At 38.6% G+C, this 72,089-nt stretch overlaps 1 protein-coding gene across 3 annotated transcripts; it reads left to right on the top strand.

Annotated features, from left to right (window-relative positions):
* Positions 1 to 12,846: 12,846 nt before the first annotated feature.
* Positions 12,847 to 54,946, top strand: lnx1 (ligand of numb-protein X 1). Of its 3 annotated transcripts, none has more exons than XM_087785276.1 (11): positions 12,847 to 13,079; positions 17,633 to 18,120; positions 36,854 to 37,107; positions 40,233 to 40,388; positions 43,578 to 43,786; positions 44,707 to 45,126; positions 46,495 to 46,629; positions 49,783 to 49,960; positions 51,062 to 51,302; positions 52,506 to 52,664; positions 54,057 to 54,946. In XM_087785276.1, exons 2-11 carry the CDS (start codon positions 17,711 to 17,713, stop codon positions 54,190 to 54,192), a joined length of 2,298 nt encoding a protein of 765 aa, XP_087641402.1. In that variant the 5' UTR covers positions 12,847 to 13,079; positions 17,633 to 17,710; the 3' UTR covers positions 54,193 to 54,946. The 3 variants fall into 3 exon arrangements, with proteins under 3 accessions (XP_087641402.1, XP_087641404.1, XP_087641403.1); XM_087785278.1 differs by having other exon boundaries at positions 36,854 to 37,101; XM_087785277.1 differs by having other exon boundaries at positions 12,847 to 13,040.
* The last annotated feature ends 17,143 nt before the right edge of the window (positions 54,947 to 72,089 follow it).

Here is a 72,089-nt window from a genome sequence, read left to right on the forward strand (position 1 = left end):
ACCAGAGGCTACTATACATCCTGAGCCATTCCTGACTTTATGAGCCACCCAGTTTTGTGTTTTGTGTAACCTAATTCAGATTCAGCATTCAATCATGTAGTCATTAGCCGTATTTCGGACCTGCTGGTTTTACAAGGATGTTTTCGAAACCGATTCCTACTGGCTTTTTTTTTTCTCTTATTGAAAATGCATGTGTTGATACTTTTAATTACCTCATAACATTTATAACCACTCATGCGGAAACAATCAGGGGAGAAATGAAAGGCCAGAAACAGATAGATCGGACTAATCGAGGAAACAGACAGTAGCTGAATATTAACTCATTTTCTCCTCATTGCAATAAATTGGCTATGACTATTATAGAACGCTAATAAACCTTACACGGATTAAAATGAAAAACTGTCATCACAGGCCTTTAATTCTAAGAAACAATACACAAGACTTGTGTCTCTCTGGCCTCGGAACGCCTCGGGTCCCCCGGGAAGAGTTGGATAATGTAGTTGGGGAGGAAAGTCTGATATAATGAATATGAATAATTAATTTATCATTTGAGAAAATATAGTAGCTTTTCCAGAAAGTGACTCATACATTGGAAATGATGGCACTGACCAATTAACAGACTGGAAAGTGGAAAACAGAAACAAAAACAACTTGTAAATGAAAGAATAATCACAAAAAAATGGTAAAATTATGATTCATTTTTTTCAAGTGATGGTCTTGAAAACAGAGTTTGCCAGACATAAGCTTTCTGGTTACAGTCCGTGGTGTCAGATTGTCCTATCTTCTGCATGTTATGATTGATCTTTTGCCTTTGAGCTTTTTCAGATTTAATCAGTAAGTGTGTTTGTGAACTACTGTTTTTTTTTACTTGAAAGACATTTTATTTTTGGTTGTGTTTTAAAAATAATTATTTCTGCTGAGTGTACAGTGTCCTTCAAAATGTTTAATTTCTAGTAATGTTCACAGTTTATCCATTGGTTTTTAATGCGTGTGCTTTCCTCATGCTTCAGTGACGCCTTTGGTTCTGTTTTTTGTACATGTTTAAATAAACTGCAAATTGATTCTTGCTGTGTCAGACAAACAACATGTAAGTAAAAAGATTGCAGCAGCAACCATCATGCTGCTGTAAACAAGATAACATTAGTCTAATGAAGTGCTTAAAAAACGATCGCAGGTCACTGGAGATGAAGCAGGATAGACTTCCATCTAAGATGCTATCATCCTGCATTATCTTAATCCCCGGAGCAAAATGGATATGGAGCCAATGACACAGACACAATGTTCCTTCAACTGATCAGATCAGGCTGTTTATTCATTGAGGTTGCATCACCTCAGACTGATGCTGAGGTGTCCTTCCTGGAACTAGCTTGAAAGGGGTGCAGAGTGTCCCTCGGGGGCCAAGACAAAATTCACTGCTAGTTTCAGTTTGAGTAAAACTGCAACAGGAAAGAAAAATGACCACCTATTTTCTGAATCAATTTTTTTTTTTTATCTCTAAGACGATTTGAAAGATAGCAAGAAGGAAGCCTTGCCTGCTTAAATATCCTTCTCGTCTGCGTCACTCTGGCTTAATTCCAGTCGTTGACCTCACAGGCGGATCAATCAGCACCGGCCCGGCGTGGATGTCATTCATCACTGCTGATACCGAGGTGTGTGTGATGACCTCTCAGCATGTGCAGCCAACGAAAGACCTCTAGCATTCATTTCATTTGGAACCACAATAATCACGGTAGAGAAAACTACTAGCAGTATTATAGGATCAAGTAAGGGGTAGAAAATTACATTTGTAATCGTCCATAATTTATCTTGAATCATTGAGCCAAAAGAAGAAGAAAAAGAAGAATTAATATGGTGGGAGGAGCGCACGGTGAGGCAGTGGCAGTGGCAGAAGGTTGCTGTTATGCTTGTTTTTGACCTTTCTGTGTGGAGTTTGTATGTTCTCACACAGTCCAAAAACATAAAGAGGTTGAGAAATTAGGGAAATTTGTCAAATATTTCTGTCTTTGTGTGCCCTGGATCAGACTGGCATCCTGTCCAGTGTATCCCTAGCCTCCCGAAGAAACTGGGAAAGGTGCCAGCTGGATTAAGTGGCATAGAAAATGAATGAATAAATATGATGGGAGGAACACATGAAAAATGTTTAAAAAATGTTTTAAAAAAAGATTAATGCAGCTGCTTCCAGTACCAAACCGTGGTGTCAGATGGTCTCAGTTGTTGTTATGCCACGATGTTGTAAAAAAATATATTAAAAAAGGTATTTAAATATTATTTTTAAAATATTTTTTAATTAATAAACATCATCAATACATTTATAAATATGTAGATTTTAGATAATTACACATAATAATAATCTAATAAAACATTTTGGGAACTTTTATTTATTTATTCTTTTTTTTTTTTAAAGAAAGAAGAAATAAAATATTAAGTTTCAGAATTGAAATTAAACTGTACTATTTATGAGGCATAATATTTGTTACAAGATTTAAGAGGAAAAAAAGTAGTAGAAAAGTTAATCTGTTTCAATGGCTGTGTATGAAACAAAGTGAAAATCTTCCCCCCAGGTCTCAGTCATGGTTCCTGTAAGACAAGACTCTCCAAAATGACTTCTTTAAAACAGCCATGAGGTCGTGTAAGAGAGAGTCAGTAACATTTGCCAAGTCTCTCACAGTTTAATGAGATCTGTGTGTGTTTTCTGGCTGAGCTTAATTATCACAGATGATGCTCACAGAGCTGGGGGAGTCGGCTAAACTGTTTGCCTGCATTTGGTCCCAGTTCATTTAGCTGCAGCCTGCGGGACCCGAGCTCTTTATTATGAATGAGGCGCGGATCATTGAAGTGCCTCAAAGTCAGAAGCTCATTAGGAGTAAACAGTGTGTCGGCCGATCTTGATGACTTCAGCGGTAGTTGTACTTCCATGATGTTCTAACGTCGCTGCTGCAGCTGGTGCTCCGCCTGAACACACGTCCATGTGAACTCTCCTTATAGATCTCAGTGTTTCTTAGATCGTGTGTCTTGACTAAATGTACAGCTAGGAGGTGATGCTCACAAACAAGCTTTAGTTACAGCTGACCAGCTCCAATCAATAGCCAACAGTGATGATGCACCGCGGGCTGATTCTACACGCTGTTACAAATGTTGGTGATTCAATTCCCTGTTAGCAGCTGCACACATGCACAGTGTTACATAAGCTGCCCCATGCATTCACTGAGGGTGTTCTGAGACGACTAATAGGGAATAGTACTCGCTTCATTTGGGTTAGTTGACTCAGTCGATTGAATTTTTTCTTTACTTAAATTTTTTAAAATGCTAAATACTTCTATTTAGCAATCCGTTGTGTTAGTATTACACAGTTATGTGTGTAGAACCTGGATATAGACTTTGATTTTCATTGTCGGCTCTTTGGGTTGTTTGATTTAAATTGTGGCTCTGTGACTCGATTTCAAAGAGTTCCCTCTGTCACATTTTTTTAGTCATTCTTTAACCATAATTTCTCTTCATAAGTTTTTATTTAATAAATTAAATTGAACCAAGGAATCCTTAACTCAGATCCCAGACAGCAAATGATATTGTTTCAATGTTGTTGATTATTCAGATTAGCTTTGGTTGATGATGAGCCATCAATGTTTGTTTAATGTATAATTACTGTTACCTCTTAAACAGTGAAAATGAGATGTTGAATCAACATTGACTCAACGCAAGATGGGGGGAGGGGATATTTGAGGCAGGAATTCCGACATCTGTGGCCAGTTAGGACAGAGATCGTCTCACTGAATATAATGCAATGTGTATATGGTTAAAGAAAAGTTAATGTTCATGTTGATATGGTGACCAATAAACATGTCGGTGTTTAAGACAATACTGTATAAGCAACAGACATTCTGGATGTAAAGCATATAAGTGAGACTGGAATGAGTTTGATGATGTAAGACCAACACAGTGAAAAGATGAATATCACAAACAGACTTCTACTTTCTGTGAGGTCGATATACATTTAGTTTGGCCCACAAGTTGGACAGCTTAAAGATCTTGTTTGATTGAGTTTGACACCACGCTTTAAAGGATGTCCCTGTCTCAACCATATCACAAATATAATTTCATTCTAATCTTTAATCCTCCATCTTCACCCATCTAAATCATAACCGAACAAGAAAATAAATGAGGAGAGCACACAGGAAGTCTTGACAAGGAAGAGTCCCAGGTACAGCACAAGCTTATATAGCATGAGAGGCTGGATAGCAATGAAGGAAAAGGGACCAAATGTACAAAGACATTAGGATTCCATTATCTCTACTCTTCCCGATTTAGCCTGATTTGTTGTTTTAGATTCAATAAGTATAAAAAAGGAATGCAAATATAAATGACGTCAGAGAGAGAGAGAGAGAGAGAGAGAAGGGAAAGTGTGTGATGGGGAGCAGGGGGTCTACACAGCTCCCTTGTGGGTTGTTAACATCTGTCTCCTTCACTTGACTCATCGATCCACTCTTAATTATGTAACTATGGTGGCTTAAAAATAGAGCGGATAAAAGCATTTCTTGTCATACGTGGATGTGGTGAAGGAGGACCTGCAGAGGATAAGAGGAGGATGAGTAAGATAGATGAAGCTGGACGACAAAAAATAATCTACCAGTAGAGGATAAGACTCATAAAAAAAAAAAAAATCCAGATATAATGTCCTAAGGTATGAAAGACAGTGATGAGGATGCAAATAGATAACGATATTTCAATCTCTGGACAAACATGATAAGCAGGAGGGTCATTAAAGTACTGTTGCCAGACAGGAGAGTGTTTTTTTCCCCCAGTATCAGTGCAAGATCATGATAAGTCAGCTTCTATATACGTCAGCTCCTCTTCTAACCTCTCAGTAATGCTAACCTCCACGTCTGGGTAACGTCAGAGGACACCAGCGGGAAAGGTTGAAAAAGGAGGGAGAGGGAAATGAGATGAGGAAATGACGTATGGAACCAACCAGGCAGAAAATAATTCTCATTTCTGGCTCCCACTTGACGTGTTGCATGAATACCAGCAGCTGGACTGCAAGAAATAATAAAGTATCTAAGTCTTTTTTCAAGTGAAAACTGTCTTAATATGAGTAACATTCACCGTAAAGGTCCAGAAAACTGTCTTATTTCAAGATATAGAAGACAAAAATGAATTGTTTTAACATGTTAAAAATGAATCTTCTAATGATGTGACTCAGACATTCTTTTCAGTATCTGTTACTTAAATATGGTACTTGTTTTAAAAAAAATGTATAAGGAAGATTGTCAGCGTTTTCTAACTATAAACAAGTAATTCAGGTGTAATTTCTTTCTTAATATCTTAAACTTAAAGTCTTTTCTGGACCTATCAGGGGAAACACGCTCATTATTAAATCCAATAAGACTATTTAAATCTAAGAAACCCATGCTTTGATTTCAGTTTTTGTAGCATAGTTTCATGTTATTTGATTTGTTTAGAAAGTGTGTCACTGCACTTTCAAAAGTACAAACATTTCTTAAGAATTGAAAAGGAAAATCCTCCTCTAACTTACTTGGTACTTAGTTACAGAGAAACACGTCTTTTTTTTCATGACGAGTTTTCCCTGAAGAAACTATTTCAATAGCCAAGTGTTTTATATTTTAAAGTCACTTTTCCCAGAAGTGGAGATTGAAAATCCCTTTTCAGCTGCAGGTTATGTTCATTTAACACTGCGTGTATTGTGCAGATAGTGGCGACACTTCATGCTTGATGTGAAACCCACAGAAACAAAGACGTACTGTTGCGAAAGCCTGTGGCAAATAAATCGTCATTGTCAAAAAAGAGAGTTTTTAGGCATCTGAATTGAATGCAGATGGGTGAATGAAAGACAATGTGAACTGGTGAGGGCTTCAGGAAGTGCAACAGCTCAGTCTAATCTAGAAGTGTGTCCTCACAGAAGCTTGAATGGTGCAGTTGGATAACTTCATGTCCTCATTGTTTATCTTCTCGACCAGCTTTGCCAGGGTTTGGTTTGGTGCCTCGTCCTCACAAGGATGAACTAGATCAGCATCAGAATGCGCTGCCGTTCGGATTTATTGCTTTCATGTGTGCTCATCCCAATCAAATGTCATACAGCTTTACTCTCTCTAAATCTTAAGCAGAAACTATGACTTTAAAATTTAAAAAAACATCAAAGCTGACACATTAATACAGAATATTTTGATTGAAAATAACCAAACACAACCAAATGTATATGTTGTTTTTAAGGTTGCCAAAAGCTTACTCTTGGATTATGGTCAAACATTTTTGTAATTTGCGCAAAAAAGTGTTATTTTTACAGTTTAAAATGTGTGTAATTCAACATATTACCCACAAATTTATGTGACAATAAGCTTAATTCACTAATTTATAGCATAGAATAAATAGTTGTAGCCTAAAATGTACATAAAGAGTATCATTATCGTTGATAATATATCATTGATCTTTTTTCTTTTGAAAATGTTATTTTTGAAATAGTGGCCTTATTAAAAATGAAGACACTGTGTCATGATACCTCATTAGCTGTTTCATGAAGCCTCATCAACACATCACCAGTAACAGGCTTTTTAAAATGTATTTTAGAAATTGGATAACTGTGCATTTGTTTTTCTTTCTGTGTGGCTCGGGTCAGCACTGGTCAACCTGGTATAGATAACCAGATAGTATCACTAGTAGCTATACTATATATTTGTATTAAAAGAACCAGCTGCTGATTATTTCTGGTACCATTTGTGTTTACTGTGTGAATGACCACAAAAAAAACTTGTTTTTTTTAGAGATTGTTGTCCATCCTTTCAAAACGTATTATTCTTTTTCTTTTAAATGTATCTGATGATTTCGTGAGCTAATGTGGATTTATAAAACTGGTGGTGATTAAAGTCTGTCATCAGAGCCTGACTTTGCCACAGGGGTCTGGATTCAGACCAAAGCAGTCGCTGAGCCTGGAGTTCCGAGGACAGTGACCACAGAGACATACACTCACAGGAAGCTGAACCTGCAGCAGCGTGATAGGTGGAAACAATGAGCATGTCGGCTGAAGAAGTGAGACATTTCCATGGCAGCAGAGTGAGCCGTGTAATGGCCGGCCCTCAGAGGAGAGTGCTGCCTCATGCCAGTGAGGTTTTATGAACCGCTGCAGAAATGTTTTCTTTGCTTTATTTCACTATTAAAAGTCTTCTGAGTTTAGCTGAATATAGACACTCCCGTTTTGATTCATTATAAATCACCTCAAATTCCTGAAAAATGTGAAACGCTCTATTGAAAGTGCCACGAGGCGCGCGAGCATGTGGCATGATGGCGAGCGACTGTCTAATAAAAGGCTGAGAGGATTACAGCTCTGATGAATGACTCCGGCTGCTAACATTCTTGTAAGTCCTGGTCATCTGGAGCGTTGCATCATAAGCCCAATTTAATCACCCCAAAATACTACGAAATGATTGGATCAGAGCCAACGCAGGCCTTTTTTTTAGCGTATCTGTAAACTGACACGATTATGCAAGCGTTGTAAAATTTGGGGTAAATGCAGGTGAATAAATATGTTTTTATTTTTGAATGGGTTGTTTTATAAGCTTATTTAAAACATGTTTAAATTTGAATCATATCCATGAAATATTATAATATAATAATATTTTTATTGCTATTATTAATATTTATTGTTACTGTTTTTACTGTTATTTCCTTATTGTATTTTGTGCTACGCTATTCATGCTATTGTTCTATTATGTAGTTGTCGTTTAGTATCTGTACAGTGACCTTAATAGTTTTGAAAAGTGTTCAAAATAAAATTACAATGACACGTATTTTTTCTAAACAATGATGCATATTCTTAAGCATTTTATCATTGTACTTTGTTGCTGCATGCAATATTTAATATAGTTGATCATTTTGTAATGATTTTTAATGATGTGCTTTCATCTTTGATCTTTATATATTAGAGAAGTAAGTAAGTCTTGTCCTGTTTGTACATTTGTACTCTTTAAAATGGTGAATTGTATGTTTTGAATTCAAGAATGTACACAAAAACAACCAATTCGCAATTATGGTGAAGAAAAAAAAAGGTGTATATTTGAGGCAGAAATCTCTATAGAACCAGACTAAAGACTGTCTTTCACTGTACCGTTAGTCCCACCCAAAGAACATGAGGGTATAGACCATAAAATATTTTCTTTACTTATAAAAAGCTTTAAAAAACAGCAACATTTGCTCAAGACAGTATTGTGTATGTGTGACTGTTGGCAGCCTTTGTTGAATAATACAGATAATAACAGACCTTGTGGGTCACATGAAATCTTTCCAGTCGTATGACATTTCAAAGATTACAATCTTTTGTACAAACAACATTAAAAAGATCCAATCTTCGCCGAACGCATCGTAACACTTCAAATCTCACTCATGTAATGTTCTGAAACTTGGCAGCCCTGCAGAAAGCTCTAGTTTTCTCTTCTATCTTTGGATAATGAGCTTGTCCGGCTGTGGCTCGGCTAAGAAGAAGAGAAGATCTTTAATCCGAACACTCGGGAAGTGAAACTTGATCGATGGTGAGGTTGATTTTTTCCCTTCACTCAAAGTGTAGATTTTGGCAGTGGTGTGATTGGGTGCATTTATCTTTGCTCTCTGGCCAGACCGGGTAGCAGAGAGACAGAACTTCCCTCCAGAGACTCCAGGATCTGATGCCGAACACGAGTCACTGCACACTCCAAATCTCTCCATCCACAGCATCTTTTTCCATCTGTATTCCGCTCAGCCTCCGTCCTTCCTTCGCTCATTCTGTACAAATGTCTCACTGCTTTGTTGCAATCTGCCTCTGTGTCGCTGTGACATTTGACAAATAGCAAGACAAACAAAACGATCCATCTTTAACACTCACACAGTGATATTCACACCAGTGCTCGGTGTTTTACACACAAGAGGTGGAATCAGCAAAGTGTCAGTTCGGCGTGAAAAGCCCTCCCTGACTCCAGCATGATGACTCCTCAGCTCCAAATATTAGTCTGCCTGATTAGTATTGATTTCTCTTCTTCACCATCGAATAGATGCTGTAACACACACAGAAAATGTGATTAGAAAATCACAGTGGTCGGGTTTAAACATGAAAAGAGTGACAGTTATTGCATCGTTGCCTTGTGAAGGAAGAATATACTTGTTTCTTCCCACTTCCTGTTAATTTAGCATTCTGTAGACCAGTCTGAATAAATGAATTGCTTTGATTTGTTTTATTGGTTTGTTTTAATCAATATTTCTCCTTGACACTGTCGCATGTGATGTGATTATCTTGAATCGTACATCCTCTTCTCTTATATACCTTTATTTAAAATGTGAAGCGTCTTCAAACTTTAAAAAAGAAAATGAAAGTCTAATTTTTTTGTAAATGTAAACAATATTAATTTAATACAAAGTAAGGGAGATATAAATCGATTTCAGCCCCTTTAGTTATTTGACAGGAGGCACATTGGCTGTAGAGGAGTCTGCATTAAATATGTTGATTCATTCTATACCATATTCAACTAATATTAAATTAGGATGATTCCATGCATTCAGCCCCTTTGGAACAATAATCCACCTGAGTTTACTCTCTTCTTTTATACAACTTTTATGCCATCATTTGTCATGTGTTTGTTATGTTTGCAATTTCTTTGTATTTTGTTTTTAGTATTTTAAGTCTTTTTATTTATTTTACTTACTTACTTTAGCAAACCAAATCGCTTTTTCTCAATGATTTTCTTTTTCAAATAGTATGATTTTTTTTTTTTTAGAACGAACAATCTGGATTTGAGCAACCACTATAGTCTACGGTGTTTTTTAGGATAAGAGCAACTCAAATTAAGACTTTAAGTGTACCCTAAGTTACAGAAAGATCTGACATTTGGATGTTGTTCAGAGTGAAAAGAAAAAAACAGTTTGAAATGTCATCCATTTTCTGAGGTTCTGACAGAAGGCCAGAAGCGAGGACGTTTTGAGTGGGAGGATGGAAGCAGCTGGCTCGTCCTGGTCTGCTAACCTTCACACCGAGTATTCAATAATCAAGTTTCCGTCGCTACCTTGAATCATGTATGCAGCAACAAGAAGGCAGGAGACAAAATCAACAAGGTTTCCGCTGAGCTTCCAGCGGAATATAAATTGTTAAAACAAAAACATATCCTTGTATCCCTGACATTCCGGCCCGCTTACCACATTTGAATAATGTCTCCGAATATATGTATGTTTAGGGGAAACCTGTTGCAGATGAAAGGAAGGCGGTGAGAGGAGGACAGTGTGTTGGTGGTAATAAGAGAGCCGAGCAAAAGTGTCGTGGAGCGACTTGAGCAGAGATTGGTTTCACCTGCACACCAGTGTTTAGATAAACTCCAGCAGCAGCGAGGGTGACGACTCAGCAGAAAGGAAACAGGAGGTAACTCCACTCAGCACTTCCTCGAGGACTTTAAGATTACTGAAAAAAAATCTTCTGGTTGATACAGTTAATGAAAAAAGTTTCATTGGCGCAAGATAGCAAATGCTTAGCTAGCAAACACTAAACTATGAAACACTTAACTAGCAATAGGTAAACTAGCAAACGCTAAACTAGCAAATACTAAACTATCAAGCGCTAAAAAGAGAAAACAGTTCAAGAAAAAAACATCTTCTGGTTAACATAGTTAAAGATAGTTTATCTTTGCAAGATAGCCACTGCTAAGCTTTGTTGAGAATGTTTAAATTCTTAAAATCTTCTGTTGACACAGTAAAAGTGAAAGTTTCACCAACACAAGCTAGTAAGATCTAATCTAGAAAACTTGGATGCTAAGCAGAGGCTAATCAAGCAAACACAAGGCTATCGTGATATGCACGTAGTCAAGAATTTTACAGTTCAATAAAACATTTTTTTGGTAAACATAGTTAAAGGAAAAGGTCACTTGACCCACGCTAGCAAACAATAGGTAACAAACACTTAGCTAGCAAACACTAAACTATGAAACACTTAACTAGCAATCGGTAAACTAGCAAACGCTAAACTAGCAAATGCTAAACTATCAAGCGCTAAAAAGAGAAAACAGTTCAAGAAAAAAACATCTACTGGTTAACATAGTTAAAGATATTTTATCTTTGCAAGATAGCCACTGCTAAGCTAACAAGCGATGCACTTTGTTAAGAATGTTTTAATTCTTAAAATCTTCTGTTGACACAGTAAAAGTGAAAGTTTCATCAACACAAGCTAGTAAGGGCTAATCTAGAAAACTTGGATGCTAAGCTAGCAAACGCTCATCTAGCAAACGCCAATATAGCAGAGGCTAAGCAAGCAAACACTAGGCTATCGTGATATGTACTTACTCAAGAATTTTACAGTTGAATAAAACATTTTTTTGGTAAACATAGTTAAAGGAAAAGTTCACTTGATCCACGCTAGCAAACACTAAGCTAGCAAACACTAAGCTAACAAAAGCTTAAATAGCCGATACTAAGCTATCGCATACCTTCTGGAGATCTTTACAGTTGAAGAATCTTCTGGTGAACATAGTTAAAGAGCAAGTTTAATCTGCACAAGCTGGTAAAGGCTAAACTAGCAAACATCAAGCTAGCTACGCTTCCAAAAACATATACATTAAAGACCCGGCCTGAAGTTATCTAACGTCAACAACACCTCATAATGAAGGAACATGTTTTTCTGACCACAGCACATTGTAAGTAAATGCATTGATGTTGTGATCAAACGTCATTTTTTCTGTTAAAAAGGAGAAACTTGAACAAACGCCGGAACAAAAGCCTCGCCACTGATTCCGAGCAGTCTGCGTCAGAGTGTGACTCACGAGTAATGGTTGTCAGACGGCGGAGGAAGAGTCTGTCAGGATCACCTGTGGTCTGAAACCTTAAGCCCGACAGCATCAGAGCAGAGTCAAAACCAAAAGGTAAACCACATCCGAAAGGAATGTATAACACCTGTTGGTTCTGAGCTTTACACAAGCAGCCATTGTTTAAGACAAACAAATCCCTTCAATTAGAAAAGTGTGGGCTAAACAACGTCGGTAAATACATTATGACCGCCAGAGACATGTCCTCATTTACTCAGATTATGGGATTTCTTCACTAGAGCAGAGATAGAGGAAGATTGTACATATAAGGAATGAGATATCTTAAAGCTCTATCAGTTGTTTTAGTCTGGAATTTAAACCCTAAAAACTGATGAGAGTCAGAAAAAATAAAGAGCTGAGCGCTTGACATTTCACTGGACAAAATCTACAAGGAAATCGTCAATTCAATGGTTTTCATTCAGATCTTTGAAATATATATATATTAAAAAAAAAGAAGTCATTAATATAGTGATTTTAAGTTTAAATGTAATGAACTCTAGAACATTTTAATCTGAGTCTTTTTAAAAGGAACTAAATTAGGTGTTTTTTAATGTGTTTCTCAGTGTCAATTTAGATAAAATGTGTTTTCGTTTTATTTTAATTTTCATAATAAATACATAAAATAAGGATTTCATTTTCAATTTTTTTTTTCAAAAAACTTAATTTATTATTTTATTTTTTTTACTTTTTACATTTTCTAATGAATTTGAGTTAAGTTAATGGACAACAAACAGCATAAATTGATTACATGTGATCAATTTGTAATTGATCAATAATAATTAAACTTGTTTCACTTTTTTTTATTAACTTCCTTAATTCTTCCTTACTATTTTTCAAAATCCTATATTTGTTGTCATTTAGGGTAAATTTAAATAGTGTAGTGTTTAATAGTATTTGGTTTCGCTAACGATGCCCTGAAACCACCTGAGCAGGTTTGGCAAGTTTTTTTTTTTGTTTACCTATTTCCAGGCTCCGCCCCCATCTCTCCCTGTGCTCTGCTATTTCCTGCTCACCTTGCCCTGTTAGAGGTGAGCTCACACTGCTAACTGCCCACCTCAGGTTGGGAGTTTTCCCTCAGGATCAACCGTCAGATAACGTTTCTTCACAGCACACCGGCAGCCAATCACTGAGGTCGGTGACTGGGACAAAGTCCTGCTTACTGAGGACTCACCTGCTGCCCAGCAAGTCTAGTGTTACATTTTCTAGCAGGATCTACCTGTCCAGGTGAGCTGCACTGCTGAATGTGAATGCTAGCAAAGCAATGTAAGTACCTTTCTTTGAATCATCTGGAGTTTCAACCGAACTCTTACTCTTACTTTTGAACTCAGTTGTAGGAGCAAGAAAGTTTTGTTTTTCTCGTTGTCATGGAAGTCATTTGCGTTGTCAGTGAGTCACAACTGGACATGTGCACGAAAGGAAGTCTGACTTTAACTTCTTCATGTCACGGCTGGTCTTAAAAGCTGCCGTACACGTCTTGTAGCTTCACTGTTTCGCTGAGCCGTCATGACATTAGCAGCGACACTTGAGAGAACTTCACATCTGCAATAACAAAGACTCACAAAGCTACGTACATCCCCAAGTGCAAGGGTTACAGCAACATCAGACACCTGGGAAAGTATTCCTTGGTTAAAAAAACAAACAAAAAAATGTTACTAACAATTCCTTCTAAACCTCTAGAACACAGCATACGATCCTCGTCCCACTGGAATAATCAGTGTTAAGAATGTATTTCTAACAAATGATGAAAAAAAATCAAAACATTCTTTGCCCAAGTAATGACAAACTGTTTACTGGAACCTGCATTTCTTTTGCTACGTGTCTGGACAAATCGTGTTTTCGGTGTGCAAGCTTCAAAACATACTTCCAACTACAGGCTGCATCATGTTAATATCAGGATGTTGCACTTGAATACAGACCGTCAGTTGACATTTTGACTTCCTTCAAATCATACAAATAGATTATTGCACTTTTATTGGCAACTTTTTAATATTATTAAAAAAGAAAAGTCAGCATGGAGCTTCCAAGGTATTTTTCCATTGTGACCTTTGGACTGTATGTGTTAAAGAACTGTTAAAACATTTGTAAGTATCTGCTGTTCTCTCCCATTACAGACTCAAACACACACCCTCGGTTAGTTGGTTGATATTTCACTAAAAAGTTTGATGAGATGCCAACGTTGCGCAGCATTCAATCATTATTAACCAGATGGGATGACGTAGATCACAGAAAAACATTTCACAAGAAAACTTTGACCAGGATAAGAATAAAGCAACTTTCCATCAAGATATATACTGTAAATATTTATGTAAAAAAAAACAGACTTTTAATTTATTCATAGATTTGAATGGTTTTTTTTGTTGGTCATGATGCTTTAAGAAAAATGAATTGATTCAAGTAAAGACATGCAGGAATCGTGCAATGCTCATGAGATCCATTTTCCACACATTACGAGTCTCTTTTGAGGAACTACACGATAGAATCCCAGACTTTTTATTACTTGCCAGAAAAAGAAAATCTGATCCAAATACATGAAATAAGACACGTTATTTAACCAGATCATATATGATGAAGAAAAGTAACGACTTCTACTTCCGAAAATGACTATTTAAAAAAAAAAAAGTCCAGGGCCTTTCATTATTCTGATCCATCCACACCATTGATCCATCCATGCTGGTGAAGTACATTAGACCAGGGGGAGGTTAGTTTTGGACCAGACCCAGATAGATGGCAAAATCAGTAAGTTGGGCACATACAGGAAAAAACCTTTTAAAGTTGAGGGTAGAACTTCTCCTAGGTGTGTCCTGTGAACTGTGCCTGTACAAATATGTGTGAAGGCTTGTTCCTCAGAGCATGTACGCACATGTTTTACTACTCTGGAAGGTCTTGTCACGATGCAAGCTTCATTCTTCCTGATTGTGAATGCTGCAGACGTTTCATCCGTGACAACGGTGCGACTCCTTTGATACACTTCTTAAGAATGTCTGTCATCTTCCTCCCATGGAAGCAACGTTTTTTTCTGAGCACAGTCACAAGGCTTAACAAGCATCCATCCAAAGCCATGGAGACGCCACTTTATTTTTCCTCCAGGCCGGTGTGTTCTTTCTTCTCTTGGTGAGGAGGGGTGATGAAAGTGCAGCGCTCCGTAGATCAGACCTGGAGCTCAGGCGCAGCAGGTGTCGCCGCATATGATGAATCATGCTAGTTAGCGTATCAGAGGGTGAAAGTTCACCTTTGTTGGGTCTGCAGAGCCTTTGCTTATTAGCCTTTTGTCATCTGACTCACCAGAGGATTTTACAGACGAACCAATCGCATTCTTCTTTCACCTCAGAAGAACTTGAGAGTTTGTTCTGTTTGCCCAGAGGACATTTATGGAACTATTTCTATTTTCTCAGTAGTTTCACGTCAGAGCAACATTGAATATATTTCTTACCGGGCTGCACAGAAAGAAAATATTTATATGATCTCTCGTCTCTTGATTATTACTGTCTGAACAGTGTTTTGTTTTGAAAAGAGATCTATTTTCACTAAAGTAATTGACTCTTGACACTTTAAGGCACTTATTTTAGTTAAGTTTAATCAAAATATAAACCTGAAAATTAGTGAAACCCAAACTCTTTATTTATTTTTACTGTTTTTATCTTAAGATCCTTGAATACCATGCTGACATTATATTATTTGGTAGAAAAAAGGTTGGGGAGCCCTGATCTATCCCATCATCCTCTGCTTGCACGCATGATAATACTGAAGACAACAGGTCTTAATTTCAAGGAGTGTTTGGTAAAAGTGTTTTTTGTGGCTCATTTTAAAATTAAATTACTCTCACTTCATTTTATTGCATTCCACTTTGTTTTAGTAACCAGACTGGTTAGTGTACTCATTGTTCTCAACCTTCAGGTATAACCGGAAGAAATACAATTGAAAAGCCAGCAAAAATAACGATGAGTGCATGAAAAATACATTCTACCAAAAACCTTCTCTTACATAGAGTTAAAATTTTTACTAATTTTTGCAAGTTTATAATAGTGATGTGTTGATGAAGCTTCATGAAACAGCTGATGAGGTATCATGATACAGTGTCTTCATTTTGAAATACCACTATATGTGACTCTCAATTTGAAAATGATGACATGCTTTATTGAGTGAGTAAATCACAAAGATTATAAAGCAGAGAGTGACATCTAGTGGTCTTTCAAAATAAAGACACTGTATCATGATACCTCATCAGCCGTATCATGATACTTCATCAACACATCATTACTTGCAGGTCGTATTTCTTTGTCTAAATGTGTCTGAAGCTATGTGCAGTAAAGTTTACAATGCCATTGAGTTCATCTTCTTGACAAAAGCCAAACAGAGGCTCTGATCTGGTTAGGGACTAAACGCATTATCCAGTAAGACATTTCAGACAACCCACCAACTCAATCATTTGGATTTCTAGATGAAACCTTTCCCAAAATAGATTCAGCTTGTTTGTGTTTGTGAGCATGATGTACCGCCTCATATCTTCGGCCAAGGCCTGGATGTGGATCCAGAATCTGAGCCTTGATTGAGCGCAGATAAGACGCCAAGGTGATGCGCGTCTGACTGGGCCCACCTGCTCGCGTCCATGTGTTGAAGAAGCGGGGCGGTGACGTGTACTCTGGCACGCTCCAGCACAGTGTACACCAGCACAGCTACAAAGAGGTGGCGTGTTTGAAATGCTGTCCCACAGTGGATTAGCACTGTTGGTACTGCCGCAATGCAAATGAGTCCCCACAGGATAGATTTGAATTCCTTGTTCTAGTGTGATTCAAGTTTCTCCGTAAGCCACGAGGCTTTAATGCAAACTGACAAATTAAAAATGAATTTAAGATCCTATTATCCAAGCCTTTACAACAAATCAATCAAGGTTTATTTTCGATTCTGCATTATGTGCACTGTTGGGAGTTATTACGAAACACAAAACGGTTACTTTACTTTTAGAAGTAAAGGGCACTGTGACTAATTTCTTTGTCGAAAAGTGTTCCTCTGTGTTATATATCTGCTATTCAACTCCTACTATTGAACACTATAAGTCCACCTGGTAAAGCACCAATCTCATTTTCTTAAGGTTGTGGCTGCAAAACCTAGCAACCATGTGCACCTCTTGGTAATCAATGAAATCTATTGATTATATCTTCATTTATTATTGTTATTGTTGTTATGACTCTTTGTTATAGATAATTTAACTTAACAATACTTGGCTCCTGGCCTTTTTTCCAAAATATCAAAACCTTTATTTTCTTCCATTGTTGTGCACTATTTATCTGGAATAAACTGTCCTTGTTTAAGATTTATATAAAATTTGTCTTTTTTATTTATTTTTAACACACTTTGCAAATGTGTCTTTCTTTCTTTACCTTACTAAAAAAGTTACTTTCCCTTTTAACTAATTACTAGTAAAGCAATGAGTTACTTAAAGTAACAGATTTACCTTTGAAAGAAACTACAGAGCGACTGACATGACATGATATTTGCTGCCACCAAATCCTAATTAGTGAAAAAAAATCTTAATTTGTGACCACAAATTTTTGTCCGGGGTTTGGTAAGTAACTAGGTTACTAATTTAAAGTTACTTGCCCGACACTGCATATGTGTAACCCATACAGATGATTGTAATTTATGCATTCAAAGGCCCAGAGTGCTACCAAAACAAGTACAGTATAAAGATAAGAAAGAGAAAACAAAGCTAAAGAATATAACGTATAAAAGTATGAAGGAATTCTAAATGTAAGGATATCAAAGATAACTTGAAAACTATGATGGATCTTTCAAATTGTATTTCTTTTGCTCCACAGATGCTCATCTTCTTTCCTCCACGTATGATTTCCTGAACATGGATCCCTGAGTTGAAGTAGACTGACATCATCACAGCGATGGCTGAAGCATCTGCTCCTCCGTTGTCGCCATCCGATTTGGGATTACTATCTCCACCTCCTGACCTTTGTCCGTCCTGCGGTCACAGTCACCAGCAGGAGGAGAACCACGAGTACCTCTACAAGGACGAGGTGGACGACGACCTGGTGTGCCACATCTGCCTGCAGGCGCTCATCAAGCCGCTGGACACGCCCTGCGGACACACCTATTGCCAGGAATGTCTCACCAACTTTCTCCTGGAGAGCGACTTCTGCCCGGTGTGTCGGGCGCCGCTCATGCTGCAGAGCTGCAGGAAGCCCAGCCTGCTGGTGCACAAGCTGCTGGACAAGCTGACCGTCGCCTGCCCCTTTACTGACCACTGCTCAGAAATGGTTGCCCGTGGCGAGCTGGAGGACCATATCAAAAGCAGGTATGGTGACAGTCTTCAATTTATCTTACTTGGTCTCACACCAATGGCTTCTCAAACTTATAATATAATAATAATAATATAATAAACTAAAAGTTTTCAAGCACCGACACTAAAAGATTATTGTTTATCTGTTTATCCCTCGCTATTCTTATTTTTCTCAAGGTACTACATCTTTAAACATATTGTCGCCGCAGTTAAAATTATTTATTTGAACAGAACATCAACTTCAACTGAACATACGAACTTGGGAGGCAAAAATTAACTTGTCTCCCTTACTCATGGTGCCAACCAAACCCACTACACACTGCTCTATTCGGTGATGGCTGACTGGTCGCTATAATACTGTATTGAAATGTAGTATATGCCTTTATACCTATGTCAAAAGCGACATAGCTGTGATTGGTAACCTGGCGGCCAAGCATTGTAAGAGCTTTTCATGTCACCGTTAATGACAGGGTTGTAGAGAGGAATGACACCTCGTATGCAATGTTGAGTACAAAAAACAGTTAAATACCTGTTGTTGATAAAAAGGAAAACAATTGTCAAATTGTATTCACTTGGAGATTTTGGTTAATTTAGGGGGGTTACAGAACATAACACCCACAATATACATGGGCCCACTGTACAACATTTCCTACATCCGCACATGAATGTGGACACTGTAAATGACAAACTTTGTGGTCAGAGAGGGCGTAAAACGCAATTTTTTTGGCGAAAAATATATATCTATCTGGTCCATCAATCAAACCTCACAATATCAATTCAGTAAATGTATCAATTGTGAATTCAGTACACAATCTTTTCTTTCTTAGGACAGCATGTTATCCCACAAATTCCAATACAAGAAGTGTAATTATTGAACAATATGATGGCAAAACAAATGCTTCAATGGGGTGAGACTGGTTTGCCTGTTGTTGAGGGAGAACAATAGAGAGTATTTTGACATCAAACATGAAACAGGTATGTTCGAGTTGTAGTTAAAAGAACAATAAATCACTCAAATCCCATTTGTTAGGCGAATAGTTCGTTTCCTAGACTCTTTCTTACACAGAATTGTCAAAGATGATCCATTGTGAGTGATGTAAAGTGTGAATATAATAATATAAGCTCAACTATTGGGGTCACTCAGGTATTAAAAAGATAATTTGAAAATCAAATGACACTTAAAACTCTGAAGGTAGAGGAGGAGGAGATAAGACACAATGTTTAACTGTGGGCCTTTCAGTTTCAAAAAGAGACTGGAATTATGGAAATAATCCTTATTTAATATGTATTAATTATGGTATCACTGATATTGATTTTTTTTTTCTTCATTTCCATGGGTGTCTTCTGCCCCCCTTGTGTCCTCCAACATTAAATATTTAAAACCGGAAATTCTGGACTTACTATGTTATATATTTTGTTTAATTCTCATCCAAGATGGGCATATCTAAATTTTTATAGGGGTCGTCTGCCCGCCCTTGTTCCCACTTTCCTCTGATCTTATTCACTCACCCCCCCAAAAAAAATCCTTAACTGTGAGGTCAGAAGTCTACATGCATTACATTTTCAAGACATTGTGTCCATCCTTTAGGTAATCTATAATAGATGTTTTGGTGGAATTAATTCCCTCAAAATACAAAAAAAATCTATGAAATGAATTGCTTTTCTAACTAATATACTGATGTATATCGAAAACCACCCTTTACTTTCCTGAACCTTTGCGCCTGCTTCTTATCACTGAATTGTTCCACTTGTCTGCTCCCAGTGTTATAATAAGGTCTGGAGCTGCAAGGTTCTCTCCCCGAGGGAACAAAGCTACTCTCCAGTCGTTACAGGTTGTAATCTGCGGATCTATGAGGCCCTTGTCTCTGAAAGAATGTGAGAAAGTGATAGAAGGAAATATCGTCTCACTCTTCACACCCATTTAAGGCGACCTGAAAACACTTTTTAAACCTTTTAATGTCAAATCTCTGCACAATCCAGCTCGAGGCAATCTTGAGCCAACCTAGTCCTTGTCCTGCTTCCTCCACAGTCTAGACTAAGACTTAGAGAAGTGCATTGTTAGCTCAAAAGTGTTAGTGTTGATCGGTGTTAGTTAGACTGGTTAGTCCTACAATGTCTTTTGACTTGTTAGAGTTCGGGTCAGGCTTTACTAACCTGAATATTACAATAATATATCATGTATTGAATAGCTGGAAATACTTGGCATTGATAAAGGCAATAAAAATTGATTCATCTTTAAACTCTTGTTAGTTTGAAATGGAGAAAATGATCATTCTCGATGACATCACTGTCACGGCAGCTTGTCTGGCTGTATCCTGAATGTCGCAGCAGGGATGAGTTCTAATGACTGAGACAACTGAGCCATCTGGTCGCTGTTTTTCCAGTGATCTAATCATCCTTGACCCTTCATTTTTAGATGGATACAATTGTTTCAAACACACAAAGAAGAAGACGCGCTTTTCCTTCTTACCGTCGCTTTTTTATTCTAGTGTTTGATTCCTCAATCGTTCCTGTTAAAACATGCCATGGATTCCTGTTCCACACCTAGTCTACTCATGTAGCTACAGGAGCCTTTTGATTTGGGGATAATAAAGTTAGAGGAAAAAATATATAAATATATTCTTATATATACTTATCAAAGATAACTAAACAACTAGCTATACTAAAAAAAAGACACAAGATGAGTTTTTTGTATGGGTCCATGTTTAACCATTTCAGTCATTATCCTGTTTGTTTTGTCCAGCTTGAAGAACTTCCTTTCATAAGCAGATATTTTATTCCCAAATACAAACAGTGCTCATTTCGCCAAACCTTAATAAGCTCTGTTTTTAGAGTTAAGAAGAGTCACCATCTGTTACCAAATTTTTACATCTTGTGTAGTGTAAAGTGTGATCACCTCACAGCAAGAAGGTTGCCGGTTCGCTTCCAGGTTGGGAGGGAGGCAACTTGTGACCTTTCTGTGTGGAGTTTGTATGTTTTCCCCATGTTGTGTGGGTTTACTCCGGGTGCTCCGGTTTCCTTCCACAGTCCAAAAACATACAGAGGTTGATTGAGAACTTGGGGAAATTGTCCTTAGGTATGAGTGTGTGTTTGAATGTTGTGTATCTTTGTGTGTCCTGAGAGAGACTGGCGTTCAGTTCAGGGTGTCCCCCGCCTCACGTATAATGAAACTACGACGCCCATAAGGGAATAAGCCGTAGAAAATTGATGGACATTAACATACAAGTAAAAGTTCCCTACCCAACTTGCCTCGACAATACTCTGTTGGGCTGTGTTTCCACCGTCCTTGTTACCTACTCCAGTGGGAAAAGCCATGGCAGAGACAAACAGTGAAAAACGGTTCTCCGTTTACCATCTGCTGGATATCTACATCAGCCACTAGACACAAAATGGTCCATAGTTTCGGACCAACATACCAACTCCTTTTCACAGTGTTTTTTTTTTTTTGTAAATTGGGTGTTTGTGTGTTGACGTCACCTTTTTGGTCCCGGCTTGGCTAGTTTGGAACCAGAGTGGGCAGGTACTAAAAAAAAGGTATCATGCTGGTTGAAAGGCAGAACAAAACTGGAAGAGTCGAGTAGAGTAGGGCTAAAACAAGCTTCACTAAGTCATCTCTTCACACACATTATTGGCAGTAGGCTGCAACGCAGCACACCAGATCATTATCAGGAACAATCGGGGATAAGCATCTTGCTCAATGACACAATCTTAGAGCTTGGATTGATCCTTCACCTTACAAGCCAACCACCCTACCATCTGAGCTGTGCCAGTTAATCTACATTGAAATTTGCAACACTTTCCCATCTTTTCTATGCTACGAGGGAAGTGAGGTCAGGCTTCATGTAACCTAACAACAAGAAAGATACTATTATCAAGTCGAGTGGGAACTTGCCTGCTTGAGACCTTGGATTGTACCATAGTGTCTGCACTGTTAGTGGAAGAATAATAAACCAGAAAATGTAAGTGTCATGGGGTGAAATCGTGTCAAACATGAATTAATTAATACAAATTGTATTCCCTTGTTCACATACCGACCATTGAATTCACAATCCTTCCTACTCTCATATTTTTTAGAGAAGATGTGTTTTAGTGATGTTCTGCCTCGGGCTCACATCGATTTCTCTCCCGCCTTTTATATTTATGAATGTCTGCTAAATTGTACTTGCAGGAGTTCTTCAGAGCTAATGTGAATATTTGCAGAGGGAACTGGAGTCTCTCGTACACGCTCGTCATTTACATTTTTATTGCCTCTGTACACAAGTGTCGTCAAATCAGGGAAAACAGGCTTTGATTGATATTACAAGCACATTCGTGGGGAGCAGATGCTGCCGTGCTCTGTAAATATAGACGCCATTACCGTTGTTGTGTCATCATCCATCCCGTCAAATAATAACCCTGTTTTTGACTTTGTGTCAGCGTGAGCAATTGGCTGCTGTGGGTGGAAAATGAAAATGAATAATGAGGTGAAAGCATGTTGGTATGGATTCTTTCTTTCCAAATGGGAGTTAATGTTTGAAATGTCTCCTGTGTGTTCACAAACTACATCCTGTCGTAATCCGATTACATTTCCACTTCCTGTGGTCTTTCTGTGCCTACTGTTGAAATACCACAGGACAACTTGTGCTTCGGTTTACCTCACAGACGTGCATTAACACACTTTCTACACACACACACACAGTGGCTCACACGGAGCAGATTGAGCTTGTAACCACAATGTAACCACCCAATCCATAAAATATTCATCCTGACAGAGTATTTACATCAGTCGGGTGCCTTTCTCTTCGAGGCTGACAGCTTAGTGCTAAGATAACCGGAAGCAAGAAAGCAGGGGAGGTAGATCGCAAGAGACGGTTGTGAAGGTATTTGAAAAAACGTTGATCATTTTCTTTTCATCGGCTAGTAGCGATGAGATAAGGATCGCATAACTTTGCATAATCTTCATATAACACACTTAAAGATCACACTGATGATCACATGACATGCATAATGTTCATAAGTCAAACGTAATGAGAACACAACATGCATGCATGATAAAAGTGCATAAAGACAGCATTATGTAACATCTATAATGAATAAATATGAAATTATAAAGTAAATATTCTGTTCAATAAGATATTGTTAATTGTGGTGTTTTTATCTGAAGGTTGGTCCAATTTTTTGCTCAACTTCTACCATATTTAAGAATTTCATTCTTAATAATGTTATCTAGGCTGTGCTATTTGTTTTATTACTACAATCGCACAATTTTGTAGTTTGTTCTCTGCAAAATTTGGTATTTTTATTAATCTTTCCCTTGCTATGTCTCTTAACAACAGTTGCTGCCAGTAATGTCAATTTCTCTCTGTGAGATTAAGTTTTTATCTATGATATAGATGATATAATGCCCTAATGTAAAGCAGACGTTGGTTCATCCTAACAGGGAAACATCCATCTGTAGGATTTATATAATAACATAAAACTACATCTTGTTGACGACTAATTCTATTTATTATTATTCATTTACATTTTCTTTGAATGAATTGAACAGTAGCACGATGAAGTCGATTTCATAATTGCAATGGTTCCAACAACGCCGTGCAATCTCTCCTGTTCCCTGCACTGAATATTGATTGCCAGTGTGTTTTGGTCCTGCTGTCTATTTTTCTCTCCACACATGGAGGCAGATTCTTTTGAGCGATCAGACCAATCTGCTGCACACAGATCAGTCCATGTTGAAGAGGAGGGGACACCGCTTTGCGCAAACACTCACCCACCCTCACTTATGACTAGTTCCTTCTCTTCTTTGCATCTCCGAGGTGGATAGTGTGTTTTCTATCCGGGCGTGTGTTTGTTTTTATGTTTGTTTTGCTAGAAGGATGCAGCCAAGCGGAGAATCAGCAGGTGACTCCCCTACCCTGGCGAGTTGGTCTGCTCCCTCACCCCCCCTTCGGTGGTTTCTGCTGCAGTATAAGTCACAGCCTGACATATACGCACACACATCCACACACGCCACCAGAGACAGACATCCACACACACGCATACGAGCGCAAATCCTCTTACTACTCGCCGCTGCCCAGAGCAGATTACGGGGCTGAACATCTCAAATTGTATTCCAAATGTGCCACCTTTGCATGGGCCTCCTTCCTCTTCTTCTTCTTGCACTTTCTCCTCTTCCTCCTGCGCTGCACCGGGACTTCTTCTCTGCACCTGCTTCTTCTTCTCCTGCTCAGTCTTCAACCTCTGGCAGCCGGCCCGCCTGCCTCTGCAGCTGAGATGACCGGGAGCACACTTTGAAAAGGGGGGAAAAAGCCAAGCTCAAAGGCACAAAAGTAGACCTGGGTTGGAGGAAGGATAGTGGAAACGGAAGCTGACTGACCCGAGAGGACGGACAGGTGAGGGAGTGGGGTCAGTACGGCCAGGTTTAGGGTGCTGGAGGAGGGGGAGGAGGAGGGGGAGGAGAGGGGCAACAAAGAATAGAGAGTCCAGGCACAAGAAAAGAGGGAAAGTAAGAAGGAAAAAAAGCCCGAACGCTCCACCATGAAGGCTCTGCTGCTGCTGGTGCTGCCCTGGCTCAGCCCGGCCAACTACACTGACAATTTGGGCAACTTGCACATCCTCTATTCGGAGCTGTGAGTACAACTCTCATTCACCGACCATCCCATCTGTCCCGAGCTGCCATCCCTGTGTTTGCTTCATGTTTACATCCATCGTCCGCCATCAGCTTGACTTCACTGTGGTCGTTGGCTTTGGTCCGTGGGATGGTGTGGCGCTCGCAGGAGTAGCTTTTGTGCTGTCCAGGACTGTCCAGGCACTGCAGCCTCATGTTTACCAGCGTTTGTGAGTCTGCTGTGACTGTTGTCTTTAGATAAACCCAACATAAACTCAAGTGGCCAGCAGCAGATATGGTGTGTGTGTCCGTGGTTTGAATAAAAAGAGTCCAAGGATGGAAATGATTGGATGACAGTGCAGCACGGTTGGACTTGTGGTGGGGAAGATGCTTGGATGAAAGCGTATGAAGAGGTAGAAGATGGTCAGGAGACTCGAGGATATGCAATTAAACATGAGAAAAGACCAAAACCTATGTATTCAAGTCTAGTTTCAAGTACAATAGTTCTATTATTTGAGTCACATTCACAAGTCCGGAAAAACATCCTATCATAAGATATTGAAAAACCTGAAGATATAGCACCTGAATTGTTTGCATTACAGTTACAAAAATATTCTAAAATAAACTTCGTAAGAAGATTTGTATCTAAACTATAAACAAAACATAATTTGTGTCCTAACCATTTCATTTAAAACAATACCTTTTTCCGGACTTGAGCATCAAGCAGGTGAATCTGTTTCATGTTAAGTCAAATCAGACATTTATTTTACTTGATGTAAGACATGGACAACGTTTTTTCAGCATATACCTAAACAATACTAGTTATTGGAAAACAAAATGACTCTTTAATTCCTTGTCAACCGTAAAATAGTGTTAGAAAAACATATTTTTGTCAGGTGAATCTAGTTCATGATTAAGTCAACAAGGCATTTTTAACTTAAAATAGTACCCCAACAATTGCTTTCATTTCACACTTTGTAGCGTACAGAGAAACAATGGTTATTGAAGGCCAAAATCTGTGTCAAGTCTGACTTATTGTCATACATATTCACCAGCTCAGCGTGAAGCCAACACTCTGATCCCTAAACAGAGACCTCTTCTCTCCAGACAAAAGTGTCCCATTATCCAGCACAGAGACGCGGAACAATGAAGCGTCTTACAAATTCCCTCATTTCATGGTGTTCTCTCTCTTCCCAGTCAGGCTTTATCTCCCGCTGAGTCTTGGAGCTCATACTGGGAACAGTGGGTGCCAACAAAAAAAGGGGGGGGGGGTGATGTGGTGTAGAAGGAAATGGAGAACAAGCAATAAAAGGGAAAGTGAAGTGGATGACGGTCATGGTAAGTTCAGAGGGAATGATGAGAGGTGACAGTAACTTCCTCACCTTCCATCTGGACGATGTTGACACCCAGCAGTACATTTAGAGTCGACATCTTTTTGTTGTTGTTTGGCCGGCGAGTAGAAGTGTCCACTGCACCTGATTATGACATGACAGAGGGGGGAAAGCCAGAGCCGGCCATCACAGACTTGTGTTTTTCTGCCTGGCTAGAGAGCGCTGGCACGCCATTTGTCTTGATCCGGAGCGTTGACAGCAGCAGCCCTCCGGCTCACCTGAGTGACCACCGCCTCTGCTCTATTTCTCCACTCCTCTTTCCTCCTTCCATCGCTCTCTTGTCCCTTCTGTCAATTTCCGTGATTACCACCGTGAGGTTTGATTACATGGCGTGGGGGAAAGATGAGGGCGAGGAGCGATCTGTCTTTTGGTCGCACGTTAACGTGCACACACTCGCGCTCAAGACTTACGATGACGTTACTAACACGACTACAGTTGTCTCTTGTTTAATGCTGTGGTAACAAGCTGAAAAAACCATGCAATAAAACCACCAAATAATGAGCATTTTATTTGTCACTAATGAAATGCATGTTGAGGGATTTAGGGTGTGAAAAAAAATCAAAACATATTTTGATTTTTATATATATATATATATATATATATATATATACATGACTGTCTATGCCAGACCTGGGCAAAGTTCGGTCCTTTGTATTTAATATCAAAGTATGATCATGTAGAAATGGTTCTAATGCATTAGCAAATGTATTTTGTATTATTATTATTTTACATTTTCACATAACACTTATTTACTTTTTCACTCCTTTTTGTTTGTAATTTTCCGATTTTCGTGTATATATTAATCCTTCAAAACATTTTTTTTTAAGTTAGTTGTATATTTGAGTTTTTTTCAAAACATTTCTTCAAGAATAAAATTGCAGCTTATTTAGCTTAATAAATGTCATGGCAGAATTTCTTTTTTTTTAGGGATGTTTTCATCATTCTTTTGGCTTGACGGCCCCTAACCTCATTCACAGAATGTAATGTGTCCCTTGAAGAATTACCCCTGGTCTTTGCACTTAACTTACATTGAATTTCTGTACTGTTAAAACAAGCCATCTTTGTTAGTAGCAGAGCTGGTGAAAGACATGTCAAAACTTCTCCCTTAGCTCTACGTCCATGCGTTGATGTTTATGTGCTGGTTCAGGCAAGAAACGAGTGATAAAAGTAAAGTGCATCTGGTGAATTTACAAAATAAAACGCTAACCTTGCGACTCACTTCACTTCTTCAACATTTACTTTAATTTTAGACGTCTTTCAAACATCAAATCAGCTGTTCTGATTGACAGCTGTGTAATCCAATGAAATCTTTTAGCCCTTCGACCCGTTAGACAAAGAATTTTCAAATTGGTTAATTTTCTAAATTGTGGGGAAAGCTGGTCCAATCAGCTGTACCTTCAGAACAATGGTTGTCTGTGACCATGTAGTGTCGACATAGTTAATATTTGAAGAGAATAATGTGACTTGGTTAACAATGACGTGTGCAGCATGATTGACTCTCTGGTAAGAAAAATGTTTTTCTAATAACCTCACTCACGCTGAAGCTCTTCTCAACCTCGTGCCCACCTGGACTCCCCGGGGGGTCGTCTTATGAGTCAGAAAGCAATAATGAATGTGGTTTCAATATCATAAACACAGTGATTAGCTTGACGTCTGCCCACTCGCTCTTCATCCAGGAGATGTTTGATCACCCAGAGCAAGCATGGACGCTCGCTAACAGGATTAGCCGCCGCGCGCTCCCTGGAAGTGAACAATCTGAGATGTTTGTTGTTGCCGGTCCACGGCGGCGGACCCTGACCTGCCCTGCTGCCTCATGACCGCCTGTTTCTGCTGCCTGAGCCACTAATTAGACTTTTGTTTGGGTTTAATATTAATCCTTGCTCAGTGATGAGGCAGCTCATCCTGTCTCCTGTCCAGAAGTCAAGATGTGCAGACGGAGAAGAAAAACAATTTTTTTTTCTGCTTTTTCTGCTTTTCTTCATTTCCTTTCTTTGTCTTCTTTTACTCTTGTTCATTTTTTGTATTTACTGTTCCTTCTTCTTCATCTTCTTTGTCTTTTTCTTACTCTTCTTCGTCCTCTTCTATCTCTTCTTTCTTCTACTTCCACTTCTAGCTCCTTACTTCTTCTTACTCTTCTTCTTCCTTTTCTATCTCGTTCCTTCATCGTCCAGCTCTTCCCCTTCTTCTCATTACACTTATTCATTTTCTACCTCCTCAGCCCTCTTATTCCACTTCCATCTTCTCCTCATTGTTTTTACTCTTTTTGTTCCTTTTTTACCTCCTCCTTCCTCCTCCCCGTCTTATTCTTACTCTTCTTCAATCTCCTCTTCCTCTTCTCATTATTACTCATCTTCTTTTTCTACTCCCTCTTTTCTTTTTCCTACTTCTTAATTTTCTAACTACTCTTCACCCTCCTTCGCCCTCTTCTCCTCATCGTCCTTCCTCTTCTTAATTTTTCCTCTTCGACATCATCCTTCACTTCTACTACTTACTGGCAAATACATTTTTTCAACTTTTTTCAAGTATTGCTACCCTTGGAATAAGTGTTTATGATGCAAAGAAATGCTATAAATCTTTGTGCGAGCCACAGAAGAGGACTTGGAAAACAAAAGAATAACTCACATAGTTTGTTTGGATACTCTTCTGAAATATCTAATCTTCAAGATTCAAAGTTGATTTATATTCAGCCAAAAAATACTCAAGCAGCATTGTGCATAGCGACCGAATTTGTGACATATTATTGCCATTTTAGATTCTGCATTGAAAGAAGGCGCTCCGGCTCTGCAGCTGGTAGCTTGTAGACACCACATCAAACCAGCAACAAAGCAAGGACATGCGTGGAGGACGCACCAACCTCCACCATTTAACGATTAGACCCGCGTGTCTCTGTGTTGCACCACAGTTTAAAACACATGAAACAAAAGTACACACTTACATGTGTAAATGAACATGTGTGGTGCGACCCGGAGACTCACAAAGGAACAGATGCATTATGTATATATTCATTTATTCATGACGAGAACTGAGCAGCAGGTCGGAGTGTTTAGTTCGCACAGCATCGCTGTCGGATGAGTCGAGGCAGAAATGCTGCAAGGTGAACAGGAATTAGTGTCAGCATGCCAAGAGGGTTTAAAGTCACCATTGAGCTCAATATGTTTGTTGTGCACCAACTTTTAAAATGTTATTTTTATAGCACTACAGCCCTCCTAAATCTTTTACGCGTCCTACTTTCTTGCTTGGAAACCGAGGGTTGTTGAAAATGGGTGCCGTGATTGAACATCGCCGAGCTCGGACAAATTTTGCGCGTCTTTGACGCCTGACTTGTTTGATATTTCCGACATTCTGCAGCTGACTAATCTGTAGTTTCTTCTGAAAGCGCAGCGAGCCAGCAGAGTGTAACGGATGATAGAGAAGTGTAATCTCTCTCGTGGGAGACTTGGACTGACCAGAGATGGAAGTCACCCAGGAACGCACATGTATGGAAGTATTTTAGTTCCATCTTAATATGGAGGGGTTAAAGTTTCAAAATTTGAAATGTTTAATCCAAATTTGTATTGGATTTTTTAAAAATGTGAGTACTTTGTTTTTTTTTAAACATGGGGTTTGATATTCTAATTTAAATACTTAGAAACATATTTTTCTAAATTCATTATTTTTGAATTCTTAGACTTGTAAATACAAAAACAAACAAACAGTGGTATAATAGAGCCACCAGACAACACTATAGAGTATTGAGCTACTTGAACAAACTTTCAGCCAATTGTGTGATGCGCTATGAATTATAAAAAAAAATATTAAAGGAAATTGTTTTGTATTTTCTTTAATTATTAGAATATACTTTTATTATTATTATTATTATTATTATTCTTTTTTTTTTAAATGTATTAGTAATTAATGATAAAATAGAATATTTATTTATTTAATTATCAGAATAAAAAACTTGTATTGCCACTGTTGTAAACCCAACATAGTGAGCAGAAAAAATATATATTAAATCGTTCAATATACAGGTATTGAATTCAGTTATTCAAAAAAATAATACAATTCTTAATAAAAAATTCAAAGTTTCAAGGTCTAAAGAGGTAATGCATGAGTATGGCAGGAAGATGGGAACATAGGCTGGAAGTTGCCAGGCGTAATGTGGGACAAAGGCCTGATGGGAATTCTTCATGAACATGTGCTGGGATGTAGCCGGACTACAGGAGTCCTCTGCACATCAGTGAGCAAAATGTACAGCGAGTGTTCCACCGCACGCCAGGGAGAGACAACAGCTGTCGAGGTGAACTCGCTGAAACTGCATGAGTGGAAGCATTTTTGTTTTTTTTCTCCTTCTCATCGCGTGATACCGGACACTACCACAGCGATCATGAGGTCAGATCCAGACAGATGATCGTAAGTATTGATCGGTTGAAAAGCCATGACTCAGAGTTTGGGCTGCCAAAGCTGCTGAGCAGCAGCACGAGCGTACAATGGAAAAAGCTTTCAGAAGTCATGGCAAACTGTGAACAATCACTTTTGCTTCTAGTTAAGTGCCACCAAATACTCTCCATAGATGCACCCCAGCTGTCTTAAAGTCATAGTTCACCCAAAAAATGTTCCACTCACAGTCATGGCGACTGAGGGTTGGAATTATTTTCAGAGTGATCTGTGTCTTTTGTCAGAAATGTATGTCCAAGGTTATCTAGCAACCAGGGATCACTTTTCTACGTCCAAAAAGTAAAACCAAAACATCCAAAATACCTACACACTGCTTAACTGAGATGTCCCACTTGTATTGAAGCCCCACATGAAAAATGGATCAGGAAAAAATGTAAAGCTCTCAGTCCCTACTGACACAGCTTGAGTTTGCGCAAGATTTAGCTTGACTAGCCTTATAGCTTCCGCTACAAACAAGCTTAACATAAAGACTATTTTTTTTTTTCCAAACCATTTCTCATGTTGGGATTTCAGTATAACGGGAACAGAACAGAAAGTCACTCTCTCGTCCCTCTATCTGTCACCGACTAAGCCCGCCCATTAAAATGTGCTTTACATGGTGGCACTCGTCCCCCAGAAGATTGATGTATATTTTGATGTACATTTCTAATCAAAACACTCAAGCACTTAATGAGCAAAACTGATTTGTTTGCCTGATGTTCAGAGTGTGTGTGTGTGTGTGTGTGTGTCACTCGCGAGTGTAGAGCCTCAGGTATTTTATATTAAAGTGCCTTTGCCAAAAATAATTACAGAGTTACTTTGAGCACTGCATAAATGAAAAAGTTGAGTCAATAGAGGGAAGAAGTCTTCTTTGCATTACATAACGTTATATCTAAAGATAGTTAAATATTGAAGTCTATTCATCTACAACTAAATTATCTAAATAAAAATGAATATACAAGACACTAATAGCTAATAGTAGTAATGATGGCAATAGAATGTAATGAGAGAGCTCATACGCGACTGATAATTCGGATTAACAGTTAGTGATTAACACAACAATATTAGTTAGAACAACACTTGTTTGAACATGCAACCTTGACTGCGATATATTTGAAAAATCAGGGAACGCACCTGCTATAGTTGTAGCGCAAGTGACGCTGCTCCATTGTGACTAAAGCTATTTTTAGAACATGCCTCGCGGGCGCCATCAGTGGTCCTTGTGGGAGCCGTGGATGATACTATAGATATCAACAAGTTACATTGTGTTAATGTTTCCATCAAATTAAATCCTTCTTCTATAGATCTATATCTCTATAGATCTATATAACAGTTATGATGCAAACATTTTAATATAATTCATGAAGAAATGTAGTTTCTTTTGTTTTAATGAGTAAAACTAATTCAGAAAATGTAATTTGCAGACTGGATTTTTTTTTTGACTTTTTTTTTTTTATTAATGTTTTTTTAATATTGATTTATTTAAGACGTGTTAGAATCATGCTTGAAACTAATTGAAACACCATTTTACCATATTTTTAGGACTATGAGGAGAATTTAAAAACCTTTCAATTTTATCAAAAAAGACGAGTAAAAGTGTTGGAGGAGGACAGACAAAGAGATCATTAAGAAACGGCGTCCAAAAATAAAAAGATAAAACCTGCGAACATGTTCGCTAACAGATTTTGGCCCATTCAATGATTGAGTTTGACACCCTTGGTGTAGTTGTTTAAAACATACAGATTCATATTTGTCTAAAATGGTCATAATAATAGGTTTTCAATAAGAAAGCAGTATTGTCTTTATAGACCAGCAAGTCATTCTTGACTCGAACACGACTGTCGCCACGGTCCGGGTCCCTTTTGGCATTTTTATCAGTTGTATCAAGAGGGAGTATTTAAGTTGGCCAGGATAATCCACTCACTCTAAAGAGGATTGAAGACTCTCGTGGGGCTTTGGTCAGTTCTCAGCTGGTGTTTGTTTTCACCAGACGACCAGTGTTGTTTGTGCGGCTGTCAAGGGTTGTGATACATCATTCATTGAATAGTTATTGCAACAGTTGGATGGACGAGGCCACTGTATTGATCAGCACCGTGAAAGTTCATGGAAATTGGCCGTAAATATGTGAGTTGCTTCTTCATCGATGGACAAAAAATGTGGTCATTTTTGTGATTTAAGGCTTTAATATATGATCAGTTCCCAATTATTTGCTTCACTATTGTTTGATTTTCAATATAAAGCTGTTTTTATACATCATGGATTAGTCCACAGTTATCCAACTCAGGCCCGGGGCCTAAATCTGGCCCTTCATGACGTTTTATGTGGCTCATCGGATGGATTAGTGTCCATGTTGACATGGTGACCTTTAAAGATGTCAGTGTTATAGATAAAACAATCCTAAAGAGGCTTCTTAAAACGGTTTAAAAAAAGAAAATCATTTAATTGGAGAATGAAAAGATGATTTTCAATCATTCTACCTGATAAAAAGGAAGTGGTTCGTCAATCTGTCAGTTCCACAACCAAAAGTTGACACCCCTGGATTAACCTGCTGATGCATGAGGCTCATAAGATTGACATTTATAGATGGATAAACGTATTGAATATAAGAGGAGCAACAAGGACAAAACTGTGGAACCACTGAAGGTTAGGAATGTCTCTTGCATTCTTGAGATATTTGATCAGTATTTTAATTATTTCCATCCAGAGATTAAGTTAAAAGAAAGCTGTTTTGCTCAAGTAGGACATATTTAAACCTCCTTAACTGATATAACGACTACATTGTTTTCGTTGCGCGGGTCGTGTGGCTGTCGGACCACCCGTGTGAGAGACTGTCGGTCTCATATTCTTTGAACCTCAGCTGGCTCCACATAAACACGTTCAGCGAAACACTTGAAGACGTGAAGAGTGTGAAGCAGAGGACGAAGCTTTTTATAGATGCAGCAAGAAACAATGTCTGTCCCTTCAAAGCTGATTAATTTCTCTTCGTGATGATGCTAAATATAGCTCTATATTTTGGGTTTTGTGTAACTTACAGAACTAGGTTTTGCTCGCATCATCATTCTGCCTCCATTGGCCTCATGGTTTTCTGCATCTCTCGCACAGTAGCTTAAGTCAAAACTCACTTTATAATTGTCACAAACATATTTAACTGAAGCTGTGAAAACAAAGCACCACCTTGTTTGTGAAGTATCGATAAACAACCTTGAGTATTGAAGTTGAAATGTATAGCTGTGGTCCGGTCTTAAAATATAAAGCATCTCAACCTTTCACTTTAGTCTGGAGGAGTTTAAGAGTGACAGATGGATGTCAGTGGACAACAAACACAGACGACATCATCAACATCCTGCCTGACTGTCAAGATCTGAATGAGTTTCACTGAACCGAGGGCATGAAGTGAAAAAGCGCTGATGTCAGCCGGTTGTACATTAGCTTGTGTCAGCCGATGTGGCTTTGAGCAGAGGTTTCTGCTTTTATAGTAAACATTGCAGTTGACGTTGGGGCGACGAGACTTCATCCAGGTTTCTTTCCAAAACATGGATTGTAAATTGATATTGCTAAACTTTTAACGTGTCATCTCTCAGTGTAGACGATGGAATATAACAGGGGACGTTAACTGTATTAATATTGTATGAACCAAGAAATTATGAAGCTTTGGTCATTTCTTACAATTCAATACAGTCTTTTGTCAAATACAACTCCCAGATTTCTCAGGCTCAGTTTGACAGACTAGCCTAAGTCACCCAAGTACTTATTCAACCCTGGAACCTTATCATCAGGAGCAATAACTAGAGTTCAGTTTTGTCCACATTTAGCTTTAAAGTGTTTTCACTCAGCCACAATTGCAAACAAGCAAACAATTGACCAAGCTGTTCAGCCTCCGCGGCTCAGTTGGATGAAAAGAGCAGTAGAGCTGGATGTCATCAGCAAAGATGTGGTAAGAAACATCAGGAAATCTCACCCAGCAAAAATAATAAAGGAGCCAAAACAGAACCTTGCGGAACTCCACACCGCTGATTCAGACCTTAGACTGGGGCCTGTCCCAGCTACTTCGGGCAAGAGGCAGGGGACACAGATTTAAAAGTACAGACAATTTAGCGTTTTTCTCAATTAACCTCTGTGTTTTTAGACTTTGGAGGAAACCAGAGTAAATCAACTGCAGGCTCTAGGAGTAGATAACTGCACACAGTGAGTCTGCAGGTTGCCTCCAGCTGGAGTCAAACCAGCAACCATCTTGCTGTGAGGCAAAATATAACCCATAGATTGACGTGAGGATCAGATGCACTTGTTTCAGAGGTGTCGTGTCACCCAGGCATATCTTTCTTGTTTGTGGTTGGGTGTTTAGAAACGGCTGTGACGCCGAGCAGGCGATTCAATTAACCGTAATTTAAAGCCCCTTCAAATGTAGTGTTGTGAGTATCATCACTTTCTGCAGCCGTCACGCTGCATTAATCCAGCTAATTGATGGTGAGTGACAGAAGAAAAGTCTTCTGGCCTCTTCTAGACCCTCTTCAGCGCGTAATTGAAATATTGCCCCGTTCAAGCACTTCACTCACTTAAGTGCTGTGTTGCTGCACGGTCATGCTTGATAGCATTCAATTTACTAACTGAATGAATGGGAATAACTCACACAGGTGCACACACACACACACACACGTGAACCGCCCAAGTTACGTATCTGTGCAGGCTCGTACGGATCGATACGTGCTTCTGTCTGCTTCCTACCATAGTCTGCTTCGTGGCTAGATAAAGAGCTCTCTTCAAGATGAAAAGATCTTCCCCGCTGACGCATGATGAAGGCGTGGGTCGGCTCTTGGAGAAAACGCTTGTTGTAATGGCCCAGGAGGGGTAATGGCTTTCTTGAATCGAATAACCTCAGAGACGGTAATCTCTGCTTTTTCTGGCTCCGCCATGATGGCCTCCATTTTACCTTTTACTTAACCTCCAGTTTATTGTGATGGTGCGCCTCTGTGCTGCTTCTATATTTCAACCACTAGTTGATGCACAGCATGGGTTTGATCCTGATCAGTACAACCCAGTCATGTTGCTGCTGATGCCTCCAGACACACGGAAAGAAATGAAGTTGAAGGCTGTTCTGAAGGCGCTTTACGTCGCATTAGTCAAAAGAATGAAACCAGTGTTTTAATCATCTTGTACAAGCTTTTCTTTCGCACAGTCCCATTACTACGATAGGATAAGTTATTCCTTTATCTCTCCCACTGGGGGGAGATTTAGGTTGTTACAGCAGCAAGTTCACGGTAAGAACAGAATATAAAAAATATGAAAAATAAATAGTTCTTAGGTTAAACCTGCAGTACACTTTGAAATTAATATAATACAATAACTATTATTATTATTATTATTATTATTAATCATATAAAATAATTATAATAATGGACAATTATAATATGGCAATATATAGTTGTGCAAGAATATATATTTAACTATAAAAATACTAATACAATTTAAAAACGTTTTATAAAAGTGCGACTTGGATTTTCCAACCTCAGGCAAAGATACCTGTTGATAAAATACCTTATTAGACCTGATGCATGAAAAACATTCATTGTATCCTGGCATAAAAATGTCATCACTTTAATATTGGATACGATTATTGTAATTAATTGTAATAAAAATCCCCAAAACAAAGAAAGATACAAAGTGTTCCAGGCTGATGCATTTCAGCTGTTTGATTCATGATTTGTTGTTTTAATGTTTTGTGGATTTTTGTGTGTTTTCTCTGTGAATTTGGGCCAATTTTTTACGAATTTTGTGTTTGTCTTTTAAAGATAAAATGTTGTATCATCTTAACAATTTAATCAAAGCTATATATGTGATAATATTTGATGTGTCAGTTTAAAGTTAAATCACCTTACATTACACCAAAAATAAAACAAGTAAATTAAAATGGTCTCCATTTTCATCGTTTGGGCAATAGCCTGTTTGAGGCCTTGGCTCCTGCAATGCATTTTTTTAAGCATTACAAGGTTTTATGCAAAACTGTATCTAAGTCTTTATATATGAATGTACATTGAAAATAGTAATACTAAGAATATATATTGAAAAAATAGGATCTATATATTGTTTTTATATATAAACTTTCTAAAATGATGTAGAACTTGATTCTTTTGAAACCTTCATTTTGTCATTTATAACACCTTAATAAACGTTCTTGATCCTATAAAAGTACATTTTGACACATTTACATCCTTCATAAATGTCTGCAAGAAATCTTCATTCATTTGTTTTATTCGTTTCTTCTGAATATGTGCCTCTTTAACAACTGAATACTTCTCTGTGTTCCCATTTTCCGTCTATTTCACCCCGAAGTGACCTGTTGTTGTTGACCTGTGTGCAGGTGTAAAGGAGCGTCTCACTACGGGCTCTCGGCTGACAGGAAGCGGCGATCGCAGGAAGGCGAGTGCACCGACAGCACCTCGGAACTCACCATCGCGACCCTCCCCGGCGATGGCCCCACGTCGGCGGCCGTGGCCCTTCTGTCGGACGAGCCCGGTTTGGTTAACCCGGCCTTTGACCCCAGCATGGAGGACAACAGCCAGTCGGGCAGCACCACCAACCTGGCGGGTCGCAGCAGCACCAAGAAGAGTGAGTGTGAGTGGGCGGATGTTTGTGCGTCTGTGTGCGGTCGAATATTAGGAAGCCAGAGAAACGTGTTGTTTATTCCAGAACGACAGATTGTGAATCAATGGAGGAGATAAATCGTGACTGAAAAAAACAGAATGATGGCACCTGGAAGCTATGGAAGCGTTAAATTTAACCATTCAATATTCTGAAACAATTAAAATGTTGTTATTGAATTTTATTTTTAATCTCTTGAAAATGTTTTCAATAATTTAATTCAATAATGTATATGTAATCTATTGCCAGGTTGATTTGTTTTCTATTGAGTAATTTAATTATATAACCATAGAGATTAGAACATTTAATTTATATTTATTGGAATTATAATGTCAAACTCAATAATTTTCAATTCGTACCCGGTTCAATTCAATAAAGAAATGTTGGCCTAAGACTTAAGAATCCTCTATGATGAATTGACGTGCAAGTGCTTCTATGGCAAAGAATCAACATTGTAACATGATCGTCTGCGTGTCGCATGATTGGCTGAAAGTTTGATCAAGTAGCTTGGTTCTCTTTTGAAATTGTCTGATGGCACTATTATACCAACCTATATTATGAATTTAAAAGGCTATTAAATAAATGAAAAATATTGAATTAAGAAATTGATTGTTGGATTTGGAATATCAAACTGTATTTGTAAAGTAATTTTATATGTATGTTCTAATAAATTATAAAATTTTAAAGATTAACCTTTTGCATAACATTTTTAATTAAATAATTATTTAAAAATTAATTCATGGCTTAAAAACATTCCTATTGTAAAAAAAAAATGTTTCAAAATGAGTTAAATTCAACCATTTAATATTTTGATGACACTGATATACTTCCATATAAACCACACTAAAAATAATAACCAGTTTTTCTTCTGATGGTCCATGAAGGAAATAATTTAATTAATTTAGCTCCTTGGACGATCCACGGCTCCTCCTCCAGGAGAGTCAGCAAGAGGGTGAGTGCAGGAGGCAGTCAAGGAGACTGGAGAGGTTAAATATAGAACCATGATGACGCGGTCGTACCTTCCACCTGTGACACCAGGAAGCAGTGGCCTGTGTCGTTCCTGCCGTCCACCAACCAGAGGCGGCGTGAAAATGAGGCGACGCTGCAGCAGCACTTTAGAGCGACTAAGAGCTCACCACCACCAAGAGCACCATTAATGCTGAACAAGCTGTCAGCTTCAGAAGCGGCTGGCGCTTTAAAGAATAATGTGGCTGTCAGGAACCTTTTGCATCTCCGAGGACCCGCAGAAGAAGGGGGGGCGGGGGGGGTTGCTGCAGGGACTTGTTGGCCAAACTAGCCTCTGGCCTCTCCAAGTCCTCCTCACTGACGCCTGCCTCTGTGCTCTGAAGGAGGTCCTCTGAGGGCTGGAGCTCCATTTGAATGTTGTCCAATCATGTCGCAGCACTTTCACAGTTGCGTAACGACGGCAAAAGTTGCACCAAGAACTCTTTGGAAAAACGTAGATTGACGTATTTTCATTTAATTTAATCCCTTACTTTATACTATAATAGTGTTTTTGTGCTAAAAGCTGGAGATCAAGCGTGTCAAAATCTTTTACTCTTGATCGCGGGCGAAATAAATGTCTTTAACAAGGACTATCAAATTCCCATCAACCTCAATTTTATCAATTTTCGGAATTCTCTGTGTAATTGCAACAGAGCTCTGTTTTATGGGGCCCTAAGAAACATTTTATTTTGCCGCCTCTATAGCATCACCTCAGCACACGATGTGGTGAATAAGCGTGTATATATATATATATACAGTATATACTGTATAAACAACGGTATAAGTTGACAAATTCACTATATTTAGTTTAAATTACTATTATTATTATTTTTTTTTTAATGACTTGGTGGGCCAAATTCAGTTTAAAAACAGGGCTGTAGAGTGGACCGATGGGAAGAAAAGTATTCATCTCATACACAATGTATTATTAATATGCTGGTTTTTAATCACATTTTTAGGTATGGAAAATAACCATCAAAATACCTTTTCACTAGTGTTTAGAATGAACGATCTGTCTATATGTACAATAACATTTTTTAATATTTGAGTGTTTGGAAATGTGTTGGGTTTTTTTACTCTATTTAAGCAGAACTATTTATCAATGTTTTGTCAAATATTTCTTACATTTGATGAATTTCTAAACAAACCCATAAATCTAAATAACTTTTCAATCAAAATAATACATTTAAATGTTTAATGTAGATCAGTGGTTCTTAACCTTGTTGGAGGTACCGAACCCCACCAGCGCATTCACCGAACCCCTCTTTAATGAAAAATAAAATAGGATTTCTTGTATTCCACGTCTCCATGCAGCTTCAAGAAGTGTTCCTTTAGTTTTGCCGGTGCGAGACTAGGGTTGCTCAAGTTGGCTTTGAAAATCATGCAGACAGGAAGCTCACTCCATGTGAATCCATGTTGTACATATTTGTCCGACCACTTTCTTCTTTTGCCCAACATAGTTAGTATGGATTAAAGTATTAACAAAGGAATAACACGACGTACTACCACGACAGTCGCACTAAATTCCCCTCAGAACTGATTGGTCAAGCAGTGTAACATGATGATCTGCAGCCAGTGATGGCCAAGCGGGGTCTGTCATCACGAATTTACACGATAATTTGTGTGTGTCCGAACCTCCACGGCGGAGGCTCTGCCGAACCCCTGAGACCGACTCACCGAACCTCTAGGGTTCGATCGAACCCAGGTTAAGAACCACTGATTTAGATGTAATAAACGTCAAGGTGGCAGTTTTGATTGCCAAAGCTGCCCATAGTTCATTTACAAACTTTGGTGTCAAAAAAGTTGTAAATGTTTTTATTGGAATACAATTCTTATGTCATGATACGGTGAAAAACGCCATCGCTCTCCATACAATAAACCGCTTTTGGTGCATGTAATGTGAGACGCATATTCTTATGAAAGGAAAAGAAATACTACAACAAATGTCAGCCTGCATTATTCTAGTTGAAATAAAAGTGTATGGAGTTATGTAAAAGTTCCTACTGTGAGCAGCTGTAGTCAGGCTCTGGTCTCTGGCATGTCTGGACATGTTCGAGGCTCAGCTCTATAACCTCCTGCTCTGGTCTCCACAGTCAGAAACTTCGACCGCTCGTCCGTGAGGAGCCGGTCCTTCAGGAGGCTGAACCGAGCCTTCAGCGTCCTGCGGCGGACCAAGAGCGGCACCGCCGTCAGCAACGAGACCTCCGAGGAGCGAGACAATGCCAGGAACTCCAGTGTGCCACAAGGAGGTAGGAGCAGGTTTCCTTCATGACCATGAGACTTGATGGTTTCTGACACAGTTTTGTCACAGAGAGAAAATCAAAACATGTTTAATGATTTATAGACAAATAGCAACTGTAAAAAGATGTAAAGAAGTCATACAACAGGTTGGTTTATTTTTACTTGACTCTTAAATGTTTCTATGTATTATCTATTACAGTGTCCTAAGATAAAGCTTTAACTACTGAAAAGATTGAATAAGTGTGCTTGCTTGAGATTTTTTCCCTTTTCTTCACCGCTTGATCCCATTTGTCTCCGCCCAAGGGCCACAAATGGCCCCTGACTTTTGAAATGTCTCGCTTTAAGCTTTTTTTCCAGTGAACAGTCTGGGATTTTGAGAAAAATCATTTCTTTAATTTCATATTTTTATAGGGCTTTATAGACACCATGATCTCATCCAGTACTTTTTTTCTTATTCATTAATGTAAAGTTAGCCCTTTGGCAGCTGTATGCCCTGCCTTGGTGCCTTTTTCAGTTTTAAAGTTTGTAGCATCTACTTCAACCATCTATTTTCTTTCTTTTAATATGTGTCATTTTTTAGGTAGTTGTTACATATTACGTATTTTGTCTTTTGAAATATTTTCTTAAGTCACAATATCAGTAACATGATCTCTTTTAACAGAAGAATGTAAAATGAGAAAAAAGAAAATAGATTTGAATTCGTTTCTGAAATTACCAGATTTCGTACCCCACATTTTCTTTTAATCTCTTTTTGCTTAAAAAAAATCCCAATATTGTTAAATATAATTAATTAGTAGCACTTGATTTTATTTTTCACCTTCATTGTTTTTATTGTTGAAATAACGTAGAAAATATAATGAGAAAAAAAAATGCTATTACACCAAGTATAAAGAAAGAAAAATGGAAATATTGAAATAAAGAAAAAAACTCAACATATTCTATGTGCAAAACTCCACCGTATAAAAAAAAACTGCTAATTTCTAGTAGGACTTTTTGTTTTTTAATTAAAACAGAATTTTAAGCTTCTCTTTTTTGGGTCTCCAAGGAAATTATAAATGTGTTCCAAAAAATGTTATTGGACATTTACCACATTAACAAACGGATCTCATTTTCTCATGTAAAGTAATAAAAGGCTGATAAACGGTTTGTGTATATGTTCAGTTTATTATTAGAATAAATCTATAATGCATGTCAGCAAAAACAAGAAAACGCAAAACCAGTTTCCCCAGCCTTACTTTCTATCCACTCAGCTTTGGATGCTTGATAGAGCATCTCAGTTGTGCGACACTGGTGACACTCAGTGCATATGTTGCTTCAATAATTCAGCAGCAGGTTGCATAAGTCCTCTGGTGCGTCACATATCAAAAGGGAGATTGTTGCCCGAGGCGCAGAGCGAGGTAGAGAAGGTCACTGAAGAAGCCACTTGTGATGTTGGCCACGGTTTTGAAGTTCCTCTGATCATTGCTCATTTCTATAATCAGCATTAATTCAGTGAATTAACATTGTTTGAGTGTAGATTCAAGATGTGAGGAGGTGAAGGAAAGTGTTGCTGCATAAGTGATTGTTGACGAACGATCATGAAGAAGATTATCCTCTGAGGCCATTCGCTGAGGAGGCTGAAAGAACAGATGAAATATTCATCGCTCGTGCTGAATAGACTTAGATAGACGGAGTGAAGTCGAGCTGGATCCAGCGAGAACACAAAAATACATTGCAGATGAAAACAAACACGAGCCAGAGTCCCCGTGGAGTTAAGGAAGCCAGATGACAAGGCACAGAAAAGGCAGGTTAAAAGCAAGAGATGGGTTACATAACGGCTTCAGGTCTCTGCGTTCATGTCTTCTCTGTCCTCAGAGACGTCTTCTGTCACACAGAAGAACTCTGATTCATGGAGACCATGACAAAGAAGGGAAAAGACACGAAAAAGAATTGAATTCAATCTGATTGATCAATACTACGATGGGGGGTATGGCTTGTTTAGTACCCAAAGAATATTTAACTCAATACATTTGTGAAATGTATCCATCCAGGCAGCTCATTTGTTTGAATTACAATTATATTTAATATTTATCTTCTTTTATATGAATAAAATAGTAGGTCTCTACGTTTGTGTGTCCAGATTTAAATTTGCAATGATTAGATATATTACGATACAATATATTACGAAATATACCTGCTGTGAACAGTGATATATTTTTCGCATTTTATATATATATGGTACCTGATTGTATACATTTATTTTTGTAGTACAAATATATCCAAACATCAACTTTAAAAGCTTCTGGAGTCGACTGTATCCTCGGCTGTATCCTCTAATCCTCAGTCACCTATTTGATGTATAAACACCTGACTCTCATTCTTAAATAAGGAAAACGGATCATTTTATTTACTCACTTCATTGAAATATTAGCGATAATGGAACTATGATAAATATAAAATTTGATTTGAAAGCCAAAAATCGATACTGTGCAGTTGAATATTGATACAGTAACAATATATATATTACATTGTACTGGTCATGCCTGTTATTGCCTGGTCTGGCCTGGAAAAGATGTCAATGGGCTGCTAAACATGAGGTATTTCAAATAAGATTTTTCGTAGCGGATCATTCCAGCAAAAATACACCAGAAGCCTCGTTGTGCATCTGTTTAATGTAGTCATGATTCTCAAAAAGATAATTTCCTATCATCATACTTGATTCAGACGTATGGAAAAACTGCTCTGATACATTTTTATTTCAAATATAATGTTCAATAAAAAAACGGTCTTTCATTTTTCAAATCAACCCCCAATCTAAAAATGTTATTTTAGCAGTAATGAAAGGCTGATAAATGGCTGAATTGCATCTGCGCACAAACTTTTTTATGGGACTTCCAAATGTCGTTCTTCCTTCCCCGAGCATGGCCGCTCCAGATGTACGTGACTAATGATGCAAACATCAAGTGAGATAATCAGCCAAGTAAATGTTCCCGCTTGGCTAGTACGAGTTTGTTTGAGTAACCTGAGGGAGTGGAGACAGCTGCTTCCACCGCTCGGGCTCTTCTCCACGGTCTACCACGCTCTCTGGAGATGACTCTCTTCCTCGCTCTCCCCACACATTTCCCAGAGCGCTGCCTCTTTACTGCTGCCTCTTACTTCCTCTTTCACACAATTATAATGATGTTCTGTTTCTGCCGCCTCTCCTCTCTCTCGCTCAGTGCTGGCGCTTCCACAGCTCCATCACCTGATCCCTGACGGAGAGATCACCAGTATTAAAATCACACGGGCGGAGCCGTCGGACCCTCTGGCCATCAGTGTTGTGGGTGGGAATGAGACGCCGCTCGTGCGGATCCTCATCCAGGACATCTACAGAGAAGGTGTCATCGCTCGAGACGGCCGGCTGCTGCCCGGAGACATGATCCTCAAGGTGAAGAGTTCGACACAACTGATCCATTTATTTTCATTATGTTTAGAATCCTTCAACATGTATAAAATGTAGAATCTTGACATGATACCTTCAAATAGAAGAATGTAAAATTAGAAATATATATATTTTAATGTATACATAAAGTAAAATATTAATCATTAATGAAGGCGAATCGTCCGAAAACAAGTAATTCGTAAAATCAACATTTTCTTTAGTATAGAAGTACGTAAGCCAACATTTAGCATAAAATTAAGTAACTAAAAGTTGAAATATTTGCTTCTGTCAGTCAATCTGTATTCAATAATGTAGGCTTTTTATGTTTCTTATATAGAAGAAAAGGGGGAAAAAATAAGTCTATCACCTGCTGCTTAAACACAAGAAAAGAAAATATAAATAAAACGAAATCTTTTTAATATTTAAAATTGCTTTAAAATGTTTTATTTTTATTTTTATTATATAGAGAGAAACAAAAGATCTGCTATAACTCAAGAAAGAAAAATAGATGGCAAGTATTACATTTTTTAAATGTTTTCGATGTTTCAAAGATTTTTTTTAAATCTTAATTGTTTTTATTATCTAATATAGAAAATAAATTCAGTTTCTGCTGATATACGAAAAATATAAATAAAAAACGAATAACTTCAGAAATATTAGATATGAACTTTCTCTGATAGTTTTCAACAAACACCAAATCAAAGTTTTACCAGCTCATAAACCAAATCATTGTGTACGAAGCAGCTTCTGCAGCCACGCCAGTGAAGGTTAATCATTTAGCCACTCGTACCACCAGTACCTGCCAAAGCAATTATCGCTTGAATTACATTTTTGATTAGATTTTTCAGGACATTGAATAAATATTAAAACTGTTTAGTTACCATTGAACCAGTGAGCAGCTCTGAGTGTAACTTGTAATCCGACAGGTGAACGGCATCGATATCAGCAACGTGCCGCACTGCTACGCCGTGGCGACGCTCAAGCAGCCGTGCCAGCTGCTCCGACTGACCGTCCTCCGAGAGCAACGCCACCGCTATCGCTCGCACGGCCACCTGCACGGGCACGCTCACGACGTGGCGGGGGGTCACCCCTCCCACGGCCTTCTCCCCCACCACCCGCTCCGGGACGACAGCATCCACGTGGTCCTGAACAAGAGCACCCCGGACGAGCAGCTGGGCATTAAGCTGGTGCGCCGCCCCGAGGAGCACGGGGTGTATATCTTCCACCTGCTGGAGGGCGGCCTGGCGGCGCGAGATGGGCAGCTGTGTGTCGGAGACAGAGTGCTGGCCATCAACGGACACGACCTGCGCTACGGGGCGCCGGAACATGCCGCGCTGCTCATCCAGGTCAGTCTCACATGAAGGATCTAGAGTGTCAAACTGAAGGATCAAGGTTTGTTTGTCTCAAAATGAAGTTGATGTTTAAATATGACCTTTAAATGTGTTTATTATGACTATTTGTGAGTTAAGTTAGTGGAAAACAAATATTATGGTCAACAATAGAAGTAAAACTGAAGTGGAAATAAAATACATTTGTTTGGTAAATGATGACAAACAAAGATAATTAACATAAGTGAGTCTCTAAGAGATTAAAAATGTCAAAATCGACTTTTTTTTGTTGTTGTAAATAAACATTTTGTTTGGCAACAACAGTAGTAGTATAAGATAATATCTATACACCTTAAAAATGTTTTCACAGTATCAATATTTAACAGCACTGTACCTGTTTTAAATTTCCATCATAGCTCTTCTTTACGGTTTATATTTCAATGAACCTTGTATTAAACAAAATAATTTGATGATTATTTATTTTGTTATTGTTTAATTTACAAAAAACAGGTGAATATTTATGGCATTTTGGTTCTGCAATTAAGCTTCAGTCATTACATCCTCTGCAAAAAAGGGAACAATGAAATCCCACAAGATCCTGCTAGTGACTGAGGATGAGAGGATACAGTCAACTCCAGCAGCTTTTAAAGCTGATGTTGGGACATATTTTGGTTTAGAAACAAATAAAAGCAGTTACGACTTTATCAAGAGTCATGTGGTCTGTAAATTCTGAAACAGTAGAGTCAAGTACTTTGGTGATACTACAAATATATCCTCGCTAATACAGTATCACTATATTTTGCTATGTAACCGTTATGCATGTATTGTGATACATATGCCAGATTGTTGTCAATACACACCTATAACTCAGCTAAAAGGTTGTGGCCCCCTGTGTGATTGAGTTTGACACTGCTTATCCAGACAACCCTCTGGTGCTGAATAATTGTCGTTATTATGGTTAATTATGCAGATAATACCATTTAAATGTCCAGAGCAGCCTAATGGAGAACCAGCACTAGTTAGTCTTTTTTTTTCTGGTCATTCTTGAGTACTCTGGGTCTTTATGAGCATCAGTGCTCGACGTCTAGGCCAGGAGTTTGTGGGGTCTCACTGGGGTCTTTAAGGACTCGAGGTGGCTGCTCAGTGCAAGCGCTTTCTGGCAGAGTTCAGGAAGTGGCGAGGAGAAATAAATGTTTCCAATTAGAGCAATAATGGGCTGCAGTGACTAATTCAGGAGTCAGTGCAGCAAAATCTCACAGGAACAAGTCTGGACAGCAAGTTACACGGCCTGAATGCTAAACCCTCCACAACCCAAATGTTGCATTTTAAAGCATGTTTAAGTTAATATATTATGAAAAAAAAAGTTTTTTTTCTTTGGCTTCACAGGCAAGCGAGCAGGGAGTTCACTTCATAGTGTCGCGTCAGATCTGCCTGCCGGCTCCAGACATCTTACAAGAGGCTCCATGGGGCATGGACGGCCCCCCACCATACTCCCCCGTGGATATTGAGCAGACATTACTGGTAAGTACATGCAGTATATATATACATATGACCCTGACACTTTCTTGTGATGCTCATGTGGTTGCAGAAAAATAGCTCTTTTAAAACAAATTTGAACACCTTCTGTTGTTTCTAATGAAATAATTCTCATGTCAGCCTTAACAACATGTGGTTTCTGTGTTTAGTTTAGGTGTTCTTGCTGCTATAAAACTATTTATTTCAACTAATGTTGATATTTATTATTTATCAGTTCCCACGATACTGACAAGCTCAATATTAAATATTCTATAACGGTTGTGGTAACATTGTCGGTTCAGCCCGAGTGGTGTTTGTGTTCATCTTGTTGTCATTTATTATTCATGTTTCTCCACGGACAATAGTTCCCATGATGGTTTATCAGGCCTGATGAATGAGGACGAGGAACAAAGAGTGCATGGCAACGATTCATTGCTACTCTGGTTGTGATGTGCTCGGAAATCAAAGCTAAAATATTATCTAAAGTAGTGCTGCAGCTAAAATACTTGTAATTTGTAGTTAAAGAATTATCACAAATACACAAAAGAAAATATGACATTCTAATTGATTATGAACATTAAACTAGTTTAAATTAACAGATAAACTGTAGTAGTAATAGTTGTTCATATATTTAACTGTTTAAGGAAAGTATACCTTTTAATACACTTTTAATCACATTATATTGTCCTTAAATTAATTTTAATATTTACTGCGAACACAAAATCATTTGATAATATCAGGTGTTTGTTTGGCTCTTCATCTAAAGATATGACTTTGATGTCTTTGTTCCATGAAAGTAAAATTCCTGACTCAAACCTGCCTTCTCTCTGAGATCTATAGCATAAAGAAAAACTTCTGTGCAACTGAACATGATCAAAAACTTTTTAAAACAAAATATAAAAAGTTGGCATATGCGGGCACTGATTGTGTCACACGTGTCATATTTTCCTAGAAAAGCGCTGAATGCCTGTAAATGCCCAGAGCAGAGAGACACACCTGCAAAATAACCATCTGCATTCCCCGCTTTGAACGGACCGTACAGAACAAATGCGGTACCAAATACACGACTGCGGCAAAACCAGCCCCGGCGCCCCCGGGGTCAGTCATGTGACCTCCTCCTGTGGCGGCTGAGATGTGTGAATGCACCACCTTCACCAGCTTCCAACCTCGTGTATCAAATTGTTACTGGCTCTGATCTAACTGTCTCGCACATCGCATAACCTCAATTACACCTCCACCCGTATACGTGTCTTCTGCTGCATTATGAGCACAGAACGAAGAGGAAAAACATAACCTCCATACATTATGCAGAGCCACTTATGCTAATGAGGTCGCACGGTAATTAGCAGTTATATCTATGTCACTGGTCTCTTGTTCCTGCAGCACGTCTGAATCCCCCACAATTAAAAACGATAACATGTCCCAGAAAAAAAAAGGGGCTGGTTATTAATATGCAAATGTGTCTCTTCAAATTAATGAGGATCTCTTGTATTTTGAAGGAGACCTTGAAAGTAGTTTTCATTAGTCGTCGTTTTAGATGATGTCAAAAAAAAATCCATTGCTGATGTTCAAAATAATACTTCTTAGTTGTCAACAGTGTAAATGAGAAAAACTGAGAAAAAAATTAACAAGAAGGTGTTGATATGTTTGTTTGTAAACAAAATGGCTGACAAAATTCAGGATATTTTTTAATATATGCATTTGTGTGGCTTCTCACCGCTGCAGCCAAGCTGACTGATTTAGCAAAAAGTGCTGGCAGTCTGGCGATGCGATACATATCACAGTACCGGGACTATATATTGTGATATACTGTAGCAACGAGGATATATTTGTAGTATTGTTGTGTACTTGACTGGTGTTGCAGAATTTACAGACCACATGACTCTTAACAACGTTACGGATTTTGTTTGTTTTGAAACCAAAATATGTCAAAACATCAGCTTTAAAAGCTGCTGGAGTCGACTGTATCCTCTCGTCCTCAGTCATTGCTGGGATCTCACTGGATTTCATTGTTCAGCTTTAGCTGCAGATGACGCAATGACTGCTGCCATCTACCGGACGCATGGTCATAGATTGTGTTATTAATTTTGATTATGTTCTCTAAACTAAATTTGTTGTTAGTTTGACCCAAGAAATCCACTGCTTTTCAAGAATTGAAAGTAGCTTTTTTATTGAAGGTGTAAAATCATAGTTATTTCAAGATACTTTACAGTTGAAATAACAGTATATAATAGAAAGAAAAAAAAACGGTTAAAAGGTGAATCACAATGAGCGACAGTGTTGAGGAGAAACTTCTTTTAACAGGCAGAAACCTTGAGCAGAACCACACTCTGTTCAAATAGTCTTCTGCTGTGACCGACGGGGAGAGAGAAGAGAGACGGGGAGAGAAAATATTCTGTGTTTTACGTTCTGTCAGAATTATTCTGGGTCTAATTATGTGTGCTTGTTGGAGGCGGTGCACATAAGCAGCTTCTCTTGTCCCTGAATGTGATATGACTGATGTCTGTAATTAATATAATGATATGGGGGAGAAAATACAATAACACACCCACATGCTTGTCCAAACTTTAATTCCTGTTGTCATCAGTTGATGGCAGAACTGAAGGTGTGTGATTAATGGTGGATACAGGGATTCAGGATGCCATTGGCCTCTGTGGACAAACACTTGGAGAACTTAGTGGTGTCAAATTCAATCACACAAGGGGTCAAATCTATTATGTAGAGGTCGTGGGTCGAACAGGAAGTACGAGTATGATCGTGATATTGTCTTCTTTTGGAGGTTTAACATTGTCTTAATCAATGTTCTGTTTGTCCTCCTTCATCAACTATTCCCACTTAATATCTTCAACATCTTTTTTATTTTATATAACATCCAATATCTCTGTTCCTAATCGTATCTTAAACACAACATTTGTATAGGTGGACATATTGGCATGAACATTAATCTTCTTTGATTTTGAGACTATCTGGCAGACAACGATCAAAAATCTTATCTGTAGTTTACATATTAATATCATTCATCAGGTCATGGTTATCCAAGAGGAGCTTCTTCTGTTCCAGAACATAAGAAGCCTCTAGGATGAGGAACGTCTTCCTAGAAACTCTACAAAGTCCAGTTGACTCGCTTTTGAACCTCTGTGTCTTGTGTCTTCTATGAAGGACTCGTGCCAGAAGCCCGCCTGCTACGAGAAAACGGTGACCCTGACCAAGGAGCCGTACGACTCTCTGGGAATGACGGTGGCGGGAGGCATGTCCAGTCGAGGGTGGGACCTCCCGATCTACGTCACAAACGTCGACCCTGATGGGGTCGTCGGGCAGGAGGGCTCCATCAGAAAAGGTGAATAGATTTTTTTGTTTGTTTTTTTCTGTTTCCACTGTGTGCTTTATGGAAGTTTATCAGTGGCGTAAGAATATGGAACAGTTACATTTAAAATTTCACGTGATGAAACTTTGATTAAGTTTCTACGTTGTTGTCCTTTTAAGCATTTAATTATAATTTTTATTGAAAGGTTTTATTTTAATTGAATTCAATGTTGTTTTTTTCATACATAGAGTATGATATCCTAATTCAAATAATTAATAAATTATAATTTGGATAAATGTTCCAAATTATATATATTATTTAATTTGTAGCTTTTTAAATGCAATGTTAAATTGTAATTGTAGGGCCGCCAGATCGCGAGTACCGAGCTACTTGATCGAACTTTCAGCCAATCATGCCACAAAAGGATGCTTTGAAAAAATAGATTTCATTAAAAAACAAAGTTTTAACATAAAATTCAACCATTCAGTAATATGATGGCACTATACTTCCAGAGTAGTATTAGGTTGTTGTATTGTAGCGTTCTCCTGTGATGGTATAATAGACAGTTTGTTTGATGAACACAATTATGCAGGTTGTTGGACCCTGCTGAGCAGTTTATTCGGTGCATCTGGGGTTCACAGATTGTCTCTGACACACTTAAGAAAACGACAACACAAACATTAACAGGGCGCTTGTGCAACACATAATGGTTTTAATTGGTGAAATCAGTCAACTTTGTAATAAAACAGCTCATCATGCAATCAATAAACTGCTGATTCCATCTCAACTATTAAGCCTGTAACCATTCCAATCCCCTCGCTAGTGGCTTCATTATGAAAACTGCTTTGATCAGAGCACAACTGATTCAAAGAGTGTTGGAAATGTTGAGATTTAAAAATGAATATTTATTTTATTAGCATATTCTTGCTAGCAGATGTTGGAGCGAACCATCTGCCTTTTCTTTGCGCCACTTTCATCAACCGCGAGGCTTTTAAAGCACAGGTGGCGCTTGATTTCCATCCCTTTGTGTCCCGGCGAGGAGGATGTTGAATATGAAAGAGGCAGATGATCAGACCTCTGAGGTCCGGTGAAAAAGCCATTACCAGGGAAAGTAACCTCCCGCTGGCTTCACAGGTGACATCCTGCTGAACGTGAACGGTGTGGAGTTGACGGGGGCGACACGGTGCGAAGCTGTGGCCAACTTGAAAAACACGTCGTCGCCCGTGGTGCTGAAGGTCCTGGAGATGCGTCCGCCTGAAGAGAGCCTGCAGGACTTCACGTTGCCCCCCTGCCTCTCCCCCGCCGACAGCACCAAGAGCCCGCTGCCCAACGACGACCACTCCCCACTGTGGGTGTCATGGCTGCAGCTACCCAGGTGAGCGTCCACCGTCACTGGGAAGTTGTCAGAAGTGGGATTGTGTATCTGACCTCTGATCTTCAGCAGCTGGTGCCTGCTCAAATTGTGGCAGAAACCAGCTGGCCGGAAGAAGCTCATTAGAGTTTTGAAACTTTTGAGTTGGTACTACTTTGACGCATGAGACACACTGATCCAAACTTTATTTTCAGGTTACTGTGAGGATTGGCTGGAATAAGTTGCTACCTTTATGTACACAACATTCTTCTCTCACTATATGCAATCTTTTCAACGGCACTTTATAGATTTTTTTTTTCTTTTTAATTTCGCCAGATTCTTGAAAAACACACTCTATTTTTTAAATATTTTTACTCCTGTTTGATTTATTATTTGTTTCTAGCTCAACCCTAAATACAACTTGTTGAAGTTCTTTGTTTAATTTCCTATTTTTCCTTTGTTATTTTTAGGGTTTAAAAATTAATTTCAAAGTAAATGTGGTTGTATTTTTTGCTTTAATATTTTTATTATTTTTTGTTGGGTATCAAAAATCAATTTAAAATGATACGATCAAGAAATTGGTATAAGTATATAAAAAACACATCCAGCTTATGTTATCATTGCATGATTACACTTGTATTTTTTTTGTTTTAGTTTTTTCTCGTCATACTTTTGCTTGACAGTCCCTTGCAATAGTCACACATATATAGTGCCCCTCTCCCTTAGGGTCTTATTGGCTCACCCCTAATTCATAATAAGGATTTAATGACAACAATAGCTCTAAAAAATACTGATTTAGTGTATCAAGTGTTTGAGCCAATAGGTGACTTAAACTTGGATCTGTTATTCAAATCCACTTTACTGAGAGAATAAACAGTTTCTTCTGCCCTCATGGAATAAGACAAGTGAATTGATTGGCTGTCAAAAATGCGTCCAGAGTCACTCTGGGACTTCGGTCTAGACCAGCAGTGCAGCTGACTGGATTAGCATATTTCTCCCACTTATTACAGGTTATCCTTCCGAGACTGTAGCAAGTCTCATTATTCTCACCTTCACTCACACAAGCAAACCTTATTTCAGCACTTTTAGCGGTTTACTGAACACACACAAACACACGTACACACAGGCTTGTGTACATGCTCCACTGTACTGCATGGATACATGATGAATATAAGTCAAAGATGCAGTCAAGAGATTAATGATTTAATCTTCTCCTGGCTCGTGCAGGCATCTCTACTGCTGCAAAGACATCGTCCTCCGGCGGAGTACCTCGGGCAGTCTCGGCTTCAGCATCGTCGGAGGTCAGGAGGAGGTCAACTGCAATCAATCCTTTTTTATCCGCTCCATCGTCGAGGGGACGCCAGCCTTTAATGATGGCAGGATAAGGTCGGCTCCATTTCCTTGTTTGCTTGTCCATATCAGAGAGTCAACAAGATTAAATTAAGAGCTACTCGATTTGTCATGATGTGTATTTTCGGGACTATAAGGTGTACTCAAATCCTCAAAAATGTTTAGTGGGCCTTAATAATTATCTTATAATACAGTGAGATTTATGTATTCATTTAGGTAGTGCTTATGGACCTCGAACCAGTGGATGAGGTGAATGCTATTGCAGCAGAGAACTGACAGGATGTGTCCAAATGTTAAAGAATGCTCTGTAATATTACACCACAAAGCTCTGTAGTATTACTCTGTGAGGATCTGTAGTAGAACTCAGCGAGGATCCGTAGTATTAATCTGCGAGGATCCGTAGTATTAATTTGCGAGGATCTGTAGTATAACTCAGCGAGGATCCGTAGTATAACTCAGCGAGGATCCGTAGTATAACTCAGCGAGGATCCGTAGTATTAATCTGCGAGGATCCGTAGTATAACTCAGCGAGGATCCGTAGTATTAATCTGCGATGATCCTTAGTATTAATCTGCGAGGATCCGTAGTATAACTCAGCGAGGATCCGTAGTATTAATCTGCGAGGATCCGTAGTATAACTCAGCGAGGATCCGTAGTATTAATCTGCGAGGATCCGTAGTATTAATCTGCGAGGATCCGTAGTATAACTCAGCGAGGATCCGTAGTATTAATCTGCGAGGATCCGTAGTATTAATCTGCGAGGATCCATAGTATTAATCTGCGAGGATCCGTAGTATTACTCTGCGAGGATCTGTAGTATTACTCTGCGAGGATCCGTAGTATTAATCTGCGAGGATCCGTAGTATTAATCTGCGAGGATCTGTAGTATTAATCTGCGAGGATCCGTAGTATAACTCTGCGAGGATCCGTAGTATTAATCTGTGAGGATTCGTAGTATTACTCTGCGAGGATCTGTAGTATTCATCTGCGAGGATCTGTAGTATAACTCTGCGAGGATCCGTAGTATTACTCTGCGAGGATCCGTAGTATTAATCTGTGAGGATCCGTAGTATTAATCTGTGAGGATCCGTAGTATTACTCTGCGAGGATCCGTAGTATTAATCTGTGAGGATCTGTAGTATTAATCTGCGAGGATCCGTAGTATTACTCTGCGAGGATCTGTAGTATTACTCTGTGATGATCCGTAGTAGTAGCGAGGCTATTGATTATTACTCCATAAAGCTCCTTGGTATTACTCTGCGGTAATTACTCCTCGAGGCTCTGTAGTATTGCTGTATTTTCCATGCATCCGCCTAACAATTCCTGGTCCAATGACACACTACTTTCAAAACTGCAAACATGTAAATGTTACATAATGCTGCTTTAACTGTTGGAACACACATGTTGAGTTCTGATTTTGTGGCACAGGTGCGGCGACATCTTGCTGGAGGTCAACGGGAAGAGTACCTGGGGGATGACTCACACGGCGTTGGTGCGTCTCCTCAAGGAGCTCCGAGGGAGGATCACCCTGACCATCGTGTCCTGGCCGGGTAGTCTGCTGTGACGGCGCTCCAGAGCTGCACTGACCAGGGAATGTGGAGAACTTGTTTCTGGACCGGCTCACCGCTCTAGAGTGTCGTCTGTGGGCCGGAGCTGAACAATAGTGCTGTAGATGTCGGAGCGTCCGCGTGAAACATTTCCAGGAGACGGACAACCTTGAGCCTGGGTCGTCGCCAGAGTTGAACTCGCCTCTCAGAGAGCGACGGAGCTCGTGGTCAAGAGGGACGAACCCTCCGGTGAACGTGGATTCACGTGGAGACTCGACACGTTGCCAATTACAGTAGTAGGTATATATTAGGGTATGCATCAAGTTGGACTCACATTTACTGTAAATGTTGGGTGTTTAAATATGGATTCAAGCACTTGTAATACTTCTGTTCGTTTGTGATTCAGCCTTTCAATAACAGGCTCCTGTTTGTATTATCCATTGACGACAGGACACGTTGCCAAGTAGTTGTCTGTGTTGAGGTTGTTTTTTTTAGTTACAGATTTATCATTAATTTATGGAAACCACTGGAAAGAAAAAAAAAAAGTGATTAAAAAAAACAACAACAAAGAATCTATGTGTTCATAAGATGTTCTGATGTTTCATTAGGTGACTTTGTGGAGGCCTTAATCATTTTCTTACTTTTAAGAGAAAAAAAAAACTGACTTGGTTTGTGGTCTAGGGCCCATCTTCTGTGGTTCTGTCTGTCGGCCTGTGTAATATATCGAATGGTACATTTGGTAAAACGATCAATAAAGTCATTTGAAAAGAGGAGCCGACTGTGAACTCCATCAAGCAAGGGGTCGAAATCTTTAAGACGCTTAAGTCACAGGTGAAAAAAAGTGGAACTATTAGTTTGATTGTGAGTTTGTCTTTGTTCTGTATTTGGAGGAAAGACATGTTTTTATTATCTCTGTCAAACATTCTCATCACTAACATATTTTCTTACGTTTCTGTTTAACTGTGGACATCCATAATATTCTTTTACTTTTCTAAACACTGGATTGTTCAAAAATAACCATATCTACATGAATATTAATATTAGTAAATTAACCTAAATTGACTTTAATATGTGGTGAGCCATATAAAAATAACTAGGCGATCTGAAGTTAATGTCTTGATGACGTCTTAGACTTATCAGAAATCATTTCATCCGCTGTTTCGTTAAAAAAATAATAATTATAATTTAATTGATGTTTTTATTTAATTTGTAGGTTGTTATTGTTTCGCTTGAACATTCTTAAAAGGCATGAATCCACTTGAAAAAAGCCTTTAATTCCATTCAAATGTCTTAAATCACATTTTTCTAAAAGACTCATGAGATTTTAATCGATTCAAACGTTAAGATATATATATATATATATATATATATATATATATATATATGGCTGATTATTAAGTTAGTCTTAAATTGTATTTTAAATCATTTGAATTGAACTAGCCTTAAGCTGTAGCTGTTATCAAACGAGTTATTTAAAGACAGAGAGAAACAGGTCCTGATCAATCTGAATGAGGGACAGTGTTGATGAAAAACTTCCTTTTAATGGGCAGAAACCTTGAGCAGAACCAGCCTCTGTGTGGACGATCTCTTGCTGAGACCAGCTGGGAGAGAGAAGAGAGACCATATGACCTTCTTATATTTTTTTGTGTCCATTTGCCTAATTTATAGATGTTTGTGCGATTTTATGTGAACCTTTGAAGTCACTGCATCTTCCTGTATCTCTTTAAAAATGTCATATTTAGTCTATTATCCTATAGATTAGGAAGGATTAACCTTTTTTTCCTCCTAGATGAGGGGCGACAAAGTGCCATAACTGGATTAATCATCGTGAATTAAACAGGCCTCATTAAACCCCAAACCCTGATTTAAAGTCTAATTTAGAAGCTGAACGTCTCGCAGGAGCAGCTCACACTAATATTGTACCTGCCTAGAAACATGCATCTAAAAGAAAAAGAAGAAACTTCAAGTTCATGAAATATTGATTCAAATACTAAATATGGACGTCGGAGAGCTGGACCTTCACACAAGTGAGGCAGATGTGATGCCAGCTGTACCTGCTGCTCCTAATATCCTTGAGGGAAGAGCAGCAGCGGTGAGACGTGGACTGTGTGTGTGTGTGTGTGTGTGTGTGTCATGGGGGGTGTTACAGATAAATAAAAGGGATGATTCATACATCATCGGGGAGACGTCCAGCAGAGTTCATCAGAACAGAAAGTCCCTGTCGTACGCACAGGAGGATGCTGCAGATGGATGTGGGACGTTCTTATTTTGGAAAGGAACAAAGTGAACCCTGGAAAAAAAGAGGAAAACTTTGAAATGGCTCCAGATCAAAATCAGAATAACTCAATAAATCAAGTACAGGGTTGTGGATGTAACAAAGCAACCCACTTCCTGCGGCTTCATTCTAGAAAGCAACCCTACAAACGAAGGGATGAAAGAGAGATATTTAAGAGAGAACGTTGACTCCACCGAGGACCTGGAGGAGGAGTGAAGAATGTCGCTGATAAACAGGAGACATGGAGAAGCTTCTGTCTGTCGGCCTTATTTGGTCAAGGGTCCCGATTCAGTGGAAAATTCAAAAACAAACAATTGTTTTCATCACTGAAGATGGTTCGGGAGTAAGATGTTATGATTGTTATCAATAATTTGTCGAGAACAACGTCCAACAAATGTAGAACTACAGAAGGTTGAGGTAAAAAGACAAATGAGAATTAAAAAAGAGCTTGAATCGAGGCGACTCAGGAGTTCAGTCTCACACAAATTAATGGAGATGTCGGGGAATTATTCTGAGGCAATAAACTATTATTGTGATCTTCCAAATGAGCTCTAGTAAAACCACTATTTAATTATCACTTCCTCTTTCTTTTTAGGAGTCGGCTAAACCCTGTGTTAACAACTCAAACTCACCTCGCGGCGTTTGAGGATGAAATTTTTAGTGCACGGTTTATCGAGGAGATAATGATCATTTTAATTTCCTCCCCTCTGCGGGGCTCCACCCCCCCTTTATTAAACCCACCGCCGCAGATGAACGTTGCCTCCAGATATTTGAAGAAGATTTACATATTATTAAAGCATGTTAGCGCAGACGTGCTGCAAATGTGCAAGTTTTTCTAGCACTGATTTGAGTTTGCCTGTCATGAGCGCGGCTCCGGCTGGAAGGACATGAGTGGAATATATTATCCAAATACACCGTTCAGAGTTGACCTGAGGCAAAACTTCACTAATATCTGCACAGCCTGGGCTTCAGCAATGATAGAAATGTATGTAATATATATGATATATATTCCATCAGGTCAACGGGGGAAGAAGACCCCATGAAAATTCAAATAGGTTTAAATTTTGATGGAATTTAAAACTTATACTTGTCATTTTATACATGTTAAATGTACATGAATACATAAATATATATTATGTATTTATATATATATGTAAAATAAGGATGATTTCTTTAGCTCCTTTTGTAGGGGGCACAAGGGGGACAGAAGACACACCTGGAAATTCAAATCCGTCCAATTTTGTTGAAGACAAAATGTCTTGATAATGATCATGCACATGACTGACTCCTTTCAGTGAAGGTTTTCGGGGTAAGGTCAAAGGTCAAGTCCATCACTTCCATGGAAGGGGAGCACAAGGGAGGCAGAAGACCTCCATTTAAATTCTTATATATCTCATTTCAATTCAATTTCACCCATATTTAATTCATACTCCATTATAAATATTTCAATAATATCAGCTTCATTTCAATTCCATTAATTGTAAGGGGGCTCAAGGTGGAAAGAGGAGCCCCATGAAACAAAACAAAAAATATATTTAATATATAATACATATGAATTAAGAATCATTTTGTAATTTCAGCTACTTTCAGCAACTGTAAAACTCATAATCCACCTTAATCTACTCTCCTTTCAGAGGTTCTTTGGTAAATTTTATTTTCAATTTTAAAATATATATCTAATCCTTTGTCATTTATGTTTTTCATTTTTATTTTTATCCTGAGCCAACCTACTTACCTGACCCAGCAATTGTAGTTAATTTATTCTGAAGATATTCGGTAATCAAGCTGCTGAATGCATTTGTGTAATATTTAACTTAAAAAATAATGTTTAATGTTATTATTGTAACTAACAAATATTATTTTTATATTAGGGAGATATTCATAACAAAAAAAAGGTTACAAGGTTTACAGCGGTCGATATCACTTAAGTAGTACGATTGTGTACATTATTGTCGTGCAGAATCATTATCACAACAAAAGATCTGAACCTGAATCATCTGCGCAAAAAACACCTTCAATAAAACCCAATAGAACAACAAAGAAAGAGCTCTGTTTTCAATCCCTCTCCCTCTCTCTCTCTCTCCCTCTCTCTCTCTCTCTCTCTCTCTCTCACTCTCTTTTTCTCCCTCCCTCACTCACTCTTACACACACACACACACACATCCCACACACACAGTAACAATAAATCCCTCGGGAAGTGTTCTAAAAATAGACGAGAACACAGTCATATATCAAAGTAACTGGAAACACATAACCTCTACATGTGTGTGTGTGTGTGTGTGTGTGTGAGAGAGTGTGTATGTGTGTGAGGTGCATTGCAGAGCCTGATCATGAGGACAGAATGTAGGACACACTTCAGAACTCGCTATATTCCTTTGTGACCGTGACAAAACCAGGGGAAAAAATGTCTGCATGGCAAATGCGACTGTTGTGAATCGTACTGTAAGTGTATCCCAGCTGTCCTCGTGTCCCACTTTCCTCGTTTGACCCACAAGGATGCTCTGATCTGCACGGCTAATATGAACCAGTCCAAACCCTTCCACATGATCTGACCAAAACTGGAGATAGTGCTGTTCACGTGGCTTATAGCTTTGTGTTTCATCACCTAACAATGGACTGAAAATGTATGTTAATGTCCTCGTATTAAACTAAAGTGTTTCTCGCCATAATTCAGTCTTTGAATTATTCTAAACAACACCTTGATGTGATTGTTGAAAATGAATAAACACCTACAGTAGGTCTGCATGACTTGAATCTTTCTTTTAAAGATGTTTTTATCGGTTAAAAAGTGCAAAACATAAGAACAAACATTTGAAACAAATGTACAAACTCTAAGGTACGTTTAAATTGTTAAAATGTATTTACAAGCTCAAAAACATCTGAAACTGACTTAAAAACTCTTGAAAATAATTTGCAAACTACAAAACACTGAAACAAAATGACACACTATTAAAATAAATTTACAGACTATCGAAAAAAGAAAGGATGAAACAGTTTAGAAACTATCAGTTCAAGAACTCGAAACACATTTTCAAACTCAAAATCAGAAACAAATTTTAAAACGAATGGAACTCATTTGCAAATTGTCTTTGTATTTATAAACTAATTTAATATTCACAAACTATCAAAACACATTTAAAAACTAATGAAACACTTTCACAAACGATGTTTACAATTATAAAAATAATGAAAAACATTAAAAATAATCTCTAACAAATTCAGTCTGTTTTCCTTCCATCCGATATAAACTGATAAAAACAAAGGATAACTGTGAGTCTGCTTCTGTTCGTCTTCGATGAACAATCCTCCCGCAGTAAAGCTTCTACATTAGAGCGTAATGACAACCATCACTCACAGGTGTTTGATGGAGCGAACGCTTAACTCCTGTGACGAATGTTTTGTGACAAATCCCTCTCGATCTAGCTCAACGACTGAAGTGTTGAGGAGCAGGAATGTTTCTCCACGTATTGTCGCCGGCAGCCGCCCGGCTTGACAACAGTGAAGCAGACGTCTGGCTGCAGGTCAGCAGTGAGTCTTCAGAGGAAATATAGGCCAGCGTTTGTCTTGTTCTTCTACGTGTGCACTTGTGTTGATGGGCCGTCAAACTGCAGTAGACACTCACAGTGGAAATCACATTAGCTCTTACCACGGTTGAGCCACGAGAACCAAGAATAGCTGTTTTCTGCAAGATGTGGCTTCACTGCCTCGCTGCACCTGATCTAGTTCTGTGCCTGCAATAAATACACTAAACGTGCAATAACGTCATCTTTTGTCACTGGAGTGTGTTTGCATTCGCCTGCTTTCTTAACAGAAATATGCATAAGCTGCACAGAGAGACAGTTGCACTGGTCAAGAGCCTATAAATATAAAAGTGTGGCCCTTTGACTGTATTTATGCATTTAGAAATCTACTTGTATTCATTATTCATATCTACATTAGTCATTTGTGTAAGTATGTATTGCCTTTTAAAAGGGTTTTAAGTAAATTTAATACAATATCTGTGGCATATTAAGCTTGATTTTGTAACTCGATTGTACATTTTTCATGTCTTCATTTTTGCATGATGGCCCCTCACATCAACTGTATAAAATGTGGCCCCTGAGGAAGTTGAACTGCCCACCACTGGTCTATTTGCTGTGTTCAAGGTCAGTTGAAAACTTTAAATTTTCTGTCCGTGTGAGAGTGTGAATGTTTGTGAGTCTCTGTGTGCGAGCTGTTCGGTGTATCTCTTCGCCTCACGCCTGAGGTAGCTGGGATAGGAATCAGCAGTAGAAAATGAATGAATGAAAGTTGGTGCTGTATATTATCTACAAAAAGTCTTCTCTATGCCAGAGGTTCTGCATTATTCCAGTGAACCGACATCTAATATAAGAACAGCAACAAAAAAATACATTTGCAGGAGTGAAGCAAATGGAAAATTCATCTCACTATAACGCTGAATCAGCAGGTTTCTCTGTAACAAGAAGCTCCCATATGTTATTTATTTTTCCCTTTTTTACAGGCAATGTTTAGGGTGAACTTACAGACAAATAGTTTTGATGTTTCAAGAGTCACTGGCTAACACGACTTAAGAGTAAATATGGTGTTTTTCCCCAAAATAAAGCTCCTTAGACATTAATAATCAAAACAGCAGAATTGTTCTGTTTTATTTCCTTTACTTGCAGACTGGCCCAGTGGTTCAGGGACCACAGCCCTAAGCAACTACTTTTTCTTTCTTGCATGAAAGTTTGGGTATATTTGGGTCTCAAGCTCTTGTTGCATATACATTTTTATGTAATAAATTAAAGCATTTTCGTCAGCATTTATTCTCTCGTAGATGAAAACCCTCCTGTCTATGCTACTGATTCTTGATGAGAATGTATTTACAAATGTGTTTAATCGTGTTTAGCTTTTGGTTGGCAGTAAATATTTGGATAAATTTGAGCTGCTCTCGCCATTTTTAGGGTTGACACCATCTTCATCCTGTTGTTCTCTACCAGGATATGGATTCTGACTGGTAAGAAAAGAATCATATTTTATAGCAGGAAGACAAATATGAAACAGAGCAAAAAAGACAACACGTGTCCTGGTCCAGATGGCAGCATCTGTTTGGCAGACATGTGTGCTCGGAATAGTTTCTCTTGGGCACACGTTTGGAAAGCATGTGGTGGAGATGTAAAACTGTCAAAGATCAATGTATATCATAATGAGTTGGATTAAACAGTGAGCATCTTGGAGCACATTTATTTTTATTCATGGAACTGAAAACACTTTGTCATCCATTTTCATCTCTGGTTCTTAATGAAATACATTCATTCCTGACTTTGAAGAGCCTCATGCTAAAGTTAAAGTGATAGTTCACCCAAAATTCAAACTTCACTCATTTTCTACTCACCCTCATGTCGACCAAGGGATGGGATTATTTTCACAGGAATCTGTTTCTTTTTAGAGTTATAGAGAAAAATGTATGTTTATGCTAATTTAGCGACTGGAGCTTGAGTGTCTTCGTCTTCATATTCATCCACAAAGACACACTTGAAGACATCCAAATACCTCCAAGGTGCTCGTCTGTAACATCCATCTTGTATTGAAGCCTTGACTAGAGGAATCGTTTATAAAAATCTTAAATAAGTCTGTATTTTTAGCTTTTTTTTAGCGTAGGATCCCAGTCTCTCGTTATTGAGAAACACAATGCAAGTGTAGGTTTTACGCAAAAATAGAGGGGGTTTTTTCGGTAACAAATAATTTAATGAAAATATCTTTATTCGTTTAAGACAAAATATCTGTTCAGGTATTTATGAGGTGAATGACAAATACTTGTTTGACAGAGGACAGAACAGAGTAGTCCACACACAAACACAGTTCGTTAATCATCCACAACCAAAATATCAATCAATAAAACAACAATTAAAGATAATAATAATTGTCTTTCAACTGATGAACACATTTTTTAGACACCATTGTTTGAATAAATAAATGAAGTCCTCAATAAATAGTTGTATTACAACCTACAAACTAAAGTTGAATATCAAGTGTGAAACAGAGATGAAATCAAATAGAAAATTACTTAACGTATTTAGAATACAAAATAATTTCAGAGTAGAAGCTTATAGTAAAGCATGAAACGCTTTCAGATCTATGGAAATATATCTTGAGAATACAAACAAAACAAACTAAAATCTATTTTAAGATTATTAACTCAAACTACTAAACTACTAATACAGTGTGCTATACTAATACAAGAAAAATCACCTTAACTTCTTCCCCTTATAAACTCCTAATCAATTTGGTGGTTCCAATGTTTCCTGTATTAGTCTTGTGTTATCTTCCCTGAAATGCAGTGAACGGGTCCACAAGGCTCTTCTCCTAATTTTCATAATTACAGTTATTTGGATTTTAATGGATGAATGGAAATATGTGTTCTTATTTATCTTCATCTTATTTGTTTAATAAAAGTAGATCAGAGGTAATTCAATCCCAGCAATCCCTGATTATTCCGCGGGGAAAACATGATGAAAAAAAAAAGGATGAATGGTTGAGTAAAGATAAAAAAGTGAATGGGCCTTAATCTTGATCAAAGCGCCTGGAGAATCCACATCTGCTTCTGGAGTGTTTGAAGTGACTGGCTGATTGTCAAGGAGCAGTGATGCGCTCGCCAGCTCATGAGGAGAAGATGAAGGGCACATCCACATCCACATCCACCATATCCACAACTCCTGCCCGTACATGTGGCCTGGACTCGCCCTAATCGAAAACTTCCCGGAGCACTCAAGGTTACAGCCCGGGCGTGAGTGAAGCCCGTCCAATGGATGTTCAAAACCCAAACGCAGCTTCTCTGCACTGTATTATCTGTTACTATTTTCTACTACTCTGTTTTCTATTTGCTTTCTCCTCCATTTTCCCTCCATTCCGACGGACTCTGGGGCGGCGTGAGGGTAGTTTGTGAGACGGACAAATGAACGGAAGATTCCGGTTGAGTGAGCATGTAGCTGTTGGCTTGACCCCAACAGGCAGGTAATAACTATAAGTTTAACGACCCATAAAAGCATTTTGGACTCACTGGTGCTACGGTCGAATTGCGTCTGAGATGTGCCCACGCCCGCTTAATGATGCTTTATTATTGCATGTTAGCTTCCTGATGGATATATTTGGAGGCCGCAGATGTTGTGCTAGTAAGCTATGGGGCTCAGAGACACCCTGGATAACAAGACACATCAAACGTGGAGCAAAAGTATCATCACACAAACTAATTTGGTTGAAAATGAAGGATAAAAGTTACTGTTTTTAGTTTTGGATGTTGATAAAACTTGTCTGACTGAGTTTAACCCTTGTGTTATCTCTGGGTCAAGCTGAACTTCCAGAGATACATATGCAGTGGTGGAGGTCATTCACCTTGACCCAGAAAAAACACAAGGGATACCAAAAAACTAATTTAGTTTTGGCCATCGGGTCACCTTGACCCAGTGAGCGCTTCCGGACCAGAGAAGAGAAATCTTTTCAGGCTGTTGCTCCTAAGCTTTGGAACGATCTTCCTCTCTAAGTGTTTGATGATCTACTGACTCCTTTAATAATAATCTTAAGACGTTTCTTTTTGTTCAGGCTTTTCCTTGATTTTCTGGAACTCCTGTTGTGTTATCAGTTTGATCTTGATCTTTAAAATATATACTTTATTGAATATTGTTTTGATTGTTTAAGCGCTTTTGTGACCCTGGTCTGGAAAAGTGCTATATAAATACAAATTACTTACTTACTTACTTACTTAAACTTGTATTGTTGCCTCTGTATCTGTAACAGATTACACAGTATTCCCAGATTCTTGCCAATACACCCCCCTTCTTCTCAAATCTTCAAATGAATTGCGGATCCAGATGGTAATAAAATCAAATCATCTGTTTCTCCTTCCATTATCAACATTTACTGAACATTTTATTACAATCCATTGAAGACCCTCTAAACTATTTACTACTAAATATGGAAGTTGAGAGCTGATGATGTCCTTCGCACGACCAGGGAGGCCAAACAAGATGTGACGCACAGTTCCAAATACCGAAGAGTTATTTCTTCAGCCTCAGACTTTGTTTGTTCGGTTGGACGTTATGCCTGAAATACCAGAGTATCAGTCAGATAACCGATCCATGTTTAGGTCGACCGCTGGATATGTGAAAAAAATATGAGAGCAGGAAAGTTGCATCCAGACATAAACTCTAGAGAGAACTGAGGAAAACAGACGTGTCAGCAAACAAACCTTGAAAAGAAGCTGCTTACGGAAGAATGAAAGAAAATAATACACGGGGGGGAAGAGGCTCACTTTTCATCCGGCGGGGTAAATAGAAGCTAAAATTCGGGAGTTTACAGATGCTGTGACAGAGGTCCGCGGAGGAGGACATGCTTATCGTAAACAGGAGACAAACTATGTCTGTCTGCCTTATTTGGTCGTGGATCCTGCTGCACAGTCATTAAGAAAACAGCTTATTCTGCCATGAAAGTCCTCACTGAGATTACCCAAAAGAGGAAAGCACAAGAAAAAAAAACCTTCTTTGAAGCGGAAGGGAGATCTTGTGGCAGGTCAACACTGGTGCAGATGGAGAGTCTGAAAATCTTCCTGCTGCCTTGAAAACATCTAAAGAAAACAGAACCAGCTCGGACGGTGGAGTTGATGTTGCTGGTTCAATACTGAGTCAGGTCCTTGAGCAAGAGACCCTGATAGGTCGCAGCCTACTGCCATCACAAGCATGAGACGTCACTATTTAACTGTGTCATTAAAAGAAAAATCAAATAAAAATATAATAAACAAGTTTGTTGTGTGGTTTGTTCTATCAAAACATTTGTGAAATGTCTTGTGTGTCATCCACATAGACAAGCACTTTCAAAACATGTTTGAAAATATAATTTTGCTGCTTTATAAAAGCTCAAAATCAGTATTTAATTTCTGGTGTATTGATAACTAATCTCTTAAAGGTGTTTTATTTAGAAAAAAAAGTCATTTTAGCAAGAGACTCTTAGAATATGAAGACACTATCTTGGTCAAATTTACTAAAAAAAACATGTAAAGTAGTGAAAAGGATTTAAACATGAACTTTATATGAGACGATTTTGTTGCAAAAAAACCCAGCCAGAGCTCCTACTGATACAACACCATGATGAGATTTATTTTAATTCTTTAATGTTTGTTTTTGCAGGTCGTGCCATTTTATTTTCTTTGTTTCTATCTAAAGGTCTGTCCGGGGAAATAACACAAATATTAAACCTGGTCCGCGGTGCAAAAAAAGCGGTCTGGAAAAACTGATCTAAAGAACAACATGAAAGTCTGGTGTACAGTTAATGGCCGTTCTTGCTTGATGAGCGTCTTTACATGAAGCTTAGTGTTGTTGTTGTTGTGCTCTCCCTTAAAACACACATAGAGATTCCTTTGAAGAGTCAGGACACAAACACACGTTCACATCTGGATACCATCTTCCCCTTGAAAAAAAAGAAAAAGGACCCCTAAAGCGAGAGTTTCCCGCTGTAACTGCACCAGGAAGAGAGACATGGCAGAAACAGGGGGAAGAAGAATAACACTTTTGAGGAGTTTAACACTGGATATACAAACGTGGGGGGAAAATGTAAAACATTATCCTTCCCTTTCAAATGTGATCCCTGCAGAGTCGAGCAGAGGAACGACCGAGTCGAGCCTTTGAAACTTTACACACCTGGGGACCCAGGGAACAACACACACACACAGTCGCACAGTGATGGTGAGATTTAGGAGTCAAAAAGTAGATCAAAACACACAACCTTGTACAGAAAGTCATTAAAACTTTTGAAACATTAACAAGTACATTTATGTCATTAACCTTTTTGTATCTTTATTAAAGGTTAATGGTTGAACGTAAATATAAAGATTTTATAAACAAAAATGAACTATTAATGGAATAGATTCAAATGAAACTGTGGCAGGAAACTGGAGTACCTGGAGTAAACCAAATGAACACAGAGAGAACATAACGACTACACACAGAAAGGTCGCATGTTGCTTCAAGCTGGAGGAGAACCAGCAACCTTCTTGCTCAAAGGTTGTCACACTAACCACTACACTGACATGTGTCCACCAAACGCAAACATTTACATGCAAATTCTGATTTTGCTTAAGTCTGTATTATTGTTCTAAATCTGTTTTTATTAAATAATTTGATGCCTTTTTAGCATTTGAAACGTGTGTTAGCACAAGCAACAACCTTGCTTGCAGCTCCTACTGCACCACTGAGAGCCAAACCTTCAAATGAATTGTGGATCCAGATGACTATTTGATCCACACTTTTACGGAAAATTTATATGAAATCGCTGCGAGGCAGAGGGCGCTAACCTCTACGCCACCGTGTGCCTGAAAACTTTATTTTATTCAATATCATTTGAAGTTATCTGAAGACTCTTAAAAGTGTAAAAGACAGGTTATAAAATAAGAAAACCCACTTATAAACAATGGGCGACAGTGGTGATAAAAAACATTCTTTTTACAGGCAGAAACCTTGAACATAACCAGACTCAGTGTGAACAACACCCTGCTGTGGAACAACTGGAAAGAAAAAGAAAAACTGGGGGAGACATTGAAAGAAAATAGAACATTAAATAAATGTTTTCAATTAAAAAAAAACTTTTGTAGGATTTATAAAATCCCATCTGAGTCCCATACACTCCCCGCTGAACTTTAGTTGTGATGTGGATCGAAATCCAGATCAGCCGATGTAAATCTGAGCGATAATTGTTTCTACCTGTTCTGATCTCATGTGGCTGTTTGATGAAGGCTGGAGCTCCACGCTTGGCAGCGTCTGAGATGCTAACTGCAGAGCTAATTGCTGCTGATGGTGCGTGCGTGTCTCTCTGACTAATGCTTCGCAGAACTCGGCCCGGAGACCGAGTTGATATTTCACGTCAGAGCACATGCAGAAGCACTAAACGGCAGAACTGATTTCTTTTTCTTTTCCCTTTCTTTTCTCACCTAATAGATGGAAGTCATTAGCCAACACAGCGTCCAGCAACAGCTGCGCTCTCAACACGTCGCTGCAGGTTAGCTCGGTGGGAGACGATTCACTTTTCCAACTGAGCTTTTCGTCAAAGCGTGTTGAGTGACACGGTCCAGTTTGCTACAAGATCACGTGATAGATTTCCTCGCCATTAAAGGCTCCTACAAACATCTTGAGAATTCCTGATTAATACGAAGCATGTGTGTCGACAGCAGTGTGGCTCAAATCCTCTTTTACACGCAAACATGTTTGTTTTACGAGGTGATTTATCGCAGGTTTGCATCTTTTCAAGGGACAAACTACTGTATAATGAAGGCTATGGTTCACACACGTCAACCTCATGGCCCGGGGGCCAAATCTGGCCCACCAAGTCATTTAACTGGCCCGCTGGATGGTTCAATCAAAGTAGATTATTGTTCATCTTGATATGATGAGCTATAAATGTACATCTTTCATATAAGCTAGGGAACAGAGAATGTCTGTCTTTGTGTAAGTGTGTGGTTGTGTCTTGTTTGTGTCTGCCTGTGTGTGTCTGTCTGTGTGTAAGTGTGTGTTTGTGTCTTGTTTGTGTCTGCCTGTGTGTGTCTGTCTGTGTGTAAGTGTGTGTTTGTGTCGGCCTGTGTGTGTCTGTCTGTGTGTAAGTGTGTGTTTGTGTCTTGTTTGTGTCTGCCTGTGTGTGTCTGTCTGTGTGTAAGTGTGTGTTTGTGTCTTGTTTGTGTCTGCCTGTGTGTGTCTGTCTGTGTGTAAGTGTGTGTTTGTGTCTTGTTTGTGTCTGCCTGTGTGTGTCTGTCTGTGTGTAAGTGTGTGTTTGTGTCTTGTTTGTGTCTGCCTGTGTGTGTCTGTCTGTGTGTAAGTGTGTGTTTGTGTCTTGTTTGTGTCTGCCTGTGTGTGTCTGTCTGTGTGTAAGTGTGTGTTTGTGTCTTGTTTGTGTCTGCCTGTGTGTGTCTGTCTGTGTGTAAGTGTGTGTTTGTGTCTTGTTTGTGTCTGTCTATGTGCAAGTGTGTGTTTGTGTCTGCCTGTGTGTGTCTGTCTGTGTGTAAGTGTGTGTTTGTGTCTGCCTGTGTGTGTCTGTCTGTGTGTAAGTGTGTGTTTGTGTCTTGTTTGTGTCTGCCTGTGTGTGTCTGTCTGTGTGTAAGTGTGTGTTTGTGTCTTGTTTGTGTCTGCCTGTGTGTGTCTGTCTGTGTGTAAGTGTGTGTTTGTGTCTTGTTTGTGTCTGCCTGTGTGTGTCTGTCTGTGTGTAAGTGTGTGTTTGTGTCTTGTTTGTGTCTGCCTGTGTGTGTCTGTCTGTGTGTAAGTGTGTGTTTGTGTCTTGTTTGTGTCTGTCTGTGTGTCTGTCTATGTGCAAGTGTGTGTTTGTGTCTGCCTGTGTGTGTCTGTCTGTGTGTAAGTGTGTGTTTGTGTCTGCCTGTGTGTGTCTGTCTGTGTGTAAGTGTGTGTTTGTGTCTTGTTTGTGTCTGCCTGTGTGTGTCTGTCTGTGTGTAAGTGTGTGTTTGTGTCTTGTTTGTGTCTGCCTGTGTGTGTCTGTCTGTGTGTAAGTGTGTGTTTGTGTCTTGTTTGTGTCTGCCTGTGTGTGTCTGTCTGTGTGTAAGTGTGTGTTTGTGTCTTGTTTGTGTCTGTCTGTGTGTCTGTCTATGTGCAAGTGTGTGTTTGTGTCTGCCTGTGTGTGTCTGTCTGTGTGTAAGTGTGTGTTTGTGTCTGCCTGTGTGTGTCTGTCTGTGTGTAAGTGTGTGTTTGTGTCTTGTTTGTGTCTGCCTGTGTGTGTCTGTCTGTGTGTAAGTGTGTGTTTGTGTCTTGTTTGTGTCTGCCTGTGTGTGTCTGTCTGTGTGTAAGTGTGTGTTTGTGTCTTGTTTGTGTCTGCCTGTGTGTGTCTGTCTGTGTGTAAGTGTGTGTTTGTGTCTTGTTTGTGTCTGCCTGTGTGTGTCTGTCTGTGTGTAAGTGTGTGTTTGTGTCTTGTTTGTGTCTGTCTGTGTGTGTCTGTCTATGTGCAAGTGTGTGTTTGTGTCTGCCTGTGTGTGTCTGTCTGTGTGTAAGTGTGTGTTTGTGTCTGCCTGTGTGTGTCTGTCTGTGTGTAAATGTGTGTATTTGTGTCTTCTTTGTGTCCACCTGTGCTTGTCTGTGTGTGTGTAGGTTTGTGTGTGCATGCGTGCGCACGTGTCTGTGTAGTTGTATGCGTATGTGTGTAGGTGCATGTTTGTGTGTGTGTTTCTGTGTGTGTTCCTGTGTGTTTGAGTTTGTGTGTGTCTGTGTATGTTTGCCTGCATGTATGTGTGTTCCTGTGTGTGTGAGTTTTTATGTGTTTGTAGGTTTGTGTGTGTGTGTGTGTGTGTGTGTGTTTGCCTGCGTGTATGTGTGTGTGTGTGTGTTCGTTTGTGTGTGTGCATGTGTGTGATTGTGAGTGTATGCACGTTTGGGTTTGTTTTTGTGTATGTCTGTACGTGTATTGGGTTGTGTTTATGCATGCATGTGTGTGTGTGAGCATGTGTGTGTTTGTGTGTGTGTGTAGGTGCATCTGTTATTGTTTGTGTTAGTAAATGGCTGATCGTTTATATAAAAAACAATAAACAGTAATGAATAAAGACATTAAGAAACTTTATGATTCACTTTTTAAACTTCATAATCACCAGAGAGTCGTTACAGACGTTACATAATATATGTGACTATAGTTTTTATTTCTATATTGTAAAACGTTATTTCCAGGTTAAAACTCGGATTATTGGTTCAGAAGCAACACTTGACTTCAGCGAACAGGTCACACATGATTTCTCTACACAATCTGTGTGTGTATATCACACAGCCAGCAGACGCTCCTCATGCTGGGATCAGACGAGTGCGACTATCTGGCCGCACATCTTTCTATTAAACTCTTCCAGTCATCCGTTAGGACTGCAGTTAAAAATGCATGGCGAGTAAAATAGCCCTCTGTCCTCCTGCTCGCTCTGTTCAGCACATTTCTCTTTTGCCACAAATGTGCTGGCTCAGCACTTCTCCCAGTGGCTATTTTTATCATGTCAGACATTAGCATCACAAAGGGGGGTGGCAGTTACGAAAAGGTGTGACTGAGATTAAAGTCATGCAGATGCTTTTTTTGAACTGGATCTGGCTGAAATCTGCAGGATGTAGAATATTTGGGGGGAACACAAGGTGGGTCTGTGGGACAGGATGGGGGCCCTAAGCCAAGGATTTCTATTCCTGAACCTTTTGAAGATGAAGAAATGGAATGGATTCAGTTGGATGTTTAGGCAAGGAAGCCTTTTCCGGACTGTTTTATCATCGCAGAGGAAGTCAGAAAAGAGACGTTCCAACACACCTGGACCACTCTGGAGTTCTGCTGAACATCTTCTCTTACAGCAAGCCCTTCACTTTCAAACCTTCCTTCATCTCTTCGGGGGCGTTTGTTGTGACACATGTTGTTGCACCTTCACAAACACACACACTTGCCCAGAATGCCATTGGTCATTTTTACAGCTGCGTGATGCGTGATGTGGCCCACAGCGGGTTCACCAAGAGGCCTGTTCAACCCCCCTGTTCCCGCCACTGTCTTGACATACATCTGTTTATGATCAGCTCCAGCTTTGTTTGCTTCTGCTGCCCTTGTGACAGAAGTGCCTCTAGATTCCATCTAGGGAAGAATACCAGAAAGAAACCACAGGTTTTTATTTTATTTTTTTATTGTCTCCTTCACAAGATCCATTTTTATTTGGCTGCCACGACAAAAGCTTCATTGTTAGACTGGAGGATTTTTTACACCAACATCGGAGTCCAATCCTGCACTCAAAACAACACATGAATCACAGAGCATTTGCTTTAGTGCCATTGAAAAATTGTTTGATTATAGTTGAAAATTGTTTGATAACCGTTGAAAATTGTTTGATTAAAGTTGAAAATAGTTTGATTTTAGTTGAAAATAGTTTGATTTTAGTTGAAAATAGTTTGATAACAGTTGAAAACTGTTCGATTTTAGTTGAAAATAGTTTGATTACAGTTGAAAATTGTTTGATTACAGTTGAAAACTGTTTGATTTTAGTTGAAAATAGTTTGATAACAGTTGAAAATAGTTTGATTTTAGTTGAAAATAGTTTGATTTTAGTTGAAAATAGTTTGATTTTAGTTGAAAATTGTTTGATTACAGTTGAAAATTGTTTGATTATAGTTGAAAATAGTTTGATTACAGTTGAAAATAGTTTGATTTTAGTTGAAAATAGTTTGATTACAGTTGAAAATAGTTTGATAACCGTTGAAAATTGTTTGATAACCGTTGAAAATTGTTTGATTACAGTTGAAAATTGTTTGATAAAAGCTGAACATTGTTCGATTTTAGTTGAAAATTGTTTGATTAAAGTTGAAAATTGTTTGATTTTAGTTGAAAATTGTTTGATACAGTTGAAAATTGTTTGATAACCGTTGAAAATTGTTTGATTACAGCTGAAAATTGTTTGATAACCGTTGAAAATTGTTTGATTACAGCTGAACATTGTTCGATTTTAGTTGAAAATTGTTTGATTAAAGTTGAAAATTGTTTGATTAAAGTTGAAAATTGTTTGATTTTAGTTGAAAATTGTTTGATTACAGTTGAAAATTGTTTGATAACCGTTGAAAATTGTTTGATTACAGTTGAAAATTGTTTGATTATAGTTGAAAACTGTTCGATTTTAGTTGAAAA

The sequence above is a fragment of the Callionymus lyra genome, chromosome 2 (assembly GCF_982586985.1).
Source record: "Callionymus lyra chromosome 2, fCalLyr1.hap1.1, whole genome shotgun sequence".
Classification (NCBI taxonomy): domain Eukaryota; kingdom Metazoa; phylum Chordata; class Actinopteri; order Syngnathiformes; family Callionymidae; genus Callionymus; species Callionymus lyra.

What these genes read in the sequence shown, in the direction of transcription:
- lnx1 (XM_087785276.1), top strand. Translation starts at nt 17,711, where the DNA reads ATGGCTGAAGCATCTGCTCCTCCGTTGTCGCCATCCGATTTGGGATTA. An exon ending in GAGGACCATATCAAAAGCAG is followed by an intron (nt 18,121 to 36,853) that starts GTATGGTGACAG and finishes ACCTGTGTGCAG; the next exon opens with GTGTAAAGGAGCGTCTCACT. An exon ending in ATATTGAGCAGACATTACTG is followed by an intron (nt 46,630 to 49,782) that starts GTAAGTACATGC and finishes TCTTCTATGAAG; the next exon opens with GACTCGTGCCAGAAGCCCGC.